This window comes from Lactuca saligna, chromosome 5 (genome assembly GCF_052625555.1).
Source record: "Lactuca saligna cultivar CGN05327 chromosome 5, ASM5262555v1, whole genome shotgun sequence".
In the NCBI taxonomy this organism is placed as follows: domain Eukaryota; kingdom Viridiplantae; phylum Streptophyta; class Magnoliopsida; order Asterales; family Asteraceae; genus Lactuca; species Lactuca saligna.
The window spans coordinates 153285218-153357306 of NC_136421.1; the positions used below are offsets into that span (position 1 = coordinate 153285218).

Consider the following 72089-nt stretch of genomic DNA (forward strand, 5'->3'; position numbering starts at 1 on the left):
CGTTTCCGCTTTAGCGGGGTGTGACAGAAGTGGTATCAGAGCTAAAGTTATAGAGAACATCGGTTTTTCTTTAAGAAAACACAACCTATAACTAAAACTTACAAAGAAATTCTTTTTACATCAAACATATTACTAGTATAATTAGGTCGGGAGTTGTATTATTGGACCTTGATTAAACATAGCCTGATCACTTATGTTTAATTAAGAAAAGATTTATACAAAGCTTGAGCTAGTTATAATGGGAATATGTTCAACAAAAATATTTGAGAAAACTTTATTTCAAAATTTCAAAAGGTTAATTTTGGTGTGTGTAAGCATTGCATATTATAGGCATGCATTGTCATTTATTTCATATCTCATTGAAACTATGTCACAGTCCACTATGTCAACATCGTCATCTTCCCGCGCTACCGCCTCAGCCGATGAATCCGGCTACGTCACTGTTATCCCTCGACGTAATCCCCCCGCCTCGGTAGAAGAAGACCCATCAGAGTATACGGAAGATACTGGGAACTCGGTGGAGATCAGCAATGACAACGCCCCGAGTCAACGATGCGAGGCATCACCGACATCGGTGTTGCCACAGCCACCGCTCTATGGACTTCGCATTCGGAGGACAGCGAGGAAGAGTGTTCCCATTCCAGGAAGGATACCCGCCAGCACAGCAGGAAGGGTTTGACTGTGTGACCGGAAGGTCGGATATGATATGTGATATATGTGCTATATGTGGTAAGTTAATTGTTAAATGTGCTGTGTATGTTTTATGGGCCGGAAGGCAATGTGTTATGGGCCGGAAGGCAATATGTTATGGGCCGGAAGGCGAATATGTTACGGGCTGGAAGGCGGGTTGTGTTGTGGACCGGAAGGTTAGGGCCTGGAAAGGCGTATATGCGTAAGTTGTATATTGGGGAACTCACTAAGCTTCGTGCTTACAGTGTTTTGTGTTATGTTGTTTTCAGGTTCTTTCAGTAACACGGGATGGCACCGGCTCGATTGTACACACCAGAGAAAGAGTCAAATTTTGGAGGATCCTGGTTTTCTATTCAAGTGAAAATGAAACTATGCTTTGTAATTCAATTATGAACGAGATTTTTAACAAGTGATTTAATATTAAAATGATTATTTTAAATGAAAATTTTGTCTTGAAAATTTCGGTGTTACAAATTGGTATCAGAGCCTTGGTTTGAGGGATTCGGATGCACCTTCGGGTAAATCTGGACTCAAACTGAGGAAGTAAGAAAAAGTTTTCAAATAAATAGTTTTCTAAAAGTGAATAAGAGTTCAAAGAGAAAGCAAGAAAGGGCATTGTGTACAATCAGCCAGAGCCAAACGGTGATTTCCCAAAATACCCTTACTTTTGTGTTATGAAATATCTATGATGCACTTTATGAGATATTATTGCATGCTAGAGACAGGCTAGGTATTTCATATGTTAGGACTAGAGTGGCCTGATTTGTGATGCCTTAGCCTAGGACTCGTTGTTATATGTGTTATGTTTTGAGTATGTGATGAGTGAGAGTATCCAGTTAGAACCCATGAGGGGTAGAGTTACAGAGTTCGGTGGTACTTTCGAGGATGAGCTGGGAAGTTGGAGTTATCACAGAGAGAGAGTCCTATGTATTCTTCGATGCTCGAATGCTTCTTGCTTTGTGCTTTGTGGAACTCTCGATGATGGGAGTCAGCTACCAAGTGAATATGACAATATTCAGGAGGTAGATGGCTGGCATCATTAGGAACTCTTCAGCAGCTGATAGCAAAGAAGTGGGAGGACGACGGAAGAGCCTAGGGAATAACCCTATCCTGATGAGTGCGCTGGTAGAGTAGAGGATTTCGCTGGGGAGCGAGCACGTGCGATGGGATTGGTGAAAGAGCAGGTCGAGTAGCTACTTAGGAGCTCTGGGATGGTCCGTGTGGAAGGTATGGGTAGATGTGGCAGGTAGTATGGGCCCGTACTACTGAAAGCAGAGGACCCATACTTGATACAGGGAGCATTCTGAAGGTCGTAAGGAACGGATTGAGGAGTGATGTTATGGTTCGAGTACCATACATTGGAACGGATTGAGGAGTGATGTTATGGTTCGAGTACCATACATCGGAGCAGATTGAGAAGTGATGCTATGGTTCGAGTACCATACATCGGAGCAGATTGAGGAGTGATGCTATGGTTCGGGTACCATACACCGGAGCAGATTGAGAAGGGATGTCATGGGATGAGTACCATGGTTCGTAGTGAATGATGCTTGTGATTATCTTATTATCCGGTCATGATCGATGAGGTAGAGATCGGACGCTATGGGTTTTAGGCCTGTAGACCATGATTGAGTATGAAGAGGCGTCCCTCGAGAGGAAAATTTCGGTCTGAGTTGAGCAATCAGTCGATAGAGGAGAGGTCATCTTCTAGGTGGGTGGTGCTATGTTGTTCGTGTGCAAGACACGGGAGGCCTGATGTTTCAGTTTTGGGTTTGGGGGTACACCCTACAGGTCGTATCGGTGATGATTTTCCCCAGAGTATCAGGTGGCATGTGTGCCGCGAGACAGTGACTTATCGGGAGCAGACAGTCAGTTGGGACTGAGGTAGTCGAGGACCACACCACACCTAATTGAGAATAGTAGGTTGTGTTATAGTGGTAGTAGTGGGGAGTTCAGTTGAGTTTTGCAGTGCAGGGAGTTTTCGTCTATGTTGGGAGTGGGTCCCTGTCCTTGGGACAATTCCGGTGTTAGAACATTGGTTGATGAGTTGAGGTGAGAGGAACGATGATTTTGCAGTGCAGTCTATGAGCCAAGGATGCTATTGAGCAGTTGTGATGCTTGGTGTTAGATTGGTATGGGATTTGGAACGATTAGAGGCAGTCGTGATGAGAAGTTCTTGGAGAGTTCATCAGAGGTTCAGAGTATAGGGGGTTGATTGATTTCCTTAAGGGGGAATTATCGGGCGTTGCGTAGCACTTTCTTGGGGCAGGTGCGATTTCGCTGGTGGAAAAATAGTCGTGGGTTGGTTGTGTGCTAATTGGTAATGGTTCGAACCTTAAGTGGGGGAGAACCGGGTGCAGTATGTAAGGAAGCAAAGATTTGTCAGGAGTGGTTATAAGTGAAGTATAGAGATATGCTGTAAGAAATCATGAGACCAGAGGTGTCGGTGATCGAGGAAAAGGGTCAAAGGGAGTTAATGCGGGAAGTACTTGAGGAGGAGAACGAATGTATCCATGGCAGGTGTTTGGTGTTGTTACAAGTAGATAGAGAAGGATGGGGTCGGTATGCGTATCCTTATTTGGATTTTGAGTGTCGGAAAAAAAAGGGGGTTTCGGAGAATTATCAACATATCTCGTAACGTCAGCGTTTTCTCGTTTTCCAATCGAGAAATTAGATGCACCGAAGTTGTAAGGTGGGAAAAATATAGATCTCATTATGGGGTTCAGAGGAAACGTATTATTGTGTTGATATGATGCTTGGGGCAGGAGATCAGTGGTTGTGGCAGGATCTTGTGATGTTCTATTGGGGTACTCTGTGATATCCGGGTATGATATCCTTATTTCGGAGTTACTAGTGAATCCTGAATTGAATCGACGTGGGGCATATCAAGTATCTGTGGATCTAGTGGGATCCCTTCGAGTATGGGCATCCAGGGAGATTATTTGAGAGAGTGGATTTTCGCAAAGATGGGCATTTGTTATGTTGATTTCCTCCAGAGTCTATGGTGGATATTCGAGCCGTAGTACTCCCTACTCAGAGGGTATTGTGATACTGCGTGGAGTTGCAGTACCCACTAGATGGCAAGAGAATTTCGATGTTGGAATGTGTTTCGAGCAGTGTATGATGTGGAAGAGTTGGGTTTGAGTAGCCCTGGTATTGAGTCTTTGGAGCTTGGATGTTGAGTCGGGGGTCTCCGTCTCTGTCAAGAGATGCGGGGAGATACGCAAGGAATATGCGCAGCAGAAACCAGGGAATTGAGTTGAGACGATCCTCGGTTGGATTGTATTTTTCTCGCATGAAGAAAAGAAGATTTTGTGACTTGTGTGTCACTGGGTCGGGATAGTGGTCACGGGGAGGAATTTAGTGGGATATTTGGATCATGATATGAGTGACCGTTGGGGGCTCAGCCGTGGAGCCAAAAGCTAACCTGGTACTCAGTCTCGAAGAGGGATCGGAGAAACGAGCAAGAGTTTATCATGATGATGTCTGAGGACACTTTAGAGAGAGGAAAACGATCAAGACGCTCGAAGACATGCTTCGGGCATGTGCATTAGATTTCGGAGGAAGCCGCGGTACGTATTTATCATTGGTAGAGTTGTCCCATATCAACAGCCATCATTAGTGCATTGGTATGCCGCCCTTTGAGCTGTTGCATAGGAAGGGGTATCGGACCCCCATTTGCTGAGGAGAGGTAACGCATGGACCCGAGAGTCCTTGCGAGCAGATCTAGAGCATGTGCGATACATGGAGTAGTAGCAAGGTCGTTAAGCGGATTTCCCTAGGCAAGGGAAGAGAAAGGTACGTTGGGGGATAGTGTAGTATGTGTATGCGATTGCAAGAGGAGAACTCGTGAGAGTTGCTCTGAGAGTGAGAATGGGTCTCTCAGTCATTCCGAAATGGATACAGTGGGCTTTGGATCGGGGATCCGGTGATTCATGGTTTCCTAACCTTATGGGTCGAGTGATCGTTGAGATTTAGAGCAGAGTTGCATTTTGGGTAATTCTCGGTTACAGGGAGTGGCGGGCAGTACAGAGATCGTGCTTCAGTCGACAGAGCAGATTCAGCAGGTTAAACAGAGGATATTGATCGCCTAGAGCCGACAGAAAAGTTATGCAGACAGACGCCGGTCCGAGTTTGAGTTTCAGGTTGGCGACTTCGTATTCCTGGAGGTCTCTCCTTGGATAGGAGTGATTCGATTCAGGAAGAGGGGCAAGTTGGGGCCCCGGTATATTGGGCCTTTCGTGAAATTGCGAGGGTAGGACGGGTGGCCTACCGTTTGGACCTGCCAACGGAGTTGAGATAGATCCTCGACATTTCTCATGTGTCGAAATTGAAGAAGTGTATAGCCGTTGAGTCAACAGTGGTTCCACTAGATAACATTTAGGTGGATGCGAGCCTGAATTATGCTGAGAGACCAGTGGCCATCAGGGATCGGAAGATCAAGGTTCTGAGGAACAAGGAACTACCTCTGGTGTCAGTTCAGCGGCAACCCCGGAAGGGATCGGAAATGACTTGGGAGCCGGAATGTGAGATGCGGGAGCAGCATCCGGAACTGTTTTCAGAGTAAGACTTCGAGGGCGAAGTCTGATTCTAGTGGGGGAGAATTGTAATAGCCCGGAATCTCAAGTATTGTTGAAATTATATTTATGGGGTGTTTTAAGGGGGAACTCGGCGAGTTGGAGCCAGACTCGCCGAGTAGGATCGCAGACCTGGTCGCGGGTTCGTGACTGGACTCGACGAGTCAGATAGGGACTCGGCGAGTCTGCGCTGTTTAGCGAAAACCCTAGCCGTTTAGGTTTGGGATGTATAAAGGGGACTTATTGGCTGTCATTGTTCGTTTTAGCCTTCTGGGAGGAACCCTAAACCGATTGTGTGCATCTGGAGTAAGGCTAAAAGCCATTGGTGATTTTGAAAGAGTTGTTGTGCAAGGAAGAGAAGGGCTTGGCTAAAGGTATGAATTCGGGTATACTCTGCTATGGTGATGTATTTAGAGGATTAGGGTTTATGGAACCCCCTTTTTGTGGATAGATTGAATGTTACCCTAGTCCCCCAAATGATTGTAACACCATGTTGGGACCTTTGGAGGTCCAGAATACCCCCATGTCTGTGCATTTCGGGAATTGGTGAAGGTTTTGGATTGAAATCCTTATGCCTTAGGTCAACATGTGAATTATAAGTCTTGGGGTGTAGCATGAGCACCGAAATGAGGACCATACATAATGGATCAGTCTAGGAAGGCCAGACCTATGAATGGTCGGAGCAGTTCTGACCTTAGGGAGCAGTTTGAGCGGCTGCATGGCATGGACTCGCCGAGTCAGATGAGCAGACTCGGCGAGTAGCTTGAAGAGTAACTGGGACTCGTCGAGTTGTTCCTCAGACTCGGCGAGTGGAGTCGGGGTGGCCCCGCGATTCTTCCAGGAGTAACTCGTCGGGTCAAGGAGGATACTCGACGAGTAGAAGGGAAACCTTAGAGGATTGGAGGACGACTAGACTCGCCGAGTCGCCAGAGTACTCGCCGAGTCCGGTCGAGTTGACCGTGGACCGTTGACCAGAGTTGACCCATGTGTGATTTCTTAGGGTCAGTTAACGTGGAAGATAAAAGTATTAATAAGAGATATATGATGTTATAGGGAGCTTGTAGCTCGGCGGATCAAGTACGAGGGATTTCAGGAGTTGCTAACTTTCAGTATCCGCGAGGTGAGTCTTCTCACTATACCGTACCCGGAAGGGTTTGACTGTGTGACCGGAAGGTCGGATATGATATGTGATATATGTGCTATATGTGGTAAGTTAATTGTTAAATGTGTTGTGTATGTTTTATGGGTCGGAAGGCAATGTGTTATGGGCCGGAAGGCAATATGTTATGGGCCGGAAGGCGAATATGTTACGGGCCGGAAGGCGATTATGTTAAGGGCCGGAAGGCGGGTTGTGTTGTGGACCGGAAGGTCAGGGCCTGGAAAGGCGTATATGCGTAAGTTGTATATTGGGGAACTCACTAAGCTTCGTGCTTACAGTGTTTTGTGTTATGTTGTTTTCAGGTTCTTTCAGTAACACGGGATGGCACCGGCTCGATTGTACACACCAGAGAAAGAGTCAAATTTTGGAGGATCCTGGTTTTCTATTCAAGTGAAAATGAAACTATGCTTTGTAATTCAATTATGAACGAGATTTTTAACAAGTGATTTAATATTAAAATGATTATTTTAAATGAAAATTTTGTCTTGAAAATTTCGGTGTTACACATTGTTTGCTCATACACATACAAACTCGTTTCTCGTTATAGCAATAAACTTGTATTCATTAATAGCAATCAACTTGTTTATCACTGAAGCAATGTACTTGTATTTACGAAAAGTGTTATTGTACGCTCGATTTTTATAAACTTGTGATACTCACCAACTATTTTCATAGTTGATGCTCGTTTTACATGCTTTTTCAGGAAGTAATTAGTAAGTGGATGTAAAGATTCATCATCATAGAGCATGCTGCATCGTGTTGAAGCTATTATGAAGCTATATTTTGAACAATGTTATTTTGAAAAACTTGTATTTTGTTTCTTTTGAAGCTATGGGTTGTAAACTTTTAAATACTGCTATGGTGATGTATCTTTATCTTTTGCATTGAAACCGTTATCGCTGTCATACCTTGCGTTTCCGCTTTAGCGGGGTGTGACAGTTTACTACCTTAAACTCATGAGTTTACAACCGTAAACTCATGTTTGTCCATGAATTAAGGGCTTTGATGGTTGTAATTCAATCACATGTGATTCTAGGCCCAAAACTAAGCTTTTCAAGGGATTAAAGGCACCTTAACACCCTTTGTTGGGTGTTTACGGCCTAAGGAGGTGGGTTTATGGTCCAATAATGTTCTTGGACCGTAAACTCATGTTTGGTCCCTTTTTGTATGATTTGGTGCTTCAAATGATGGAGTTTAGGGTCCTAGACACGTTTGGAAGCTTGTGGTGGTGTTTAAGGGCATTTTAATACCTTAAAAGGAGTTTATGGTTAATGCATGGGGTTTTACGGTCCAAGAAGGTTCTTGGGCAGTAAACTCATGTTCATACATCAAATATCATGATTTTGGGGTCCTTAGTCCATGCATGCAAGTTTCTAAGTCGAATCTAAGCCCTAGAAGTGTTTTGGAAGGGTTTTATGGCACAAAAACCCCATTTTCATGAGTTCACGGCCTAGGGATGTTCTAGGACCGTAAAATCATGATAATGGTCCTAATCCTCATAAAAATCTCGAATTTGAAGGTCTAAGATGCTAATTCATGAGTTAGGGAAGTTACCTTAGTGACTTGGAGCTTGTTTTGGATGATTTTTGGCTAAGTTTAGGATTTTAGAGAGAGAGAGAGTAGTGAGGGAAAGTTTTTAGAGAGAGAGTAAAAGCCTAAAAATGATGTCAGTCAATCCCTTATATAGGGGTTGAGTTTGTGGCCCGGAGGAATTCTACCCGATACTGCCGTTAGACGGTGCTTTTGGTCGACCCCAATAAATTTGTCGTAATTACGATTTACATGAAATAATAATTTTCCAAACAAATATGGAAAAATATTTTTAATGATTATAAAACATTCCGACATTTACGAAATCAAAATAAATGTTGCGATAAAATTTATTTAACGCAAAGGTTAACGGAACGAATTTAATACAACGGATTTTTAATGACGTATCGGGTTACGACGACGGAACGAACTTCGGGTTTTCACAAGAAGTCGCAATTAAATTAGATTAAAACAAGGTTAACGAAAAAAATTGAAATGTAACAACTTTATTTACGGAAACGGGTTACAGTGACGGAATAAATTACGGGTTGTCACATTATCCCCCCGTTAGAGAATATTTCGTCCAGAAATTTAAAATTAAGATACAAATCATGGAATAGAAAAGAGATGCCGATATTTCTGTTTCATCGAGTCTTCGCTCTCCCAACTGAACTCAGGTCCCCGCTTGGCATTCCAGCAAACCTTCACTATCGGGATTCGACTTCGTTTCGTACGTTTGATCTCTCGATCCATGATTTCGATGGGTTCTTCCACAAACTTTTAAGTTTTCGTTGATATCGATCTCGTCAAGGGGAATCACGAGGGTTTCATCTAATAGATACTTTTTAAGATTTGAGACGTGGAAGACAGGATGGATGTTGCTATGTTCTTGTGGAAGTCGGAGTTTGTAGGCTACAGGACCGATCCTGGCTAGGATCTCGAAAGGTCCTATGTATCTCGGGTTAAGTTTCCCATGCTTTCCGAAGCGTACCATGCCTTTCCAGGGCGAGAGCTTCAACAGAACACGGTCTCCAACATGGAATTCCAGAGGTTTCCGTCGTATATCGGCGTTACTCTTCTATCGATCTCGTAAAGCTTTCAATCATTCTCGAATTTGGATGATCCTCTCAGTGGTTTCGCGAATGATTTCAGGACCATTAAGAGCACTGTCGGGGACTCGACGCTTAGCTAGCTGCGTGTCCCCTACCTCGGCTCAACACAGAGGGGATATGCACTTGCGACCGTAGAGGGCTTCGAACGGGGCAGCCTTGATGCTGGTATGGTAACTGTTGTTATACGAGAACTCGATTAAAGGCAAATGTGTGTCCCACAACTTTCGGAAATCAATGAAACATGCTCTAAGCATGTCTTCCAGGGTTTGGATAGTTCTCTTACTCTGTTCGTCTGTCTGAGGATGATAGGTCGTGCTCATGTCTAGTTTAGTTCCAAGAGCCTTCTGGAGAGACTGCCAAAATCGGGAGGTAAACCTAATATCTCTATTGTAGATAATGGACACAGGTACACCATGTAGTCGAACTATCTCTTGGATGTAGATACGCGCCTAGTCTTTCCATCTTGAACGACTCTTTAATCGGAAGGAAGTGAGCAGACTTTGTCAGACGATCGATAATTACTCAAATGGTATTGTACCCACTCGGACATTTGGGTAACGTGGTGATGAAATCCATGGTAATCATCTCCCATTTCCACTCAGGTATGTCGGGCTGCTGGAGCAAACCCGAGGGCTTCTGATACTCGACTTTTACCTTGACGCAAGTCAGACACTTGCCCACGAAGGTTGCGATTTCGGCTTTCATGTTCGGCCACCAGTATTATTTCTTGAGATCCATGTACATCTTGTTCGAACCTGGGTGAACAGAGTATTTGTTCTTGTGAGCTTCCGTCATGACGACGTCTCTGAAACCTCCAAACTTTAGGGTCCAGATTCTATCCATGAAACAGTAGACTCCGTTACCTCTGATCTCAAGTTTCTTCTTTATTCCTCTCAAGGCTTCGTTCAACACGTTTTCTAGCTTTAGGGCTTCTGACTGAGCTTCTCGGATCTTCGCGGATAAGTGAGAATGGATGGTCATCATCAATGTCTTCGCCTTGCGACTTGAACTCTCCTTTCGGCTCAGAGCATCTGCTACCACATTAGCCTTACCAGGATGGTAGCGGATTTCGCACTCATAATCATTAAGTAGTTCTACCCATCGCCACTGCCTCATGTTTAAGGCTTTCTGATTGAAGATGTGTTGCAAGCTTTTATGGTCAGTGAAGATCGTGCACTTAGTTCCGTAGAGATAATGTCTCCAAATCTTCAATGCGAAGACCACTGCTCCTAACTCCAAGTCATGAGTCGTATAGTTGAGTTCGTGTGCTTTTAGTTGTCTCGAGGGATAAACAATAACTTTTCCTCTCTACATGAGCACAAAACCTAATCCCTGATTGGATGCATTGCAATAAACAACAAAGTCTTTTGTCCCTTCGGGCAGGGATAGGATAGGCGCGCTGCACAAGGATTGCTTTAACGTCTGAAATGAAGTTTCTTCCTTTTCATTCTAACAAAAGGGCACGCCTTTCTGTGTCAGAGCGGTTAAGGGTTTGGTGATTCTGGAAAAAATTATGGATGAACGTGCGATAGTAGCCAGCAAGACCCAAGAATTGATGGATTTTTGTGGGTGTCTTCGGTGCTGACGAATTCTCTATCGCCTTGATCTTGGATGGGTCCACGAGTATACCCTCCTCGCTTACCACGTGACCCAGGAAAGCTACCTTCCGAATCCAGAACTCGCACTTAGAGAACTTTGCGTACAACTTCTCCGTCCTAAGTGTTTCCAACACTAACCTTAAGTGTTGTTTGTGATCTTCTTCGCTTTGGAAATAGACAAGTATGTCGTCAATGAACACGATGATGAAATTATCCAGGAAAGGACGACGCACCCGGTTCATCAGGTCCATGAACATAGCCGGTGCATTGGTTAGACCGAAAGGCATCACTACGAGTTTGTAGTGTCCATACTGAGTCCTAAAAGCTGTCTTGGAAACATCATTCTCATGAACTCGAAGTTGATGGTACCCTGATCTGAGGTCTATCTTCGAGAAGTAACTGGCTCCCTGAAGTTGATCGAAGAGGTCATCTATACAAGGAAGAGGATATCGGTTTTGGACTGTCAATTTATTCAGTTCACGGTAGTGATACACATCCGGAAGGATCCATCTTTCTTCTTTACAAACGATACCGGAGCTCTACAGGGTGAGGAACTCGGTCGGATGAACCCTTTGTCGAGCAGCTCATTAAGCTGGCTGGATAACTCCTGCATTTCTGTTGGAGCTAAGTGATACAGAGATTTGGCTACAGGGGTAGGTCCATGAATTAGGTCGATGCGAAAGTCAACCTGTCGTTCGGGAGGAATTCCCGGGAGCTCTTTGGGAAAGACATCGTGAAAGTTGCAGACTTCAGGGATGCTCTCGAGGTCTTTAACTTCTTGGTTCTCATTAATGACCTGGGCTAGGAATGCTTGGCACTCCTTTCACAGAAGCTTTTGAGCTTTGATGCAGGAAATGATAAGAAGATTGGAGCTAAGTTTATCGCCATAGATCATGAGAGTCTGGCTAGAGGGGAGGTTGAGACAGATGGCTTTTTCATAACATAGGATATCAGCATGATTGGGACTCAACCAATCCATGCCAATTATAACATCAAAGCTCTTAATAGAAACTAGCATTAGGTCGATGGGGAAGGAATGATCGTTTAGGGTAAGGGTACATCCCATGAATATGTCGCTAGTGCTTTCTTTCTCATCGTTATCCATCTCGATGGTAAATGTTTCGGTTAATGGTTGGGGATTACTTTTAAGAAGATGTTTGAATGAATTGGCAACAGAATCGAAAAGGATACTAACATAAGAGTTGTCGAGGAGCAACGTACCCGAGACAACGGTAGGATCGTCAACTGTGTCTTCTCATCCCATAGCTAGGAATCTCCCAGTGTTACCCGATGTAGCTGCCTTGGGGCAGTTTCTCTTGAAATGCCCTACTTCCCCACATTCGTAGCAGGCCTGACCGACACCCGCTTCGGAAGATTGCTCTGTTGATTGGATTGGTTTTCTGTAGTTTCGAGCAAGGTGTCCCTTCTTGCCACAACTGTTGCAAAGTCTTTCACGACAGGGCCTGGGAGTACGATGATGATAGTTGTACTTACTGCACCATGGAAGAGTACCAGTGTACTCACTGGTAAGAGTCTGAGCGGTAGATCCAACGACAGAAACAGCAGCAGGGGTAGTAGCAGCATGGACTGCCACAATTTGCTATTTCTTAGAGGATCCTTGTGAACCTTGGGCCTTCCGTTTGTTCCAGAATTTCTTTTTACTACCACCACTACTTTTAACCGGCTCGAAAGTGGTGACCTTCTCATCAAGATTGTCTTCATGATCAATCAGGGTTTGCACCAGACATTTAGTGCTGTCAAACGTGTCTGGATTTGCAGCCAAAACATTCCCTTTGGTTGGCTAGGTCAACCCCTAGATAAATCTTTCAATCTTTTTACTTTCTGGGGTAACCATTCCCGGACAGAGAAGCGCTAAATCTTTGAATCTGGAGGTGTAAGCGGTGATGTCGGAACCCTTAATCTTTAGATTCGAAAGTTCATGCTCCAATTTCTGCAACTCGCCTCGCGGGAAGTACTCGGCAAGCAGAAGATCCTTCATGGCTTCCCAACCCATAGCATTGGCTACATGTAGGGTTGGGGATTTGACTCGACCGTTCCACCAAGTCAGGGCTTTATCAATGAAGGTGCAGGCGGCAAACTTCACCTTATCTGATTCAGAGCAGGTACAGATCTCGAAAATAGATTCGATTTTCTTGAACCATCGAATTAAGGAAATGACACCTCCAGTGCCATCGAAAGGTGTGGGCTTCGCATTCATGAAGTCCTTATAAGAACACTCCTTCCAGTGTCCCTGACTACCTTCTTGATTTTGAAGTTGGGTACCACCTCTTGGACCATCGGATCCACGAGGGTTCATTTGGGAGATGGCGGCTGCTACTGCGGCAGTAACACCAGCCTGGAACATCACATGATCAAATTGAGGAGGAGGTGGTGGAGGTGGAGGGTTGTTGTTGTTTGAGCTGGGTCTCTTTGTTGGAGTCATCTTGATCTATAATAGCCATGAAAGAGAGGATCATAAGTCCTCTGAATTGAATCAAGAGATATGGAACAAGAAATATCTCTTTATGACAGATATAAAGTTCTAGTAAACGATAAAATAGGAAAGAGTTATCAAAGCAGATAAATTATCGCTAAAGGAAGGGAGGAGTAGCATTAGTTTGAATGAATTTCTAAAAAGTACTCGGTTCTGACTAAGATACTCCCATAGTATCTTATGTTTCGGTGAATCGATGAATCATTGTTTGGGTCTTAGGTAAGTTTTAGGCATGTTGCATACCAGAGTCACTCCCAAGAACATGTTGGCTGTGTCTCGAATGAATATAGTTGATCAGGCTATATGTACTCTAGACACGACCACATAACTGCCTAGGTTTAACCGCAGCACACAACACTCATTTACTTATGTTTTGTTCTACACGTAGTTATGGATTCCGGTGGTTAGGTATAGTTGTATACTTTTGAAAATACTTATATTCTAAAGTATACTTTTAGTTCAGAGCACTTAGGCCCCTTACTGTTTATAGTCTTATACCATGTAAGGTTTGGTATACTAGTTCACTATAAACAAGGGCTCTGATACCAATCTGTCACACCCCGAAACCGATGGCGGAAACGTTCCGGGGCGGAGGACATCATGTAAGTATCACAACCAATGTACATAGTAAGCATAGTAACCACGAAACATTACGTTACATATGAATAATTACATTTGTTTAAAAGTAAAGTGATACATGTTTATCTATACAAAAGTTTGAACAAAAGTAAGACGTGTCTTCTAAAACGCTCCATCTTCTCCAAAACATCACGAGTACCTGTCTAATGTGGACCTGAGAATACAAGCAGTTTGAAAATCAGCATAAAGTTGGTGAGATCATAAGCTGTTTGTTTATGTAAAACGATCATGTTTCCTTTGGTTTTCTGAAAATTTGTTATCCAAGAAAATCCTATATTTTCTTATAAAGACAATTTAGTTAATGTTCTGAATTTCCGTTTGATACAATAGTAGATAGTTTAATACGTAAAACTATACATTGAAAGATCCCTGGGAAATACCATCCAGGACAACAGTAGGTAGTTTTAATATATAAAACTGTAGATTTAGAACCACTGGGAATACCATCCAATAAACTATCGATTAGAGAAGATATAGATTCCGCGAATAAACTTATATTTTTGATATTAATACGTATTGTGAGTCGGGTAACCATGCTAATATGACCATGAGACCTCCTTGATGTTCTTCAGGCGTCGGACGATATCCAGAATTTGTCACCCTAGGCGTGCCTGCCTAACTGTAGCTAGTAGTTTAGGTGTGGGATTATCAGTCCCGAATAGATCTATTCACAAATTGCACGCTCTCCCTCCAGGGGAATCTGGTTACACTTCCGGGGAGGATTTACTGTTGACCCGAAGGGTTTAATGAAGATACATCTCACAAGCTATATTAAATTATTCACAGTATATTCGGTGGTTGTCAAACATCATACAGTAATACAGTTTAATACAATGAAATTATCTGGCATGATATTCTAAATTAAACAAAGACAAACTGAATCAGACATAGTTTATCAATTAACATTGCATGTAATTTGTGTCTATAAAGCAAGAACTGAAGATCACAAATTATTCCCATAATAATTTGATTAGTTTAATTGTTTCCTTTACCGTAGTTGAAATCCGTGTCATATGATTTGATAAAACATCCCTTATGCTCCGCATAATACATAAGGGGTAAAGATATCTTAGAAGTTTTCCAGATATTTATAGAATTTCATCATTTTTAGGTTTCGAAAACATTTATAGTTTGCTTGTATCCCCCCCCCCCCCCCCTAAAAACATTGAAAACACGGAAAAAGGCGTAGGGGTATGAACTCACCAGTCGAGAAATGAGTCGGTTTGGATGCTAAGTGTCAATCTGGGGCTTGATAACGCGCGAGGTTCCTATGTAATATGAAATGGTACATAATTGTATATAATTAGACTTTGAATCACTAATTAGATAGGATTAAATACTTCTAGATGAGAAAACACTTCAATTCAAGCGTTTGGAGTGATCCGGGTAGCATCTATGGACGTGTATGTCTTGGATATGGAGTTTACTCTTCAAGAGTAAACTCCTTTAGGAGTTTACGGTCCAAATGACCAACTCCCCACGATTTTACGGCCGTAAACTCATGGTGGGGGTGTTCTTGGTTGCTAAATGTGACAACCTGAAAAACTCCTCGCATATAGTGTGTATTTTGGCCATACACCCTCTTGTATAGCCTTGTAAACCCTCATACAATCATATATGATTATAACACTTCATTATAAGTGTTTACTAGTCCCTATCATGGTCCCAAAATCATCAATTAGTTGTTCATAACACTAATTATATCCATACATGTGCCAATATATGCTAAATAGGCTTCGCGTGTGTACTCAAGTCACCACTTGACACCTAGCATCAAATCCAACTTTGTCATCAGAACCACTCACTACAGGTGAGTTTATACCCCTTTAATTAACCTTTGAAATACTTTTAAATGTTTTAAATACTTTTATGGGGGGGGGGGGTGGAATACAATTTGAATACTTATAGTTATTACATCAATCACATGTGATTAATAACTACAAAACCAATAATTTCATCACTGTTTCAAATGTTTATCAAACTGTTCTACTTCAAAATGCTTTACAAACTCTTTTACTTATCAAATGCTTTTATTTAAACTTTATTATACTTCTTATAAATTGCATGCCCATATATGTATAGATATATAAGAAATGTTTAAAGGGCTTAGGAAGGCCATCCGCCCTATTTCCTTTTCCTCGATTTGGATGTGGTCTGGTGGGATGTCGGGTAGCCGTCCGAGGGTCGTTTCAATATTAATTATATATCATATATGCATATATAGACATAACAGTACTTCCATATTCAAGCTTATCAGTTACATCATTAGTAAGTTACCATCGGGGTAACACAGGATTACACTTATACTATTGCTATATCAATGAGTCAGTTCATTCATGAGTCAATACTTATCACTATGAGAACATATACATTACATTACTATGAGTACATATACAACTTTACTAGAAAGGGAACATATACAACTATACTAAGAAGTGAACATATACAACTATACTAAGAAGAGAACATATACAATGATACTAGAACAGGAACAATACGTTACATATACATACATACACTTACATAAATGTGATCCAATGTATCGGAGTATGCCTTAAATGTCATGGCCCGAGTTGTAACCAAAGTCTCTTGGAGGGAGAGCGTGAGTTTGCGTATAGATCTATATTGGATTGACTATCCTACACCTTGCTGCTACCTACAGCCGGACCTGCAGGTCTGCGGGTTCCAAACGTCATATCTTTTTATGACCTACCTTTTTACGACCTACATTTGTCGTTGTTACTCAGTCGATAGTATGGTACAATTAATCACATGATACCTTAATATAAATCTGGTTTAAGGTAGTTAGTACAATTGTAGTTCTTATAATACAATACTACAATACTACAGTAATTTATCCTTTATATACATTTAGTGACTATTTCACTTAAACAATAATGTATAAACTATATTTTGATAATGATAGTTACACTTGGAAAATTACACACTCTTACGATAAACAAACATACAAAATAATTATGAACTCACCATCTTTATGCTGATGAACTCTTTCAAAATAATTTGTATTCTCAGGTCATCAGTAGACAGGTACCGAGACCAACTTTTGAGAAGATGGAGCGCTTTCAAGACTCATCTTATTATTTTAATTTACATTATTTTTGGTGTCTATAACTGTACAGAACACACTTGTATTCAAAGTTATATATTTAATGCAATGGATGATGTTGTTTGCTTGTTTACTATTACTGTGTTGTGATACATCACATGACGTCCTCCGCCCCAGAACGTTTTCCGCCATTCTCGGTTTTGGGGTGTGACAGATTGGTATCAGAGCATTGTTTATAGTGAATTAAGTATATCAACCCATAAAAGATATACTAAACTATAAACCCATTTGGGATTAAAACACTCTGACCAAGAGTCTTTACATTGAATACCAAAATATTTAATTAAGTATACTAGGCTGCATTCATACTAAAACCAGTGTCACAATGACAAGAACAAAAGTATTACGATTGTTAAATATCACAAGTAAGCTTGGGGATGTATGGTCAGTCTTGGGAATGCCATAGCCTGATCAACTATGCTGGTCCAAGGAGTGATTAGCATATGCCCTAGAATGGTTGTGATATGTTAACAAGTCTAAAAACTTACCAACACTACTATGATAAGAACATTAGAACAGAACTTAACTCTAAAATACTATAGGAGTATGTTGGGTCACTATAACTACATACTTGAGAACTAAAAAGGGTCTCTATCAAGTAGTTCAATAATTGTTAAGTGTGTACGCTAAGGTTATATGAAATTTAGGTATTATAGACTCAGAATCTGTGACCTTTGCCTCACTTCCTGTTCCTTGTTTGGTTGTGGATTTGGAGTTAGGGACACTTATTCGAATGGCTATCCTACTCTAATTTCATACAACTGGTATCCACTACACAAGTATTGACATAACTGATGAAGATCATCTTGTAATTATCTTAGTTTAGTACGCCTATTTATAAAAGATTCTTATATCCCTTTTCTCGCGTAGATATCATGGTTGGATTTCATCACGGCGACCCGTACTTCCCAAATGAAGACAATGCAGGATGGCTCGAAGCAGAGTCTGATGATGAGCACCAAATCCCGTTGGATGATCATCAAGCAGAAGGCTTCTCAAATGGATCTGACTCTGTGCTGGAAGTCAACAATCTACCTCCTGTAGGTCAAGCCCCGAACAACGATCCCCGATCAGCATTTCCAGGTCCCACTCCCTTGTGGGTAAACAACTTGAATCGCTGGAGCGACGAACAGGGGCAACCCTTACCTTACTTTAGGGACCGAAGCTTTTACAATGTTAGCAAAGGTGGTTCTGCGGGTAGAGCTCTGCCAGTCATTGTCCGTAGAATTGCTAGAAACGTCGAGCAAGGTCGAGCAGCCATCGACCGAGTCATGGAAATTGATGCCAACTCAGGCCTTAATACCGTCCGCATTCTACATCTAGAAGAAGTGCTCGAAAGGACGAGGAGAACCAATGACACACTGCGACAGCAATTAACCACCGAAATCGCAGAACTTCGAGTTCGCCAAAGAGCTCACGAACGACACCTCCGAGAAGTGGTTCATCAATTGGCAGATATGAGGATTCGTCCTAGGAATTCCCGTCATCGTTAGAATATGTCTAGTACATCTTGTCTTTAAAATTAAGAAATAGCCTTTAGTATCTGGGCTTGTGGTAACGTTTGTCTGTAAAATATTCCTAATTATCGGTACGCTAACTAGGAATTTAGTAACTGTCAAACTTTTCCGTATGGTATGATGTAAGACCTACTGTTAGGTCAATTTTTCCCTGAAACCCATTACATCAATAATACCAGTAATATTGACAGCTAACTAACCTGTGAGAAAAATTTTACACTTGCGTTTTCCTACTATTCTTCCCTATTGTGAATTAAATTCGTACACTCATTCAACTATTGGACTATGGCTATTTAGTCCATGTGTCACTCTCAACCTGCTTACAATTGTTTCTTACCATTGTATCTGTCTTTATAAACTTATAGCTGAAAGATGCCTCCTCGCAAATCTCCCCGAAATAACCCTACACCTCCTCCTCCGCCTCCGGTCATCGATACTGCAGCCCTAAATGCTGTCGTAGCCGCAGCAGTGGCAACCGCCACGGCACAGTATCACTCTACCGATGCCAGCAGAGGTGGAACCCCTGTTAACTCCAATCCGGTGGAAACTCCTGTGCGCTCGAGAGAGTGCTCCTACAAGGATTTCACCAACTGCAAGCCGAAGTCCTTTCATGGGACCTGCGGAGTCATTGCCCTCTCGCAATGGTTCGAGAAGACTGAATCAGTCTTCAAAATTTGTTCATGCCCTGCTACGAGCAAAGTCAAATATGCCGCATGCACCTTTGAAGGAAAGGCCCTGACGTGGTGGAACAGCCACGTTAAAGCTCTAACCCTTGTCGTAGCCAACGACATAGGCTGGGAAACGATGAAAGACCTCATGATCGAGGAATACTGCCTAAGGGGCGAAATCCAGAAATTGGAATAGGAGCTTTGGAGCCTAACCATGAAGGGCTCCAACATAGTCACATACACCGCCAGATTTAGCGAACTGGTGGCTCTCTGCCCCAATATGGTTCCCACTGAAGGGAAAAAGATTGAAAGATACATCTGGGGGCTGGTGCCTCTGTACCAAGGAAATGTTCTATCATCAAACCCTACTACTTTCGACAGTGCCAAGCGACTGGCACAGCGAATCATCGACCATGGAACCCACTCCCCAACAGCGACAACAACTCAAGCCGTCTCAGAACCCTCCAAACCCGCTGACTCTAAGCGGAAGTTCTGGGATGACAAGAAGAAGCAGCGAGCTGCCAAAAAGCAGCAAATTGTGGTTGTACACGCTGCAATAACCCTTACTGCTGCTACTACTCCGGTGAAGCAGTATGCAGGAAGTTTTCCTATGTGCAACAAATGCAACTTCCACCACAACGTCCCCTGCCGTGAAATGCAGTGTTCCAACTGCGACAAGAAAGGACACACTGTTCGTTTCTGTAGGTCTCCGGCAAGACCGATCACTTAAGTCCCTGGCTCAGGCGCGAGCCCAACCTGCTATGGATGTGGCGAAGCAGGCCACTACAAGAGGGACTGCCCCAAAGCAAAGAATGCAGGTGGGTCGGGGAGAGTACTGGCAATAATCCATGGGGAAGTGGTTGCTGACCCGACGGTGGTGACTGGTACGTTCCTTCTCGATAACTCCTATGCATGCATTCTGTTCGATAGTGGAGCGGAGCGAAGCTTCGTGAACCATAAATTTGCTCACATGCTTAAACATCAACCACACGCACTTAAAGAAAAATTCACGGTAGAAATGGCTAATGGAAAACTGAAAGCACCAAGAGCATATACTTAGGTTGTACCTTAACTCTAGGTAACCATTCATTTCCAATCGACCACATGCCGGTTTCAATTAAAAGCTTCGACGTAATCATCGGCATGGATTGGTTGAGTCTTCATCGCGCCGACATCATGTGCTTCGAGAAAGAAATCCGTCTAAACGTTCTGTCTAACAAAAATCTTATAGTCTACGGTGACAAACCCAGTACAAGTCTTCGTATTATCTCAAGTATTCAAGCACAGAAATACATGCATAAAGAATACCATGCATTCCTTGCTCACATCGTCGACACGAACCTCGAAACGAAAGAACTAAAGAACATCCCAGTAGTGAGCGACTTCCCCGACATTTTTCCAGAAGAGCTACCAGGATTACCTCCGCAACGATAGGTCGAGTTCAGAATCGACTTAATTCTATGAGCTACCCCAGTAGCTAAGTCGCCATACCGATTAGCACCAGCTGAGATGCAGGAATTATCTGGTCAACTTAACGAACTACTCAGCAAGGGCTTCATAACACCAAGCTTCTCGCCTTGGGGAGCACCAGTCTTGTTTGCTAAGAAGAAAGACGGATCATTACAGGGAACTCAACAAACTAACGATCAAGAATCGATACCCTCTTCCTCATATAGACGATCTATTTGACCAACTGCAAAGGGCGAGTTACTTCTCCAAAATTGATCTGAGATCCGGATATCACCAGTTACGAGTGCTATAGGAGTATGTTCCAAAGACAGCCTTCCGAACTCGTTACGGACACTACGAGTTTGTGGTGATGCCCTTCGGATTGACCAATGCGCCCACAGTTTTCATGGATCTGATGAACAGAGTATGTCGACCTTACTTGGATCAGTTCGTCATCGTTTTCATTGACGACATCATGATCTACTCCCGAAGTAAGGAAGAGCATGGCGATCACCTGCGACAAGTTTTATGAACTTTACAAACGGAGAAACTCTATGCGAAGTTCTCGAAATGTGAATTTTGGATCCGAAGAGTCGAATTCTTAGGACACGTGGTAAGCAAAGAGGGAATCCACGTGGACCCATCCAAAATTAAAGCCATTGAGAACTGGTCAGCACCGAAGACGCCTACAAAAATTTGTCAATTTCTAGGTCTCGCTGGCTACTACCACAGATTCATACAGAACTTCTCCCGAATAGCGAAACCTCTTACAACCCTAACCCAGAAAGGCGTTGCCTTTGACTGGGAAGAGAAACAAGAAAGAGCGTTCCAAACGCTCAAGCGAGCCTTGTGCACCGCACCAATACTATCCCTACCTGAAGGGATAGAAGACTTCGTGGTCTATTGCGATGCGTCAAACCAAGGGCTCAGTTGTGTTCTGATGCAACGGGGTAAGGTCGTCACCTACACCTCGAGACAGTTGAAGACACACGAAGTCAACTACACGACCCACGATCTTGAACTAGGAGCCGTGGTGTTTGCTCTGAAGATCTGGAGACATTACTTGTACGAGACGAAAAGCACTATCTTTACCGACCACAAGAGTTTACAACACATATTCGATCAGAAGGAGCTCAACATGAGACAACGACGGTGGGTCGAGCTACTCAATGACTACGAATGCGACATTCGTTATCATCCGGGTAAAGCCAACGTAGAAGCGGACGCCCTAAGTCGGAAGGAATATTTTGGTCGAAGAGTCAAGTTGTTGTCAATAACCATCCATTCACACTTGTCTAAACAAATTCATGCGGCCCAACTTGAAGCCATGAAACCTGAAAATGTGATGAGTGAACCCCTTAGAGGAATGGACAAGAATTTAGAAGCCAAGGGTGACGGAGCCTTATATTTCATACCGAATCTGGACACCGAAACACAGTGGTTTCCGAGACTTAGTCATGATTGAGGCGCACAAAACTCGGTATTCCATCCACCCAGGTTCAGATAAGATGTATCTAGATCTTAAAAAGCTATACTGGTGGCCTAATATGAAAGCAGAGATTGCTACCTTCGTAAGTAAATGCCTTACTTGCGCAAAGGTTAAGGTCGAATACTAGAAGCCCTCCGGCTTACTGCAACAACCAGAGATTCCAGAATGGAAGTGGGAGCGGATCACTATGGATTTCATAACCAAGTTACCCAAGACAACGGGTGGACTTGATACCATATGGGTCATCGTCGATAGACTGACCAAGTCTGCACACTTCCTGCCTATCAAAGAAACTGACAAGATGGAGAAACTTACGAGAACATACATTAGGGAAATCGTACGACTACATGGTGTTCCTATATACACTATCTCCGATAGAGATAGTAGGTTCACCTTAAGATTCTGGCAATCACTACAACATTCCCTGGGAACAAGGATGGACATGAGTACAGCCTACCATCCACAGACTGACGGACAAAGTGAGAGGACCATCCAAACACTGGAGGATATGTTGAGAGCCTGTGTGATTGACTTTGGAAAGGCATGGGATACTCATTTACCTCTTGTCGAATTTTCCTACAATAACAGTTATCATACGAGCATCAAGGCTGCCCCATTTGAAGCCCTCTACGGCCAGAAGTGCAGATCCCCTCTGTGCTGGGCTGAAGTGGGTGACACTCAGTTGGCAAAGGGGCAAACTTCTGATAGTACTCTCACAGGCCCTGAAATCATTCGGGAAACGACGGAGAAGATCGTTCAGATCCGCGAACGATTGAAAGCCTCCAGAGACCGACAGAAAAGCTACGCCGATAAACGTAGGAAACCGTTGGAATTCTAGGTGCGCGACCGCGTTTTATTGAAGGTCTCACCCTGGAAGGGATTGATATGCTTCGGAAAGCATGGAAAGCTAAATCCAAGGTACATTGGGCCTTTCGAGATTCTCGCAAGAATCGGCCTAGTGGCTTACAAACTCAATCTACCGAACGAACTTCGTAACGTACATTCTACCTTCCACGTTTCGAACTTGAAAAAAGTGTCTATCCGAAGAGACTCTTGTAATCCCACTCGACGAGATCGAGATCAACGAGAGCCTCAAATTTGTGGAAGAACCTATAGAGATCATGGACCGTGAGGTCAAGTAGACGAAACAAAGCCGTATCCCGATTGTGAAGGCTCGCTGGAACGCCAAGCGCGGACCGGAATTCACTTGGGAAAGCGAGGATTAGATGAAACTGAAATATCCTCATCTTTTTACTTAGTTATTTGTAATAATATAGTAACTTAAACTCAAATTTTGGGACGAAATTCCCTTGACAGGGGGATGATGTGACAACCCGAAAAACTCCTCGCATACACTCTTCAATTCTTTCCAATATTAGACTTATTTTACTATATAATAGTACCCTTTAGAGTCTAATGAAGCGTTCTAAATGTGATATAATCAAGGTAGGAGTGTTAAAAAGGGTTAACTCGAAGTGTAGGAATCAAAACCGGGCCAAACACTCCAACACATGGAGTGTGCGGCCACACACTTGAGTGTGCGGCCACACACTTGAGTGTGCGGCCACACACTCTTGTTTGCGGCCTCACACCCTTTCCAACCACACACTCCACCTATATATGCCACACTTGAATCATTTTTGAACACTTCGTTTCTTCAAGCATAGAACACGAAATCCTCTCAAGTATCATCCATTCTCCTTGAAGATCTTCATAAAAAGGTACCAAGAACACCAAGAACACCATCTGGCCGCACACATGGCAGCACACATGGCCACACACAGGGCCTCACACATGTGTTGGCAGCACACTAGGCTGCACACCTGGCCGCACACACACATATAGTGTGTATTTTGGCCATACACCCTCTTGTATAGCCTTATAAACCCTCATACAATCATATATGATTATAACACTTCACTATAAGTGTTTACTAGTTCCTATGATGGTCCCAAAATCATCAATTAGTTGTTCATAACACTAATTATATCCATACATGTGCCAATATATGCTAAATAGGCTTCGCGTGTGTACTCAAGTCACCACTTGACACCTAGCATCAAATCCAACTTTGTCATCAGAACTACTCACTACAGGTGAGTTTATACCCCTTAATTAACCTTTGAAATACTTTTAAATGTTTTAAATACTTTTAGGGGGGGGGGGGAATACAAGTTGAATACTTATAGTTATTACATCAATCACATGTGATTAATAACTACAAAACCAATAATTTCATCACTGTTTCAAATGTTTATCAAACTATTCTACTTCAAAATGTTTTACAAACTCTTTTACTTATCAAATGCTTTTATTTAAACTTTATTATACTTCTTATAAATTGCATGCCCATATATGTATAGATATATAAGAAATGTTTAAAGGGCTTAGGAAGGCCATCCGCCCTATTTCCTTTTCCTCGATTTGGATGTGGTCTGGTGGGATGTCGGGTAGCCGTCCGAGGGTCGTTTCAATATTAATTATATATCATATATGCATATATACACATAACAATACTTCCATATTCATGCTTATCAGTTACATCATTAGTAAGTTACCATCGGGGTAACACTGGATTACACTTATACTATTGCTAAATCAATGAGTCAGTTCATTCATGAGTCAATACTTATCACTATGAGAACATATACATTACATTACTATGAGTACATATACAACTTTACTAGAAAGGGAACATATACAACTATACTAAGAAGTGAACATATACAACTATACTAAGAAGAGAACATATACAACGATACTAGAACAGGAACAATACATTACATATACATACATACACTTACATAAATGTGATCCAATGTATCGGAGCATGCCTTAAATGTCATGGCCCAAGTTGTAACCAAAGTCTCTTGGAGGGAGAGCGTGAGTTTGCATATAGATCTATACTGGATTGACTATCCTACACCTTACTGCTACCTACAGCCGGACCTGCAGGTCTGCGGGTGCCAAACGTCATACCTTTTTACGACCTACATTTGTCGTTGTTACTCAGTCGATAGTATGGTACAATTAATCACATGATACCTTAATATATATCTGGTTTAAGGTAGTTAGTACAACAGTAGTTCTTATAATACAATACTACAGTACTACAGTAATTTATCCTTTATATACATTTAGTGACTATTTCACTTAAACAATAATGTATAAACTATATTTGGATAATGATAGTTACACTTGGAAAATTACACACTCTTACGATAAACAAACATACAAAACAGTTACGCCTTGGTAGAAGGCTAATTTTATATAAAATATAGGTTTTTCTGAGAGATTCAAACTTTTACAAACACTTACAAACATTTACATACATTTTCCAAACATTTACATACATTTTACAAACTTACACTCGAGACATGTTTAAACGTTTTTATAACAAACACCGACACTAAAATACTTATGAACTCACCAGCTTTATGCTGATGAACTCTTTCAAAATAACTTGTATTCTCAGGTCATCAGTAGACAGGTACCGAGACCAACTTTTGAGAAGATGGAGCGCGTTCAAGACTCGTCTTATTATTTTAATTTACATTATTTTTGGTGTCTATAACTGTACAGAACACACTTGTATTAAAAGTTATATATTTAATGCAATGGATGATGTTGTTTGCTTGTTTACTATTACTGTGTTGTGGTACATCACATGACGTCCTCCGCCCCAAAACGTTTTCCGCCGTTCTCGGTTTTGGGGTGTGACACTAAATGGCCTTATAACACTTGCGGGTTGATGCTAGACTTGGTTTCAAGGCTTTTGAATGAGATTTGAACATCCTAAGGACCATTTGAGGAGTTTACAGAAGTAAACTATGAGTTTACGGCCGTAAACTCTTGTGTTCCATGTTTTAATGTGTTTTGGTGGTCCTAGGTAAATTACAATGCACATAGGAAGGTTCTACGGTTGATTCCATGGCCATACAAGGTGTTAAAGGCACTTTAACACCCATTGGAGGAGTTTATGGTCTAAGAAGGGGTGTTTATGGTCCAAGAATACTCTTGGGCCGTAAACTCAAGTTTGTCGCATTTGTATATGTTTTGGTGCATTTCTTGAAGGATTATAAGGTTCTATGCACTCATGGAAGCTCATGGAAGCTTTTGGAGGTGTTTAAGGGCAATTTAACACCTTAAAAAGGCGTTTATTGGCCATGAATGAGGGTTTATGGTCCAAGCATGATCTTGGGTTGTAAGCTCATGTTCATACATCAAATGGTACGATTTTGGTGCTCTAAGTCCATTCCTGTAAGTCCAAAGGTCTTAACTAAGCACTAGAAGTGATTTGGAGGGGTTTTGGGGCTTCAAAACCCTCTTTAGAGGTTTTCACGGTTTTGGGAGGTGTTCCCAACCGTAAACACATGTTCATGGGTGCTTTTAGTAGTTTAAACACAAATTTGAATGTTATACGAGCTTAGAAACAGCTAGGATAAATTTCTTACCAAAATGAAGCTTGAAAGGGGGATTTTTGGCTCAATTTCGAATTTTAGAGAGAGAGAGTAGTGAGAGAAAGTTATGAGGTGGGCAAAAGTATTCAAAAGTTGTCCACTCAACCTTTATATAGAGGTTGGGTTTGAGACTCGGTGGAATTCTACCCGATACTGACGTAAAACGGGGTTTTTGGTCGTACCCGATTAAGTTACCGTAATCACGACTTAGATGAACTAAATATTTTCCAAACGAAAATGGAAAATATTTTAATGTTTAAAATGTATCCCGACACTTATGAAACCTAAATAGAAGTCGCAATTAAATTAGATTAAAACAAAGTTAACGAAAAAAAATTGAAACGTAACGACTTTATTTACAGAAACGGGTTACAGTGACGGAATAAATTATGGGTTGTCACAATATTCACCTGTATAATCACTTCTTAGTACTTAAATCTTTTTATTGAGTTGATTCTCAGCTTCACTTTTATACACTTTTAACTTGTCTATCATATCATCTTTACTTTTAAGTAAATAGACATAACATAGTTTAGTGCAATCATCAATAAAAGTGATAAAGTACTTAGTTCCACCTATAGATGGACCTGAATTGTGAATTAATCCAAGGGGTTTAGTTTTCCTTTCAAAGAACTTGAACGATTGGCATGTTGACTTTGATTCAACACATATGTTGCATCCATATTTTGACTTAAATGTATCTGTTCAAATTTGATTAACCATCTTAATATGTCAAAATTAGCATGCCACACATTAGGAGACTCAAGTAAGTAAGCAGAATAATTAATCCTTTCATTGATTTAAGCCTTATAAGCCATTACATGAAATTCTAAACATTCCACCATCTGCATAGCCCTTTCCTACAAACATAACCTTTTGGGTTAATACAAACTTAATGGATCAAACACCAAGAAAAATCCATGATTGTTCAACAACCATCCAAAGACCAAGTTCTTCAAAATCTCTGAAACATAAAACACATCATTAGGTGTTTTTTCTTTTATGGGTGATATCATTTCTGTAATATTTTAAACACCAAATTTAAGTGCTTAGAATCACATTTCCAAAAACAACTTTTTGCCTCAACTTGTACAAAAATATTAAATATGCATAACTTTAAAGTTCTTGAACCACTCCCTTATTGAGCAAACATAACGAGTAGCACCTATTTCAGTCCATCACTTAATGGAGTAATCCATAGAGTTCACCTAGGAACTCATTACTTTATAGATGGTGACATTTCAGAAATCATTTATACACTAAATATAATTGTTAAACTTACAATTTCTAGATAGCATTACTGCCTCTTTCTTGGACAAAACTCAACAGAATTCAAAATCTATATTTCAACAATTATGAAACTTCATTTCTAATGCAAAAATACAAAATTCTGATGCAGAAATTCTAAAACTTGATTTCTGATGCAGAAAACAGATGAAAATCTTCTAATATAGAAATTTTGAAGCCTAATTTCTAATGTAGAAAATTGATGCAAAATTCTAAAAAGGAATTTGATTTAAACTTCTGATGCAAAATTTTGATGTTTAGAATTGATTTCGGATCTAAAAAAGATACACATTTCGAATGAAAATTGATGAAATCAGAAATTATGATGAATAAAAACGATTGAATATCTAACATCAAATCTGATCTAAAAATCTCAAAATCTGAAATCAAAAAACTGATTCTGGAAATTGGGAATCTGAAAAATGAAATGTGATATCTGAAAACAGGAATAATGAATTCTAAATTCTGAAATCAGCAAACCATTTTTGAAAAATCTAGAATCTTAGAAAACTGGTTCATAAATTTTAAACCAACAAATATGATGTTGTTTTTTCAAAATCTGATGCAATTTTTCAACAATACTAAAAAACTGTGTTGTTTTCTAGCTAAAACTATAAAAATGGTTGTTTTTTCAGGAATATGATGTTGTTTTTCTAGTTTTCAGGGTTGTTTTACTGATTTTAATGTTGTATTTCAATGAAACCAAGATGCTTTCAAATTTCTAAAGTTGTTTTACATTAAATTGAAGTTGATTTTTTACTAAACAAAATTGTTTTTCACAAAACAATGTTGTTTTTAACAAAAAAAAAATTGTTTTAATGCTGTTTTTGACTAAACAATGCTATTTTTACACAATAATGATGTTTTTAATAAAATAAAGATGTTTTAAAGCTGTTTATGACTAAAAAAACTGTTTTCCCCAAAACAATGTTGTTTTTAACAAAATCGACCAAGAACAACAAATTAAAAAAATTGTTTTTCTAGACTGTTGTTAAAACCAAAAATAAAACAACAAAACCATTTTTTCTTTCGTAGTCTATTTTCCTCGTGAAAATCGTACAATATCAAAATAACATAAAAAAATTGTTTCCGATTTCTAGTTCGTTTCATACAAACGAATTTGTTTAAGATTGTAAGAATAATATTACGGAAATATATGAAAGCGAACAAGAAAACACAAAAACTGAGGCATGTGCTTAGAACATTGTTCTTAAAACAAATTCACCCACTACTAGGTGTTTGTTTCGCATAACCACCTGAATCCTCAATAGGCCTGGATTTTACCTTTAACTCAGTAAGAAAACAAAGAACGTAAAATAGAGAAGAAGAGAATTTTTGTATTCTTAGTGGTGTCCTCAAATGGTTGTAGAGTAGTGGTATTTTTACCACACATTTTATAACCTTCCATTAAAACACCTCTATTAATTACAAGATTAATGTGTGTTAACATGTAATTAAATTGTAATATTAATAACAATTTTTGTTACCAAAGAAAAACGTTTGCAAGAAAAGTCTATGAAATTTTATTTTCTTTCTCCCACCCATTAAACTATTATATTTACTTCTTCCAATATCCTTATTTTAATGATTAATTTCTCATTCATATAAATCCATTTTGGACATGTTAAAAACAATGGGGAAACCCCATTTTTATAAATTGGTTAATAGCAATTTCGATTAATATATATATATATATATATATATATATATATATATATATATATATATATATATATATATATATATATATATATATATATATAGGTTCAATAGAAAACAAAAAAACCCTAAAAATTCATAAAAATGCATAAAAAAATACATAGTGATTACAATTTTTTTTTTCTTTTTGAAAAAATTGCACCTGTTATTACAAATTCGCTGAATTTTTTTTGAAAAAAAACGAATTTAAAAAAATGTTGATTTTTTTTAACGGATTTTTAAATAAATGTGCGATTTTTTCATATATAAAATCAAAAACAAAAAAAAAAAGTTTTGTGATCTCTAAGTATTTTTTGATACATTTTTATGATTTTTAGGTTTTTTTTGTTTTCCATATATATAACCATTCTCTCTCTCTCTCTCTCTCTCTCTCTCTCTCTCTCTCTCTATATATATATATATATATATATATATATATATATATATATATATATATATATATATATATATATATATATATATATATATATATATATATATATATATATATATATATATATATGTCTTAACATAAATGTAAATGTTTGTTGTTGTAGTAATTAATAAAAATTGTGTTTCATGTATATGCCAACCCTTCTCTTCCATTGTTTTTCTGGTAAATTCCTCTTGCGTCTATGATTTGTCTTTTAAATCATGAAAAAAAGCTCATGAACACCGTCTATTTCAATTTTTATTAAATACGAGCACTTTTCATAGTTTATTTATTTATTTTTATTTTTTTCAATTTCAGTTTGTGAAACACAAGTCACTCTATACATGAGAAGTGGTTGATTGTTGATGTGCATGTAGGATTACGTTTGGCACAAAGTGAACAATAAACACTCATTCTGATTAGTTAGTGTTATATGCTTCAAAATTATGATTATTAATTTTTTGTATAGATGTTTTGCTTTCTTTGTAAGGATTAATTGTTGTTGTACTTTTTAGAGCAGACTAATTGAGAAGATTTAGACATCGAATATGATTTTAGTGAACTCTATAAGGAATACACTTGTATGCCTAAATGGGATGCTAATACTCTGATTTTCAAAGGTCAAGTCCTATCATGTGTAAAATGCAGAAATAGGACCAATGAGAGGATAAATGGATCATGTGTAAAATGTACAAATGGTAATGGGGGTGGGGGGTGGGGGGGGGGGGGGGGGGGGAGTAAAACGGGATCGGATCTAATAGTACACAATATGTTGTTCATTGATTGGATGGTTAGATAAATAAAGGTTTTCTGTTTTTTCCCATCTTTCTATAAAGGGCATTCAAGTTGGATTTTCTTCATATCGTGGATCACATTATGGTTCTCACTAAGGGTGCAAACGAGCCGAGCCGAGCCCGAACCTGGTCAGGCTCGGCTCGGGTTCGTTTAAGTTATATGAGGCTCGAGCTCGACCTCGGCTCGATTCGAGCTTTCTTGTACTGAGCTTAGCTCGAGCTCGTAAAGAATTATAAAAGCTCGGCCCGGGCTCGGGCTCGACTCGTTTTTTATCTTACGTGTCTAAATAAGCTTAACCTCAGCTCGAGCTCGTTAACAAGCTCATTTACTAATACCCTAAATCCATAATTCTTTTAATATGTTTTTATTTTAATATATATATAAATAATAATAAATAATATTATAAAAGGCTCGCGAGCCTAATCGAGCTTAATGACATAGGCTCGAGCTCGAGCTCGTTTAATAAGCGAGCTTAATATTAAGCTCGAGCTCGGCTCGGGCTCATTTAAAATCGATTTTGATTTGAGCTTTTAACGATCCGATCCCGAATAGCTCGCGAGTAGCTTGGCTCGTGTGCACCCTAGTTCTCACTTACTCCATAATAAATGTACTTTGTTTTTTTATGAATTATAGTAACGTGCCTACATAGCTTGGAATCGACTTAATTTTGGAATGGACATAAAATTTGGAACACTGAAATGGGATTGGGAATGGAATTAGACATGTAACATATACAATGGTTGAAATATTGAATGATAGGGATGAACTAAAAATTTTAAAAATGCACCATTCTTTAATTTCTATACAAAATACCAATGTACTTTCAAGTTGTACCAAAATACAACAACCTACCTAAACTTTTTAACAAAAAGAAAAAGTTACTTCTATTTTTAAACATAAAAAGCCCTATACATCTTCATTATTATCTGAAATAACAATGCACTTTCATTATTTACCATAAATAGCAATGTACAACAACAATTTACCATAAATAGCAATCTACTTATAGTTTTCGGAAAAAAATAACATAAAGATTTTAGAAACAATATGTGAGCACTTTTGATTTTTTCTAAAATAGCAATGTACGTTCATGTTTTACCATAAATAACAACCTACTGTTACTCCTTACTTTCCATTTGGGTTTTGTTTACTTTCATATTTTCTTAGTAATGTTAACTGCAATTAGATTTTACTTGTGCGTGATTTCATTATCAATGAACCATTTGATGTTCATTCTTTTATCTAGTTTATTCTTCTTTGTTGTAACAATTTGTGCATAACGTGGCTTCGTGTTGATAGACTGAAAAGATTTTGAAGGTGGACACTTTACATGGTTTTTAGAATAACTCATTTTTATTCTACATTTGAGTAAAATTTAATCTTATTGTGTGTTTTTAGGGGAGGAGGTTGCCTTCTAATATTTCCATTTAGTTTCTATACAAGGCCACGGTAAGAGTTTGTTAGTCTAAGAAAAATAATCCAAAACAAAAGTAATCGAGTCTTCAAAATATTTTTGTTTCTTTGAATAGAATGCATGTTAAATTTCAAGATTTTAGAGATCTTTATGGAAATATTTGAAAGTTTGAGAGTGTCAAGATTTTAGAGATCTCTAATATTAGAGTAAGATGTTGTAAAAGAAATAAATTAAAACCGGCTTTTACAATGCTATATGGGAACACAAGAGAGTAAATGGCTGTTTGGCAGAATCTGAATTTTTAAGATCTGGATTTTTAAGAGGACTGAATTTTTAAGAATGTTTGAATTTTAAGATCTAAATTTTAACATGTTATTTGGTTGGAACCTCTGATTTGTTGTGCTGAATTGTAAAAATGACCATTTCACCCTTATGTATAATTATTTGTTAAATTCAAAAATAAACACAAATCTAAATCAAACCATGTCTATCAGTTTCATCTCTATATTTAATTCTATCAAGTAACTTCCAAAAGTAAAAAATTCATGATTTGACAGTAATATAAATAACAAAAAGAAGAAAACAGATCAAACTCAGCTCCAAAGTATGATCTTGGAATCCAAGGTTGACCCCTTGGCCATGGGTTTATCAATTTGATTGTCAATATCCATTTGCTCCAAGATTGTTGATATCAATATGCAATTAATAGAATCTGTAAACTACCACAAATACCTATTAAAAGACTTTGATGTTATAACACAAGTTCTATTCCCCAACCTTATTCATCCACCTGCCATCAAATTGAAGCAAAGAAAGTGTAGATTTTGGTTGAGTGCCTCTACTAAACCCACCATATACAAAAATTGCCATCATTAATTCCATCCATTATCTCTATGACATAAATCCTTGTTGATCCGTCTCTTTAATTAAAAACGCGGACAGGGGCAAGAAGGAAAAGAAGAGTATCCATGTTCTTGTCCTATTTTTGACCCACAATTTCGATTAGAGTAGATGGGTGCTAAAGGGCGGCTATTTCAAGAAGAAAATCGAAAAAAGAACACCAATTTCTGAAAATAATTACCAAGAACAGAAGGTGGAGACGATGGTGTGCAGGAGTCGATTTCCTCCCCTGCTCAATCGATCCATTGTGTATATACCGGTCAACCCAGGCAATGAACTCATATAAGACTAATTAACCAAGTTAAAATGCATTATATAACCCGGTTTTGCAACCGGGTCTGATGCAGGCGGGTCATATGTGAGCACTAATTGAGCCCAGTTTTAAACCAGGTCATATAAGATAAAATAGAGCCTGATTCTCTTTAAAAAAACCGGCTTCTATATGGCTTATAGAAACATATTTGTTCCCAAGCAACCAAGTTGTATGATATTAAGAAACGGGTCCTTTATATCGTATATGCCTAGTTGTAGATAACTACTGCACATTGACATTAAACAATATCAATAGCATTAAATAAAACAATCCTTAAAAATACTTAAATACAATCACAATACATTTAATCAGGTGATGAAAAGCTTTGCAAGCACTGCAAGAGTAAAGTAACATGATTGGTCCTTGTAATATCAATTCTATCATTCTAGCTTCCACTGTAATATTTACAAAATGCACTAGAGCTTTCATTATAACATGATTTGGAAGTCTAACAAGCAATATGGTTATAGGAGTGGTCATGGATTATTAGAATTCTATTAACGTATTTGCGTATACGATACTGATAAACAAAAATATTGGGTTCAATACCAGATACTTACGGTTTATAAATTGTCACAACTCGAGCCATGAACAACCATATTTAGTTTCTAAACCAAAACCATGATCCAAAAACCCGCATTAGAACCAACTAAAGATATCAACTGATCAATGAAAAATTTCATGAAGATATCAACTGATCAATGAAACTTAATGCTAAAAATCAACACCACTTTATAAACATATATAATCAATAATAGCGCAAATTTCACATTTACTCCACCGACAAACAGTGAAAATAACAAAAAAAAAAAAAAAACGGTACATAAGAATAACTCTAGACAATGAGCAACTCTAAGCAAGATAATTAAGAACTGAAATAAGTAAAATAAATGTAGAACACTAACTAAACCTTTCGAGCAAATTAGATGTTAAGTTACGGGCTATGACCTTTTTGTTGATCGTCAGTGAAGTCTGAGCCTTCATAATATATATATATATATATATATAGACCATAGAGCACAAAGTTCGGAAGTGGAATGGGAAAAGAAGTGACACATTATGGCAGCATAAAGGTAGTAAAAGCTCCAAAGCTTTGGTAGGATTTTGGGGGAAGATCTCTTTTCCATATGAGCGTTAATTTCAAAGTGAATATACAAACAAATTACAACAAACCTTGTTAAGCATCAAACTCAAACATTTTCCCACCAATAGCAAATTACACGTAAAATTTAAAAATCAAAAAACAAACCGTGTGAAAATAGATCCCTTAGAACAAATAATACCTTTTTCGGTGGCAGCTAACTAGGTAGCAATGCGAAGAAGGTGAAGTGGAGAACCGGTGAAACAGCTGTACATTATGCCACAAAAAGGGAGTAGATGAGACGAGCAGGAAAATTTGTTTTTCAATTCAAAACATACACTGATGTAGAGTTGCAATTTAGGAAATCAAAATGTTTAAGGTATTTGGAGGAATGTAGATTGGGTAGAGAAGGAAAGTAAATGAAAATTTCTAATATGTGTCTATTAATTATAGGTAATATTATGATAATTAAACCTGAAATACATTAATTATGAAAAATATTTTTTCTAATTAATAAATTTTAAATAGTAATATTTTTTATAATTAATAGTTTAATTAATGTTTTTTATGCGTCGCTCTTTCCTGGTTAGTGGGTCTTATTAGGAATTTTGTAGTAGTGATTAACTTTATGTTAGTGACCCACAATGAGAAACCATATTAGAATCAAGAATTTCTAAGCTACACAAAACTTTGTCTCAGTGGTGTTAATGGAAGACCAAAGACCTGATTAGAATTTCAAAATTTCAAACATATACAAGATCAACATACCCCACGTCTCAACAATTCTCATGACTTTAAAAACAATAATAAATAAATAGTAAGATAAAAGAAAATCACTATAAATAGAGATGACGACTATGAACCTCGTACAAGCATCTCAAGATTTGAACGTACTCGTTGTAATGGAGTCTAAACTCTTTCTTCCCTTTTCATGTATCCTCTTTCTTGCTTCATTTATGCTACCAGTTCTTTCGCATGTTCAGGACCCTCATTTACGACCAAACGGGTTATCGGGTAATAACACAAACCCGTCACCTTTTGGGTATCTTAAAGCCATGCAAGGGTGTCGTAAGGGTGATACAGTGAAGGGGATTCGTGACCTTAAACTGTATCTTGCTCGTTTCGGATACCTAAACTACCAGAAAAACCCTAATGCCACAGATCTTGAAAAAGATCATTTTGACGAGGAGCTTGAGGTAGCCATCAAGTCGTACCAGGTCTACTACCACTTGAACGCCACCGGGACGCTTGATGGGCCAACGGTGTCACAGATGGTGATGCCTCGTTGCGGGTGCCCTGATAAAGTAATTCACAAGCACACCGATCATAACTCGTTACCCAAAGTCTCCCTTTACAAATTCTTTCCCGGAACACCAAAATGGAACCGTGGTCATCTAACTTATGCTTTTGGACCAAGTTTCCCAACCCAATTCATGTCAGCTGTTGATTGTGCTTTTCGAAAATGGGCTACTGCTTCTTCTGGATACTTCACGTTTTCAAGAGCAGGAAGTTATCAAGGTGCTGACTTAAAGATTAGTTTTCAACGTGGAGACCATGGAGATGGGAGTCCCTTTACTAGTCAAGTATTGGCCCATGCTTTTTCACCTTCAGATGGAAGATTCCATTATAATGCGGATCATAATTGGGCTATTGGAGCAGTGCAAGGTGCTTTCGATGTGGAGAGTTTGGCTTTACACGAAATAGGGCACCTTCTTGGGCTTGGTCATAGCGAGTTTCAAACCTCGATAATGTGGACTAGTTTCGGTCCAGGGGCCACGAAAGGTTTGACCACTGACGACATTCAAGGGCTCCGTACTCTATATGGTATTTAGATTGAAGAACATAAGGACGCATAATTATAGTGATTACATGTATGTTTTATGATTGTGTTTACATGTGTGTGTTATGATAACGAATATCTATAATGAATAAGTCAATGTTAAAACCTGGTTTTTAATTTATTTGGTGTGACTATCGGATGAGGTGTAAACCAATTTAATTGTCGTCTCAATCCTTTTTTGGAAATTTCAATGCATTTATATATACTTGTATTCATATATTTCCGGTCGGTGTTTAGATGATTTGATGTGACGATCGGTCCTTAACTTGTATTCATATATTTCCGGTGTTTAGATGATTTGGTGTGATGATCGGTTCTTAGTAAACCGGTTCAACCGTCAGATCAATTATGTTTTTCTAAATTTAATGCATTTTATATATACTGGTATTCATATATGCATACAAAACTTGGAATTGAAATTGATTTCAAGATGTTCAAATATTATAAAAAACATAATCATAAGTTTTAGATCAATTGAAATACATTATAAAAAAGACACATAAATTATAATATCAAATCAAAATACAGTTTACGATGAAACTAAACACATCCACTACAAGAAATTCAACCTTTAGCGGCGACACCAATAGCGACAACATAGGTCTTTAGCGGCGACTATTTCATTAATCGTCGCTAAAGACTCATGTCACCGCTATTGTTCTCGCCGCTAAAACCTCAATGATACAGATCCGTTCTTTGACGTTTTGGTAGATACGAACCGTCTGATCGTGGTTATAATCCAACGACTAAGGTACTCGTGGAAGAGATAAAGGAAATACCGGCGAATTTTGTGGCCGCTAAAGACCTAAAATAGTTGCCGCTAAAGATCGAAAAATGACGCAGTAATAATTTCCTCCTGATAGTCGCCGCTATTGAGAACTGTCGCCGCTAAAGCCTAAAGTGTCACCAATAAAGGCGTCGCCACTAAAGGTCGACACACTTAACCCCAAAATCGTTGATCTTCTCTAATTTTCTCTTCTGTTTCCAACGACTAGGGTGCTTGTGGAAGAGATAAAGGAAATATCGGCGACTTTTGTCGCCGCTAAAGACCTAAAATAGTCGTCGCTAAAGATCGAAAAATCACGCGGTAATAATTTCCTCCTGATAGTCGCCACTATTGAGAACTATCGCCGCTAAAGCCTAAAGTGCCGCCGATAAAAGCGTTGCCACTAAAGGTCGACACACTTAACCCCAGAATCGTCGATCTTCTCCAATTTTCTCTTATGTTTCACTACAAATCCCGTTTCTTTCTCTCGTCTGCGTCACTTCCTTCGCCACTTTCGTCGATTAGAGTAGGATATTTTCACATTTATCAATTTTGGGTGAAGATACCATTGGTGGGCAAGGATTTTCCGGTGAGGACCAACTTTTTTCCGGCGAGACCAAGGATTTTCCGGCGAAACCAAGCTTTTGCAAGTCAATTTCCGGTCCCTTTTCTCTTGTAACATTAATTTTAAACTTATTTGAGTGGTTAATTGCAAAAAAAAATCAATTTCAGTTTTGTTGATTTTGTTCCCGACCACCACCCGCCACCACTGGACCACCATACACAACCACAAGTTCTTTTACTTCTATTTATTGTGAAATATTAGTTTAATTGCAAAATATATGTAGTTGTACCAATTATTTGAAAATTGTCATATGTATGTATATTTGATATTTGTATATGATTATATGTAAATTTGGTGTGTATAAATCAACGTATGTGTGTTTGATGTATATGTGGTATATGAGTATTTGGTAGAAGTATGATGTTATTATCTATATATGTGAAATTATGTCTATTTGGAATAACTAGGATGTTATTATATGTGTATGTGAATGTATGTATTTTTGTTGTATATTTTGTATATGAATGTGAAATTTGTGTATTTTGTATAAATATGTTATTATCTATATATGTGAAAGTATGTGTATTTGGTATAAGTATGATGTTATTATGTGTGTATGTGAATGTATTTGTATGTGGTGATTAATTGCAAGATATTTTCAATTTCAGTTTTTGATTGACTTAAGTTTAATTGTTGTATATGTTGATTGAAATAAGCAACTTGTTAATTGTTGTATATTTATTTTACTACATTATAAAGCTAACATTATACTAGAGAAAGTATATGTTGATTGAAATAAGCAACTTGCAAGAAATAACAATGTACTTTGGTTTTTTGTCTTAGTTTAAAAATAGCAATGTACTTTGGCATCATTAAATGCATGTGGATTTGGTAAATGTGTTTTCGTCCCAAGTGCAATAAATAACAATGTACTTTTGGTATATCTTGTATTTAAGTGCAAGAAATAGTAAGGTACTTTGGTAGTTTTTGTTTATGTTTGATAATTTAACTTATAATTTATATACGTTGTTATTTACTGTGTAGTTGGAAAATCTTCGGGCATTGCTCAATGACCCGACATGTAGGGAGGAATTTTATTTGTTTTTTCAATCACAGAATAATCAATGAGGAAATGATGAGAACGAAGATGATGATATGTAGGGAGGAGCTTGATTTGTATGTTGTACTTATTGTCACACTTTGCTACTTGTTAGAATTATAAAACTTACTTTGCTACTTGTTAAATTAATAAAACTTACTTTGCTACTTGTTAAAATTGTCAAACTTTTGGTTGTTTTATTTTGGTATTAAATTAATTATAACAGTATTCGGTATTTAATTTGATGTTGTTATGTAATTTTTGGTATAGAATTAATTATGACAGTATTTGAAATTAATTATACCCAAAATCCCTAATATAAAAAAAATGAAAAACGTTATTACAAGCGACACTATTACCGGCAACATGAGTATTACCGGCAACGTTCTCTTTAGCGGCGACCGGAAGTATTACCGACAACAGATGCATTAGCGGCGACATTTGCCTTTAACGGCGATAATCTGATCAATAGCAACGAAACAGTAGCGACGACTCTTTGTTGGCGATATGTCACCACTATTAGCTTTAGCGGCAACATCTTGACCCTTTACTAGCGACTTTTGTTGTCGCTAATTGCTTATTTCCTTGTAGTGATCATAATCAAACCAAATCACGTATGTTGAGAAATTTGAGTGTTATATGCATCAAGCTCACGGCCATTGTGTGTGTGTGTGTATATATATATATATATACACACAGAGAGAGACACACACACAGACACAAACACACACACAAACAGAGAGAGAGAGAGAGAGAGAGAGAGAGAATTACATGAACGGTCCCTATGTTTTAGGGTAATTTGTGCATTGGTCACTAACTTATTGTTTTTACACGGAAGATCCCTACTGTTGTTTTTGTAACGCTCTTGGTTTCTCTCTTACCTAAAAAAACTATTTTTCCCTTGATTTTTTTAATTTATTTAAATGAACCCCACCCTTTCACCTTACATTACATACCCCACCATTTTTTCATATTTAAATAATAGTCTTTTTATGTAAGATAGGGACCAAACGTATAACAAAAACAAACAGTAGGGACCAATCACGTAACAAAAACAATTATTATGAACTTTCCAAGTTAAATAAATAATTTATGGATCAAGCACACATATTACCCCAAACCATAGAGACTATTGTATAATTTACTCATGTATATATATATATATATATATATATATATATATATATATATATATATATATATATATATATATAAGTTTGTTCCCTAAGGAACAATACCTGACCAGGGGTATTATTCATGGGGTTACCACATAAGTTAGGCTGTTGGTAATGGAGCTTGTGACGTGTCCTCCACCCACGATGCACCAGCTTAAAGATCCACTAGCATTGCTCCAGATACCCACTACCTTTCTCTTACCGTTTCATCCCAATCGTCTTCCGTATCTACGACTGCATATTTCTTCATAACTCTGAATTCCCTTATTTGTCTTTGGGTTGTGTGATGGAGGTCGACTTCGGCTGGAAAATCGATCATAACCTACTACCCTTATCATCTTCATCAACATATACGGTTCCATCTTAGCATAATACTCTTCTACATCATCTTTCCATCTTCTTCACACTGTGACCTTCTTTTCTCGCAACAACAACAACAATGACGGTGACGGTGATAGTTGCGACATTTTCAGTTCTAATTTTGTTTTAAGACTCTTCTTTTGCTACAACTACTCCTCAAATTCTTCGAACTATTTGAATTTGGAAATTAGTGATGGTTATTCTCCCGTAAATTGCGATCAGGTTTCACTTTTCTTTTTTCTTTTTTGAGATTTTTTTTTCTCAAACTGCTAATGAATTTCCTACAAAGGTTACGATTCAACCGCTGTTGGTTCAGGCAATGTATGTATCAATTAATTTCTCTTTATATTTGATTTTGTAACCTCGGTTTCAAATCGCTTCATTATTCGGGGTTGTGGCCCGATCATCAGTTATCTCAAGGCTTACAGCCTTGGGGAATAAGAGGAGTAGCTCTTTTTGTATGTGGGTATTATAGATTAAGTGATCCGAGTGTTAGATTACGTTTCATTGCCCAAGGGTATAATCGTAATTTTTGCAGTCTAGGAATTTATGAATTTTGGGTTTTCGTTTAGGAAGCTTGAAGGTGAAGGTAAGTTGATAGAATTATAGGGCTTCTCGTCACCTTTCTGTGGATTTAAGGTTCGTCGGAAACGGACTTAAGACAAAGGAGTTATGGCTAAATGAATTTCAATTGTTTTCGAGCTTGGTTGAGTATGCAGGGCATACTAAGCAAGTAATCAGGGCGTAGTGGGTTAAAGGATCGTGGGTTCATCTTGAGTACGTCGAGCGTACTAAGGGGTTTGCAGGGCGTACTCCCTTCAGATGGAAACCGTAGTTCTTCTGGTCTCGATCCAATTTAAGCCTTATTTATTATTGAGCCTTGTCCCTTATCAGCCTGCAAGCCTCCTAAACCCTAATATTAGCCACTACCTTGGAGTTCTTAATCTCCTGTGAGTGATTTTGGAGTGTTCTGGAGCAGTTTTGTAACGACCCAATTTTCAAGGCCAAAAATTTCGTTAAACGTGTTTAACAAACATTTTTATCAAACATTGTCAACAAACATTCATTACAAAATCATAATCTTGTATTTCAAACCATAACATCAAAAGTATAGGAAATCAGAGTATGGTCCCAAAGCTACTTGCGGAAACATGTCTGTGTGTGATGCGCTGTTACGCCACTGGCTCTTTCCCCTTCGACGAAGAGCTACCTAAAACCAAAACCAAAACTGTAAACACAAAGCTTAGTGAGTTCCCCCATCATACCACATACCATTCAATATCGTCGGTATCTTTCAATCGGTAACCATCATCGGTATCTTTCAACCGGTAACCATCATCAGTATCTTTCAACCGGAAGCCATCATCGGTATCTTTCAACCGGTAACCATCATCGGTATCTTTCAACCGGTAACTGGGGACTATTTCACCCCCTACTACTAACATGCAATCAACATATATAAGCATACAGTCAGGCATATCCGGGTACTAACCTACCCTTGGGTCCTACGGACCACCGTTAGGGAAACTAATCCCTACTAAACACATAACATATATTCCAGATAAATCACATAACCAGACCAAGATAACTATCACAAAGACCATTATCTTATAAATACCCTTTTTTGATTGGCCGGCATTGTGGCCTTAAACCCAGCCCTAATGGAAGATAACTCACCTCAATGTCGTGCAATGTCTGAACTATCCTCGGTGCACAAGTCGACTCCCTACGACTACTCGATCCCTACACGACAACCTTCAAGTCAACACACATCGCATACAACCCTAAACAGGGTCAGTCCAAGTTCAGTCAAAGTCAACATTGGTCAAAGTCAACAATCAGTTGACCTGACTCGCCGAGTTGGCCTACCAACTCGTCGAGTCCATGCTTCACTAATCCCACACAAAACCCCGGCTCCACTCATCGAGTCTAGCAAAAACTCGATGGGTTCTCCTTCAATCATAACATCGGGACCATCTTCATCCGACTCGCCGAGTTCCTTCTTGAACTCGTCGAGTTCATCTTCAACATAAGAACTTTTCTAGTCTATGACTCGCCGAGTTGTATGAACAACTCATCGAGTCCATCTTCAAAGATTGGGAGAACGCTATGGACTCGCCGAGTCTACTCATACAACTTGTCGAGTCCCATGGCTTCTAGGCCCCTTTTCGCGTCTAAACCCACAAGGGACCTTCTTCCTATCATTAACCCATTCAAAGGAAGGGTTTGGTGCACAATGGTCACCGACTTTGTCGAGTGCCAAGAACAACTCGTCGAGTCCAATCTTGACCAACTCCATACAGTTGATTTAAATGAGGTCCAACACATCAAAACCATAGATCTGGCCTCCTAATGTCCATTTTATACGTAAAGTTCCAAACTTGATGCACATGCATGGGGTTTTTAGCTCAAAAATCCATATAAAGTGTCTTACGATGTGCATGGGGCTCTCATGGCCCTAAAGTTGGCAACTTCATGCCATGAGACGCCTCTTAAGGCCCAGATCTGAAGCTAAAGTCCACATAACACTCCTTAAATCCGAAAATGGCTTGAAAAGCCCAAAATGCACCCAAGATCCAAATTCTAAAAATGAAAAACGAAATGAAAGACCAAAGTATGCGCATTTTACCTTGATTAAGCAGAAAATGGAATGAGATTTATGGAGCTACAAGCCCCAAGTCGAATACTCAAGCTCCTCTTCTTCCTTCCAAGCTTCACAAGTCAACAAAAGCACTAAAATAGCCTTAACACACACACAAACAACTAGGGTTTCGATATGTAGTTCTAGGAGAGTGTTAGGGACAAGGGAGGATGAGTTAATGTGATTATATAGGGTGCAAAACCTCATATTAGGGTTTTTGTACAGACAGCACAAAATCGTTGAGTCTGGTCCCTGACTTGCCGAGTCAGCCACTTAACTCCTGTGTCCAATGCGCTTCTAATCGACAAGTTGGGCCACCAACTCACCGAGTCCCAGGCCAACATGCAAAATACTCTATTTACAAATACGTACCAGGAACCAAGTGTTACAAATCTCTCCCGCTTATTTTAGACTTCGTCCTTGAAGTCTATAGATCGATCCTGAAACAGCTCGGGGTAATGGTCCATCATCTCGTCCACCGGCTCCCAGGTCCACTCTGAGCCCTTTTGGTGCTGCCACTACACCTTTACCAGCTTCACTCTCTTTTTCCTCAGATCCTTTGACTTCCTATCAAGGATCGCCACTGGCCGCTCGATGTAGTTCAGGCTGTCATCAACCTGAATGTCCTCTAAAGGCACTACTACCGAATCGTCCACCAAACATTTCCACAACTAGGAAACGTGAAAGGTGCTATGAATCTGACTGAGTTCGGCTGGCAGATCCGGCCTATATGCCACCTTGCCCACTCGGGCTACAACCCTGAAAGGTCCAGTATACCTAGGGTCCAACTTGCCTTGCTTCCTGAATCGAATGTCACCCTTCCAAGGTGACACCTTCAGGAGGACCATGTCCCTAACCTGGAATTGCAAGTCGGATCGGCGCTTGTCGGCATAACTTTTTTGCTGACTCTGAGCAGTCTGAAGCTTGCTCCGGACCTGTTGGATCCTCTTTGTAGTCTTGAGTACCACTTCGGTACTTCCCATAACCCTCTGACCAACCTCACCCCAAGATATCGGGGTCCTGCACTTCCTCCCGTACAACATCCTGAAGGGAGGATGGTCAATACTCACGTGATAGTTGTTGTTGTATGAGAACTCAGCCAAAGGAAGGTAAGTATCCCAACTACCTCCGAAGTCTAAGACACACGCCTGCAACATATCCTCCAAGGTCCGGATGGTCCGCTTACTCTATCCATCTGTTTGCGGGTGAAAAGCAGTGCTAAAATGCAGACGAGTTCCCAGCTCGTCATGGAACTTTTTCCAGAACCTGGAAGTAAACCGAACGTCTCTGTCTGAAATCACCGATACTGGCACCCTGTGCCGCGCCACCACCTCCCTGATATAAATGTCGACCAATTTTTCAACCGGAATACTCTCCTGAATCGGGATAAAATGGGCGCTCTTGGTCAATCGAACAACGCTGACCCAGATCGAATCCGCTCCCCGCACGGTCCTGGGAAGCTTTGTGATAAAATCCATCGTGATGTCTTCCCATTTCCACAGCGGAATATCCAATGGCTGCATCTTTCCGTGAGGTCTCTGATGCTCGGCCTTGACCTTCCTGCAGGTCAAGCACCGCTCTACGTACCATGCCACATCCCGCTTCATGCAGGGCCACCAATAGTCCATACGAAGATCCATATACATCTTCGTCGCCCCGAGGTGAATGGAGAATCGAGATTTGTGCATCTCCTCCATCAATACCTGGTGCACACCCCCATGATACGGGACCCACAACCTACGGTGTAGAGTCAACAACCCCCAGCTGTCATAGTCAAAGGAGGAAACTTGACCCACAATCCGCTCGCTCTTCTGATATTCCTCCTTCATGGCCTCCTGTTGGGCCTCCCGAATCTGCTCCAACAGCGGAGTCACCACTATCATTCTCAAACAGACATCCCTGATCAGCACTTCCTTGTGGCTAAGCGCGTCGGTCACCACATTGGCCTTTCCCAGGTGGTAAAGGATCTTGCAATCGTAATCCTTCACCATGTCAAGCCACCGACGCTGCCTCATATTCAGATTTGGCTGGTCCATAAGATACCTCAGGCTCTTTTGGTCCATCTAAATCGTACAACGAATCCCATAGAGGTAATGATGCTAAACCTTGAGGGCAAACACGATAGCCCCATAGCTCCAAATCATGCGTCGGGTAATTCACCTCGTGAGGCTTCAGCTGCCTCCATGCGTAGGCGATGACATGCCCTCTCTGCATTAGAACTGCGCCCAAACTTGAGATGGACGCATCGCAATATACCACAAAATCTTCCATGCCCTTTGGAAGGGCTAAGATTGGCGCCTCGCACAATCTCTGGCTCAGAGTCTCGAATGCGGCCTGCTGCTCAGGCCCCCAACAAAAGACCACGACTTTCCTTGTTAGCCTGGTTAGGGGTATGACTATCTTGGAGAAATCCTGGATGAATCTCCGATAGTAGCCATCTAATCCTAGGAAACTTCGAATCTCGGATGGAGACTTCAGAACCTCCCATCTCATCACAGCCTCCACTTTGGCCGGGTCCACTGAAATCCCGTCCTGGTTGATGAGGTGCCCAAGAAACTGCACCTCGCACAACCAGAACTCACACTTGGAGAACTTAGCATACAAGTTCTTCCTCCTCAAGATCACCAAAACCTCCTGCAGATGCTCCACCTGCGTCTTGGAGTAAACCTAGATGTCATCAATAAACACTACCACAGATCGGTCTAACATCGGTTTACACACGCTATTCATGAGGTCCATGAATGCGGCAGGAGCATTGGTGAGCCAAAAAGGAATCACCACGGACTCATAATGGCCATAGCGTGTCCGGAACGTCCTCTTTTGTACATCCTCCTCTCTGACCCTCATCTGATGATATCCTGAGCGCAAATCAATCTTGGAGAACCAAGATGCTCCCTGTAACTGGTCAAAGAGGTCATTAATTCTTGGGAGTGGGTAATGGTTCTTCACAGTTACCTTATTCAGCTCCCGATAATCTATACACATCCGATGCGACTCGTCCTTCTTCACAAACAAAATCGGGGATCCCCAGGGAGAACTACTCGGTCTAATGAATCCTTTGTCTAACAGATCTTACAACTGTATAGACAACTCCTGCATCTTAGGAGGATCCAACCGATATGGTGCCTTGGCTATCAGAGCCGCACCGAGGACTAGGTCGATCCTGAATTCCACCTGCCTCTCCAGAGGTATCCCAGGAAACTCCTTGGGGAATACATCCATAAACTCACGCACCATAGGCACATCATCCACCGTCGCCTTACCTGCCTCCCGTGATTCCATGACATAGGCGACATATCCTGCGCAACCCTGCTGAAGGTAACGCCTAGCCCTCGTTGTTGAACATACTGCTGATCCTTGTTGTGGCCTCTCACCCTGAACTACCAACTCTCCCCCACTTGGGGTACTGATCCGAACCAGCTGTTACGTGCAATCTATTACGGCCCCATAAGGGCTCATCAAATCCATGCCTATAATCACCTTGTTCCCCCTCAACAGAATGGGAACCAGGTCTACCAAGTAACGCTCCTCGAACAGCCTCAAAACACAGTCTCGATAGACTTCAGATGCTCTCACTGACCAGTCATCCGCAATCTCAACCTCTAGAGGACAATCCAACATACCCGAAGACTCCAGAAACTTCACAACACCTGAATTGGGATCCCGTTCACATGGAAAGATCCCATCACCACATCGGGTGCAGCACGTGCCTCCTCAGTTTTCATCTGAAATGCTCGGCTCCAAACCACTGGATCCACCAATTTGGCCTTCCAACCATCCACAATCCGTGCTATCGCTGGAGTCGGCGCCACAGTCGGCGTCACTGCCGCTGCTGCTGTCAATCTAGGGCAACTGGCATTTTTATGGCCCTTCTGATTGCAATGAAAGCAAATCAGGTCTGACATCTGCATCGCCATAGTAGAGGCAGTACAATCCCTGCCAAAATGCTCAATCTTGCCGCACTTATAGCAACCTGAACCCGTTACATTGCGACAAGATCCCTCGTGTGACCGACTGCATTTTCCACAACGGTCCCGCCCCAACTGGCCTTTCGGCCTACCATTGGATCCCTTGGGCTTATTCCCCAAATCCCCCTTCGTTTGCCCCTCCTCTGTCTTCCTCTTCCGGATGTGCTCCAGATCAATCTCCCTCTCCCTAGCCCTGACAATCATGGAATACAGGGTAGGGCAAGCTGAAAAACTAACATGCTCCCAGATGTCAGCTCGTAGCATGTCATGGTAGTGGGTCCTCTTCATGTCCTCATCACCCGCATACTGGGGCACCAATAAAGCCCTCTCTCAGAACGTGGCGGTGATCTTCGCCACAGTCTCCATAGTTTGTCTCATATCCAAGAACTCCTTGGCCAGCTGCTAAAGCTCTACAGCTGGTGAAAACTTTGCTCTGAACCGGGTCACAAAATCCGACCATGTCATAGCCTCAACAGCCGAGGCTCCCAAAGAGTCACCAACCGACTCCCACCAGTCCCTACCCCGGTCCCTCAAACACTGGGTTGCAAATCGTACCTTCGACCCCTCAGGGCAAAAGTTGGTCAGCTGTGCAAACTCAATCTCCGCAATCCATTGTCTGGCAGCAATGGGGTCCTTCACCCCATGGAGATATGGCGCATCACTCCCTCTGAAGTCCTTAAAGGACAGTGTGCGTGGTCCTGACTGGCTAGCCGCCATGTCACTCTGGAACGCCCTGAGGCAATCCTCCATCAGCTCAATGATCCCCTCCTTTATCGACCCAAAAATAACGAGCATCACATCAAGGATACCCCTCATGATCTTGGACGCAATAAACTCGCATAACCTATCATCCAAATGCTTGGATCCTGCCCCCAGCCCGATCCTGATCCGGATCCTGAACCTCCTGCTCCATGTCGCATGACCACCATTCTGAAACAATAACATACGAATTTCAGGGTCACATATACTTTCTGGAGATCGCACACACTTTCCAAGTTTCCCGGTTCCATCTAGGCCCTCCTTGGTTCGAGTACGGATCCTCTGCTTCTAGTAGTACGGGCCCATACTACCTTCCACATCTATCCGTACATTCCTCATGAATTACTTGAAATTCACCAAGTACCTTTTACCGATACCCTTTCCACTGACCTCATCCTAGGCTTCCCTAGGGCACTCTCCGACCTACTCTCCGCCATCAGCAGCACTGGGAGTCCCCACCACCTCCCCCTAACTAGCTTGCGGATACTGTTACATATCCGTTCCTTAGTTAGTTAAAGATGGTCAGAACCCCATAGCACAAAGCAAGCAGCATTCGTGCATTGAGTAACCAAACCAGGCATAACCTACACAGACCATCCTACTACTGACTAAACAGTCCTAGCATACAGCTCATACAACAGGCATATAAGGCATCCTTCCTATATCCTTAGCCCTAACTAGCATGCAATTCTCAAAATCATATATCATGCACACAAGGCATCCTCATAGATCCTCAGTCCTATTCCAGCATGCAGTTCTCTGAATCAAAATCGTATAACATAACATAACAAGTATGGGTATCTTGGAGAAAACTTACTTGAGCCCAGCCGGTAGCACGCATCACACACTTCGTCTTTCTTAAATCTTTCCCAGTTTAAACTTTAGAAAACCATTTTTCCTTGAAAGATCTTTTACTCCCTCGGTTTGAGTCCAGACACCCCTGAGGGTGTCTCCGAATCCCTCAAACCAGGGCTCTGATACCAACTTGTAACGACCCAATTTTCAAGGGAAAAAAATTTGCTTTTGAATTAATGCGTTTAAAAAACATTTTTATCAAACCTTGTCAATAAACATTCATTACAAAATCATAATGTTGTATTTCAAACCATAATAACAAAAGTATAGGAAATCAGAGTACGGTCCAAAAACTTCTTGTGGAAATATATGTGTGTATGTGTGTAATGCGCTGCTACGCTGCTAACTCATTCCTCTTCGACGAAGAGGTACCTGAAACCAAAACCAAAACTGTAAGCACAAAGCTTAGTGAGTTCCCCCATCATACGACATACCATTCAATATCGTCGGTATCTTTCAACCGGTAACATTCATCGGTATCTTTCAACTGGTAACCTTCATCGGTATCTTTCAACCGGTAACCATCATCGGTATCTTTCAACCGGTAGCCATCATCAGTATCTTTCAACCGGTAACCGTCATCGGTATCTTTCAACCGGTAACTGGCGACTACTTCACCCCTACTACTAACATGCAATCAACATGTATAAGCATACAGTCAGGCATATCCAGGTACTGACCTACCCCTGGGTCCTACTGACCACTGTTAGGGAAACTAATCCCTACTAAACACATAACATATATTCCAGATAAATCACATAACCAGACCAAGATAATTATCACAAAGACCATTATCTTATAAATACCCCTTTTTGCTGGGACGACATTGTGGCCTTAGACCCACCCCTACTGGAAGGTAACTCACCTCCATGTCATGCAGTGTCTGAACTATCCTCGGTGCACAAATCGACTCCCTACGACTCCTCGATCCCTACACTACAACCTTCAAGTCAACACACATCGCACACAACCCTAAAGAAGGTCGGTCCAAGTTCAGTCAAAGTCAACATTCAGTTAACCTGACTCGCCGAGTTGGCCTACCAACTTCTCGAGTCCATGCTTCACTAATCCCACACCAAACCCTGGCTCCACTCATCGAATCTAGGAAAAACTTGACAGGTTCTCCTTCAATCATAACATCGGGACCGTCTTCATCCGACTCGTCGAGTTCCTTCTTGAACTCATCGAGTTCATCTCCAACATAAGAACTTGTCCAGTCTATGACTCACCGATTTGTATGAACAACTCGTCGAGTCCATCTTCAAAGATTGGGAGATTGCTATGGACTCATCGAGTCTGCTCATACCACTCGCCAAGTCCCATGTCTTCCAGGCCCTTTTTCACATCGAAACCCACAACGGACCTTCTTCCTATCATTTACCCATTCACAGGAAGGTTTTGGTGCACAATGGTCACCGACTTCGTCGAGTGCCAAGAACAAATCGTCGAGTCCAGTCTTGACCAACTCCATACAGTTGATTTAAATGAGGTCCAACACATCAAAACCATAGATCTGGCCTCCTAATGTCCATTTTATACGTAAAGTTCCAAACTTGATGCAGATGCATGGGGTTTTTAGCTCAAAAATCCATATAAAGTGTCTTACAATGTGCATGGGGCACTCATGGCCCTAAAGTTGGCACTTTTATGCCATGAGAGCCCTCTTATGGCCCAAATCTGAAGCTAAAGTCCACATAACAGTCCTTAAATCCGAAAATGGCTTGAAAAACCCTAAATGCACCTAAGATCCACATTCTAAAGATGAACAACCAAATGAAAGACCAAAGTATGAGCATTTTACCTTGATTAAGCAGAAAATGGAATGAGATTTATGGATCTACATGTTGGATTAGTGTCTAAGTCCATAACTATTTTGGTATGTACTTGACCCGATGGTGCATGGTCCTTTTGGGTTGCCTTCACCAAAGCAACTTGATAGGATGATTTATGGAGAGTAAGGATTAAATATGATTTATTAATATATTATGGGAATAATATATTAAAGGAGAAATCATATTGTTTAATTAATATTAGTCAATAATTAATTGGTAATTAGTTTTGTGACTAAAAGAGATTAATTAAACTTAAGGGACTGGAATTGTAATTATAAGATAATTATGATTTGGGCCATGGATTGCCTTATATTAAGGGATGGACGAATTCTAATGGGAAACCCATACGGAAATCGTCCATGGGCTTAATTAAAGGAGTCTATGGGTTGCTTAGGGCTTAAGCATCCAAATTAGGGTTTCCTTGTTAGATAACCCTAATAGCCCAACTATATTAAGACCCCTTAAGGCTCAAAAACGTGGCTAAGGTTCTTGTAAGGGTTTACACACGTTTTGGCAGCCTCCAACCTCTCTCCTCTTCATCCTCTTGCTTATGGTGTTTGTGAACCATTAGAGGAGTGACACTTGTGACTCTAAGCCTTCCAAAGTCAATACAAGGAGATTTGGGATTGTTATTGCTACATAACAATCAAGGTAACACTATAAACTTATTCTCATGTTAATATGATTATATGTATGCTAGAATTAGGGTTTATAGTCTTGGATTCAAAGCATGTACAATAGAGAAACCTAGATCCAAGCATTAGGGTTTGTATGAGCACATAGGATGTCTTATGACTAAAACCCATCAGTGGTATCAGAGCCTAGATTGGTTTCTATTGTATTGATGCTTGATATAACTGGAAAATTCGATTTTTTGGATTCTGGAGGCTGGACTCGCCGAGTCCATGCAGACTCGACGAGTCAACTCGTCAGACAGGCGGATTTTCGGGATTTTTACCTATTATGACTTAGGATAATTGCTATAATTGTTTAAACTTAATAAAATTCGAATTTTGTTAATCTCTTATGATTATCCTTGTCAAAATAAAAGATTTTGGTCATCTAATTAGATAATTGTTACCTTATTTGATATATGTTAAGTTATGGAAATTATTTGATCATTATCTTGCAAGAATTTGAACTAGATCTAATTAGATAACCACCAATTATAGTTAATTGCCTTATTTGAATTATGTGATCTAGAATATTCTTGACAAAGTTTGGAATAGTTTCAAATTAATCCCTTTAGGTTTTATATTTTAAATTTGAACCCAAAAGTTTTGTTGTTTTGAAATTTAAATAGTTAAAGCCATAATGTTTTGAAAAAGGTTTCAAAACTTGCCCTCAAGTTTTGGAATTTAAATTTTGATTAAATAGTTTAATTTTGATGTATATTTAAATTCTAAACCCTAATGTGCTGAAATGTTTCAAAACTTGCCCTCAAGTTTTGGAATTTAAAAGTTGATTAAAAGTTTAATTAGGAATGTTAAATTCTAAAACTCTAGTATAGTTTTGAAAAAGTTCAAATCACACCCTTATGGTTTTATTAATTAATTAAGGTGTATAATTAAAAGAGATTTAATGAATCCATAAAAGTTTAGGTTAACCTTTTAATTGAATTAAAAGTGTAATTGTTAAAGTTAACCATATAGTATTTTAAAAGTATAAAATACACTCTATACTATATATAACATTAAAAGTCTAACATTATATATATATGTATGAGTAAAAGTTAGTCTTACCGTTAGTAGGCCTCATTCACGAAGCTGGTCTATAAGGGGTGTTTAAGGAAATTGCCTATAAAATGGCGATTGAATGGGTATCCACTCTTACCCACCGCACTCTTGACTAGTGGAGGGTCGTTAGCCGAACGGGTAGGATAGGACGAAACCTTCCATTATAAGTATAATGAAATACAAAGTAACTAAATGTTTTTCAAATTCCCAATCTTAGTTACTTAGGCAAAAGTGAATTGATGCAATTCCATGAAATTACACTTTGTACCCTTGCGAAGGCGTTAGTGGAGCGTGTATGGTTTACCGGCACACTAAATGGTTCTAAGCAAAGGTATTAAAGGGTGACTCAATGTTTGTCATAGTTCGGTGGAGCGTGTGTGGTTTACCGGCACATCGAATAGGTGATTGTAACATGTGAGGGCACCATGTAGTTTGCATGGTTATTCACACCCGCTTTGTGATCCTCGGCATCCCAGTCACAAACAAGAGGGGCATATCGAGATTTAAACATGTCATTGAAATGTTCAATGAATCACAAAGGATCTAGGAGTTTTCATAGATTTAAAACTTAAACTTCTTTTTCGTTTTTCATGGTGGAAACTAGTGAATCGTCATTCACTTACCTTCAAATGTTCTGCAATTTGGGTTACGGCATCCCTCTCCCGAGTTGTAGAATATTGTGTTGGGTCCTAGCCTTGGAATTTCATTTGGGTGATTTACCAAGGACTCAATCAATCAACTAACTTGAATTCGTTTTCTCCCGATGTCAAAGTTCGACAACTATGGTCTTCTCAAATCCCATGGAACAAGCATTCCACATGAAGATGATATTCCTCGATTCGATCAAGGAACAAGAAATCATGCTTCACTTCCTCCTCCTCCTCCAATTATTCTCCCTAACCCACAAGATTGTAAAATTGAAAGGTTCAATATCACTCAAGCCCTTTTGGCAAGTAAACATAAAAAGGGCAAGTCGGTGTGTGCACACGTCTTAGGGATGAAGTCACACATTGATAGATTAAGAATGATGGGATCCGTTGTCGGTGAAGCGATGGCTGTTGATTGGGTTCTTCAGTCACTTCCTAACTCGTATAGTGAGTTCATAAGAGAGTACTATATGATGAACCACGACGTGACACTTATAAATCTCACCTACATGCTTATTGCTGCTGAATCAACAATGGTTTGGCGCAATAGAAAAGCAAAGTTGATTGGTGAATCTGCCTTTTCACGACCTCTATGGATATAGACAATGGCAATGAAAGACATGCAATGATCGAAAAGTTTGATCATAAGATAAAGGCGATGTCTGAAGTAGTTCCATGCGTTGTTCCAAGGAGTCAATTTGCTTTTATTGCCAAGAGAAGGGGCGTTGGAGACGAAGTTGCCCTATTTACCTAAGAGATCTAAGAGATGGGAGAGTCAAAAGTATGACTACGCTTCAGGTAAGAATCCACTATCTAACTCCATTAAGTTCCTATTCATTGATTCTTAATACATGATGTGATAAGATTACATTTGAATGTTGTGTAGGATCGGTGAAAAGAAAGGAAGCTTGATAAGAGAGCAAGATGAATCTAATCACAAGAGATGGATCTTGATCGCATGGACTTGAAGATTGGATTTTGAGCTTAGATAGTTATGATAGAGTTGTTAGAAATTTTCCTTTTACATAGTTTTCAATGGATTTTGCATTGTAAGGACAAATGTTTTTCCGCTGCTTTTATAAATAAAATAAATTTTGACTCACTTATTTATTTGTTTACTTCCTTGCAATGAAATCGTTATGTGAAAATTGATGTTTGCATATTTCTACAACGAATGGATATGATTCTTAGTTATGTTATTTATGGAAATGTCAAGAATTTACCAAATAGGGAGAGTTTCTCATTGCCCAAGTTTCAATTGGACAGAAACTTGGAATCACGCAACTTGGTTGCATGATGACTGAGAAATTTCATATTTGGAAATTAGACTAATTCATTGACAAAGTGTCAAGTGAAGGACTAGGAGATCGAGTACACAAAGTTGTGTGTTGATCGAGTTCACCATAATAGTAACAAAGATATTCATCATGATTTGCTAAAGGCTTAGTAAATATGATTACACTTACAAGATTGAGTGTAACTTTGAATTGATTAAAGGGTTTAGATCAATAGCAAAACGAATAAGAAGAATCAAGTAGGCAGAAAGATAAGAGTTTCTCCATTCTAAGAAGAAGGGAGAGTACCTTTTATGCTTTATGATAGGTCTTAATGATTAAGAACCATATCTCAATTGATCCTCTAAGAGAGTCTTGGTACAATTGTATGTCCAAGAAGAGGAATCAAAGATTAATGAAATGGTCAAATCAAGAAGACAATCATACTTCGTTCCAATAGCAAGTCTTAAAGTTAAGATTGTGACAATGAGTGAAAAGTATTAAAGGTTTATAACATTCATCAATTGTGGAAAGTTGTGATGTCTTGGATAAGACAAAGACCAACTAAGACCAAAATTATGAAGTGTTTTGTTTTGATATAAGCTACACTAACTCTTAAATATTTGTTTGTCAAGAAATGTTTTGATAAGAGAATCGTATAGGAGTCAGTGGGAGTCTTAATAGTCTTGAAAAGTTTCAAGAACAAATCAAATAAACCTTATCGATCATCACTAGCACACGAGTTGAGGTTTACAACCTATCGTGAAGACATTATTTTGTTTCTGTGCCAATCCAATCGAGTTAATTATGCATGTGAGTCCTATGAGTTCTCATTTGAATGCGTAAAAGGCAAGGACCTTGATCAATGAAAGGTGCATTGATAGGAAAAAGGTAAGATGCTTAACTACTTGGAAGACGTGGTGGGCAGCTGTGCTACCATAAGGCAAGAAATCAAGATTAAAGGAAGTTCGATCCATATGAGTTTGAATTTGTCGTAAACTTTGGTTTTAACAAATTCACATGGATAGGAACACATACACCGTTTAAATCTAAGTGTCATAAGATTTACTCCTTCATGAAAATGATTGTGAGAAAATGCTTTCACTAAGAAAGATTTTAAAAGATAGTGATTGTAAAATTGCATTCTCGAATTCGATCATGGTTACGGCATCCCTTTCCATAATTTGAATTGTGAGGTTTGGCAATTAGTCTTAATTGTTAAGACACACATATGAACTATCTAAGGCAAAAGTGTATAAGTTCAAGAAGTCTTGATAAAAGATTATCAAAGCACTAAGTATTAGAAACATGAACTTAAGAAATTCAATAAGTATTGTTTTTTTGAAAGTTAAGATGTTTATGAATACATGTCGAAGCTAGTGGGAGCATAAGTGTTATGTTTTATAATAATCATCATGATAGTGGGAGCATAAATGTTATGATTGTATGATTATTAAGGCAAGTATTGCATAGTTGGCAATATTAATTATAGAAAACAAGAGTCATACTTTGCAAAGTTGTAAGAGTTGAAAGGTTGTTTTGCTATAATTAAGGGAGAGAATATTATGCTTCATTTCAAATCTAAAGGATTAGGTTGTGAAATGTTAATAAACTTAGTCAAGGGTACATAGTGTGTTCTTAAAATTTCGATTATGATTACGGCATTCCTCTTCACAATTCGAATTTTGAGAACATAGAAAATAAAACATTGTGCGTCGTGTCCCATACGCTTCGGGTATAGGATCGATTGCAAATGCTTTAATGTTTGGCCATTCTAAAATTTTCCAAATGTGAAAAGGGACTAGAATCGATTTTGACTAAAATAATTAAACAACTATCAAAGGACAATCCAAAGTTCGACGAGGATTGGTCGCTTGTGAGTAGTTAGAAGTATATTATTGGAAATTATGGAAATGTTTCCATATTGGATGGACAATATCGACATCATTACGAATAGATAAGATTCTATTAAGAAGTTAGTTGTCATATGGAAAATATGGAAGCGTGTCCATATTGGGAAGTAAATATTGAAAATCTATGTCTAGATTAGAAACTTTTATGCAAAAGGATGTTCAAAGGAATGTACTTTGAGTGAGAGACATCATATCTAAGGAATTGTCTTGTAACAATCTCCGATAGAGGAATTTGTAATATCATTGGCAATAGTCTTTGAGACTTTGGTGCAGTGACATTACAAAAGGATCGTTGCATAAAGTGTTAGAATCTAGTATATTCTATAAGTAATAAGAATTTGATATTCTTACACTTAAGAAAATGGATTTGGAGTTGTGAAATGAGAATGATTGGAAATATGTTCAATTTGTCTATTTCACAAAATTAAGAACCATAGGTAAACATTGTGTGCATGCTAGGAGCATGGGACAAGTGTTGGAATTCAAGTAAGAAGTTGATTACCCGAAACGACAAATAATGAGTAATCGATATGGTGATAAATAAAACGTGTTTTGTTTATACTCAAAGGTTTGAAGCCATATGGGATTAGTATTATTCTTGTGTTTCACCTTGCATGTTTTGACTTCCAGAATAATTGAGTTTATTAAGAATAATCGAATTATTCAAACGGGCCACAGTCGTTCATATGTTGGAAGTAGATATGAATGAAGATTGTCGTGAATTGGTGTGTGGATTGTCTAAAAGAGTATTAGACATAAGCAAATGTTTGCTGCAACGTTCATGAGTGCTTATGAATATGATTTGAGCATTGGATTAAACCCACGCTCACTTGGATCACTCCATGAATTGTATTACGAGTGATTAGTGAGATGATAACATTTTATATTCTTGAAACCGAGATGTGTGAGTTGTATCTTGCTAATCGGTTGCACATTGATAATATGTAAACGCACTAGTAACTTGGTGTTATAAAACATATTGTTGTGTGTGATTTGGTTAGTGAGTGCAAGCGAGCATTGTATCAAAGTTTATCTGTTCCTTTTATCCAAGGTAGGATAAAAGCGATATCTTTGGGCCCCTCGATGGTTTAGTGATGACATACGTAAATGCTCGGCCGGGCTAGGGCTAATTTGATTTGTTCAATTAGTCTGTTGTCATAAATCAGAAATCGAGATATAGTACAAAGAGAATGATTAGAAATCATATCTCATAAGATATCTAGAATGGAGGAATATATGATCCCTTATCTAAGGACACGCGTATCTGATATGATCAGAGTTGACAGCGGATTTGGAAAGCTATGATTGCAGATCGGGATCTGAAGTCATACGCATAATAGTTGTTAGACTTATCCAAGTGGGAGACTGTTGGATTAGTGTCTAAGTCCATAACTATTTTGGTATGTACTTGACCCGATGGTGCATGGTCCTTTTGGGTTGCCTTCACCAAAGCAACTTGATAGGATGATTTATGGAGAGTAAGGATTAAATATGATTTATTAATATATTATGGGAATAATATATTAAAGGAGAAATCATATTGTTTAATTAATATTAGTCAATAATTAATTGGTAATTAGTTTTGTGACTAAAAGAGATTAATTAAACTTAAGGGACTGGAATTGTAATTATAAGATAATTATGATTTGGGCCATGGATTGCCTTATATTAAGGGATGGACGAATTCTAATGGGAAACCCATAAGGAAATCGTCCATGGGCTTAATTAAAGGAGTCTATGGGTTGCTTAGGGCTTAAGCATCCAAATTAGGGTTTCCTTGTTAGATAACCTTAATAGCCCAACTATATTAAGACCCCTTAAGGCTCAAAAACGTGGCTAAGGTTCTTGTAAGGGTTTACACACGTTTTGGCAGCCTCCAACCTCTCTCCTCTTCATCCTCTTGCTTATGGTGTTTGTGAACCATTAGAGGAGTGACACTTGTGACTCTAAGCCTTCCAAAGTCAATACAAGGAGATTTGGGATTGTTATTGCTACATAACAATCAAGGTAACACTATAAACTTATTCTCATGTTAATATGATTATATGTATGCTAGAATTAGGGTTTATAGTCTTAGATTCAAAGCATGTACAATAGAGAAACCTAGATCCAAGCATTAGGGTTTGTATGAGCACATAGGATGTCTTATGACTAAAACCCATCACTACAAGCCCCAAGTCGAATACTCAATCTCCTCTTCTTCCTTCTAAGCTTCACAAGTCAACAAAAGCACCAAAATGGCCTTAACACACACACACACAAAAGGCTAGGGTTTCGATATGCAGTTCTAGGAGAGTGTTAGGGACAACGTAGGCTGAGTTAATGTGTTTATATAGGGTGCAAACCCTCATATTAGGGTTTTTGTCCAGACAGCATGGACTCGTTGAGTCCGGTCCCTGACTCACCGAGTCAACCACTTAAATCCCACATCCAATGCACTTCTGCTCGACGAGTTGGGCCACCAACTCGCCGAGTCCCAGGCCAAAATGCAAAATACTTTATTTACAAATACGTACTAGGAACCAGGTGTTACAATTTTAAAGAAATTGAAGGTTGTTGAAGGATCATCACTTGGTGTGGGGAATGTAGATCTAGAAGATTTAGACCTTTTGTAACCTATTGAAGGTATAAAGCTCTCATCTTGGCATCTCTTTGGTTAGATCTTATTTGCGGTGATTTAAGGCACATTTTGGTCCATTTGGTTTGTATTTATGAGGTTAAGCTTGCCCCAAAAGTTTGGACACTGGATCTAGACGTTTTAGGTATCCTTAATGCATAAAAATTTGATCTTGATAGTTGTTATTGTTGTATTAGGTGTCTAAGCCCATAACTATAATTGGTATGTACTTGACCTAATAGTAGCATGGTCCATTTCGGGTTGCCTTCACCAAAACAATTTGATTCATTGAATATTTGAGAAAGAGGTTATTTTTGATTTATTAATATATTATAGGAATAATATATTAATTGATAAATCATATTATGGAATTGGTATTGATCAAGAATTAATTTGAAATTAATTAGTGATCAAAAGAGACTAATTAAATTAACGGGGACCGATTAGGTAAATCAGTAATACTTATAGTTTGGGCTAATGATCCATGTTGATTAGGAATGGACTAAATCCTTGTGAGAGTCCATGAAGAGTTAGTCAAAAAAGGCTAATGATTTATTGGATTAGAAGCCCAAGTGAATTAGGGTTTACTAGTTGAAACTCTAGGAATTCCAAACTATAAATTGAACCCCTAAGCTTGAAAAATCGACCATTAGTACTCCAAGGTGAAAACCTAGTCGATTTATGCTTCGTAACATCACTCTCATATTCCTCTAATTGTTATTGGTGTTTATGACTTGTTTGAGGCATCAGACTTGGGGTGCTAAGCTCTTGAAAGGCCAAAATTACACAAGCTACAACTAAGAGGTATTCTTCTAACTAGTTTTTATGTTTCAAATACATATGTTGTATGCTAGTTATAGGTTTCATGCTTTAGATAATTTATGTTTCATGTATAATTAGAGAAAACTTAAAGCATTAAGGTTGTATGCGCACCATAGGAGTTTTATAGTACATAAAACCCAACAGTGGTATCAGAGCCATGGGTGTTTTATGTTATATAGATGCATTGGTTAATTGTTCAAAGCTGAAAAAATTGCAAAACTACATTCTGACTATTGGACTCGATGAGTCCCATGAGTGGACTCGACGAGTTGAATCATATGATCATGAACTCGACGAGTCCATAGTCTGGCTCGACGAGTTGGATCATCGAATGGCAAATTTTTTGAGTTTTTGGCTTGTTTTGGATTAGGTTCATTACCACAAACTATTTTGGCTCATAAAATTCAATTTTACTAATATAGTATTGATTATCCCCATCCAATAACATGATGATTGTCAAATTTTAAGATAATTCCTTGATTTTGTGAAAAACTAATTATTTATAGAATTTGAAATTATCTTGCCATATGAGTGGAATTAGGTCAAATTAATAACAGATAAAATTATATGATTATTTTATTAGATTAACATTTGATCTAAATGACTTTGAAGAGTTTCATAACTTTCCCTCAATTTATGGAACTTGAAAAGTCTCTTTTATGACTAAAGAGAGTTACAAAACTTGTCTTCAAGTTATGGAATTCAAAAAGTTTTTTTTTAAGTTACAAAACTTGTCCTCAAGTTTTGAAATTTGAAAAGTGTATTTTATGAAACATTGAATTCTAAAAAATATCTAGTAATTTCAAAAGGTGCAACTCTTGGTTTCATAACTTAAAAAATTAATTAAATAGTTTACTTTTGAATTTTTTTATATTTAGAACCTTTTGGCTTCATAACTTAAATTTAGAATTAAAAGTTTTTTTAATTATGGCTTTGTTAATAGTTAATTAAAAGATTAATTAAAAGTGTATTAATAAGTCTATAATTAAATGGTTTAAGTTTAATTAAATTAATAGTCTACTTTATTTAAAAGATTAAACCTCCTACTATTTTAAAGGTTTAAAATACACCATTATACTATATAAAATTAAAAGTCTAATTTATTATATATGTATAAGTTTAAAAGTTAATCTTACCATTAGTAGGCCTCATTCACGAAGCTAGTTTATAAGAGATGTTTAAGGAAATTGGCTATAAAATGGCGATTGAATGGGTATCCACTCTTACCCACCGCACTCTTGACTATTGAAGGGTCATTAGTCGAACGGGTAGGATAGGACACTAAACCCTCATTAAAAGTATAATGAATTATAAAGTAACCAAACCCTTATAAATGCCCAACCTTAGTAACTTAGGAAAAATGTGAATTTGATGCAAATCCATGAAATTGCACAATGCACCTTATTGGTCAGTTAGTGCAGCGTGTGTGGTTAGCCGGCACACTAATGTGGACTAATAAACGATGGCAATGAGTAGCATGTAGTTTGTCATAGATCGATGGAGTGTGTGTGGTTAACCGGCACATTAATTAGGTGATAAATGACTTCAAGAGTACCAAGATAATTTGCATGGTTATTCACACCTTATTCGCGATCCTCGGTATCCCAGTCACAAACTTGAAGGGATAATAGAGATTAAACATGCCATTGAAAAGTTCAATGAATCTCAAAAGATCTAGGAGTTTCATTTAAACTTAATTCGTTTAAAATTTTGTTTTAATGGTGGAATTGGTAAATCGTGATATACCTACCGATAAATAGTTTGTAATTGGATTACGGCGTCCCTCTTCCGAATTTTAAATTATTGTGTTAGGTCTTAGCCTTAATATTTCATTTGGGTGTTATATTAAGGACTTAAATCAACTAAACTAAAATTTTACCCTTGTAGATATCTAGTTCTGACAACTATGGTTTTCCCAAATCTTATGGAAAAAACTTTCCTCATGAAGATGACGTTCCTAGAAATCATACTTCCCTTCCTCCACCTCCTCCGATAGTTCTCCCTAACCCACATGTTTGTTGACTTGAAAAGTTCAATATCACTCAAGCCCTATTATCCAGTAAACACGAAGATGGAAAGTTTGTATGTGCTCACATCTTGGAGATGAAGTTGAATATTGACAAGATGGGAATGTTGGGTGTCATTTTCACGAGGAAGTTAGCTATTGACTTGGTTCTTCAATCACTTCCTGAGTCATATAGTGAGTTCATTAAAGATTACTATATGACAGGCCACGATGTGACCCTTATTGATCTAACCTATTTGCTTATTGCTGCTGAATCAACAATGATTTGGCGTACTGGTCAAGCAAATTTGATTGGAGGATCTACTTCCTAAACTTCAATGAACATTGACAATGGAAACATTTGAAGTCCAGAAAAGTATTTTCTTCCCAATGGAAAGGGATCAACCATTGTTATACTATTTGACGAAATGGTAAAGAGAAATGCTAAGTCTAAGATTGTCCCGTGTGCCATTTAGAAGGAGTATGTTTTTTTCTACTGCCAAGAGAATGGGCATTGGATACAAAGCTACCATATCAACCTGAAGGACCACAAGGATGGTAAAGTCAAAATGTTTGACTATGCTTTAGGTAAGTCAACTATCTCACTCTATTAAACTCCTAATTCAGGATTCTTAATACATAATGTGATGAGATTTCATTTTGATGTTTTGTAGGATCAATGAAAAGGTAGGAAGCTTAAAGAAAAAGCATGTTAAGTCTAATCGCAAAGAGATGGATTTCGATTGCATGATTCGATGATCATGATTTTTGAGCTACTACTTAGGAGTTATGATAGATTGCTTAGAAATATGTAGTAACATAGTTTTCATTTGTAATTGAATTGTAAGTATAAGATTTCTGCAATTTTATAAATAAAGAAAATTACGATTTTATCATATTTCCTTGTAATGACGTTTGTGAAAATTAATGATTGTATGTTTCTATTAAAAGCAATATTGAAAATGGACTTGATTCTTAATTATATCGATTGTGGTAATGTCATAATTTACCAAATAAGGAAGGATTCTCATCACCCAAGTTTCAATTGGACAGAAACTTGGAATCATGCAACTAGTATTGTGTTATGAATGAGAAGTTTCATCTTTGGGAAATTAAGACTAATTCCTTATTCACATATAGATGTGAGTCAAGTGAAGAATTAAGGGATCTAGTACACATTGTTGTGCACTAATCAAGTCCACCACAAAAAACAATAAGACTATTCGTCATGATTTACTAAGAGTTTAGTGAACATGATTATGCTTACAAGATTAAGTGTAATTCCGAATCATTGAAAAAGTTTCAATGTATAGCAGAACGAATAAGAAGAATCAATTAGGCAGAAAGATAAAAGTTTCTCCAATCTGGAAGGAAAGGAGAGTACTTTAGTAACGTGTTTTATGATCATCCTAATGATTATGGAACCAAATCACAATTGACCCTCTAAGGACATCTTAGTGCATTTATATGGCTAAGAAGAGGGATCGGGAATTGTTGAAATGGTTAAATCAAAAATGTGAATCATACTGCGTTCCAAAATCAAGTCTTAGAGTCATACTCCAAGATTGTAACGTAAGTAACATATCTTAAGCTGGTTTATAGCATCTCATAGGATGTGGAATAGAATTATTTCTTGCTCTTACCCATTTGAAATTGATAGTTGTGATGTTTTAGATACGACAAAGACCAACTAATACCAATTATATGAAGTTTCATTTTTGATAAGAATTCGCACTAACTCTTAGATATTTGCTTATCAAGGAATGGTTCTTGGCAAGAAAATCTTATATGTCAAGAGGTCAGTGAGAGTCTTAAAGATCTATATAAGTTTCAAGAACTAATCAAGAATAAACATATCGTTAATCATTAGCACATGACTTGTGGTTTATAACCTATCGTGTTGACATATTCTTGTTTCTGTGCTCATTCCAGTTAAAGTTGTCTATGCATGTGAGATCTATGAGTTCTCAATTGTTTGCATAAGGCAAAGCACTTGGATCATTGAAAGTTCATTGATCAGTATGGGTGAGCTACTCAACAACTTGGAAGACATGGTAGGCCCTTGTACTGCCAAGTGGCAAGAAATTAAGATTGAGTAAGTTTAGTCCATATGAGTTTGATTTTGTCATAGACCTTGTCTTATGATAATGACAGATTCACATGGATAGGAACACATACACCATAACATCTAAAGTGGCATAAGGTTTCTCTCCAATTCATGAAAATGATTGTGAGGAAACACTTTCACTAAGAATATTTTGAGGAGGTAGCAGTTGTGTTAATTGTATTCTCAAATTCGATTATGATTCCGACATCCCTCTTCATAGTTCGAATTCTGAGAAATGCCAAATAGTTTGAACATTTGGGACTTATTGTTATAAGTTCTGAAATATTTTAGACATACATATGAGCTTTCTAATAAAAGGTGTATGATATTAAATAAAGGCTTATCGAAGCCTCTCGTATCAGAAATCCGAACTTTGGTAAGAAATTCAACAAGTATTAATTTCTAGAAGTCCAGCTGATTTATGGGTACATGTTAAAGCTAGTGGGAGCATAAGTGTTATGCTAGTCAGAATATAATTATCATGATAGTGAGATCATGATTAGTATATGAAGTGTTGCAGGTTAGCAATACTGGTTATAGGAAACAAAGGCTAAGAATTTTGCAAAGTTGCAGAATTTGAAAAATTGTTTCGCTATAGTAACGGAGAGGATACTTATACTTTATTTTGAATCTAAAAGTTTAGATTGAAGTATTAATTAAGATTATTCATGATTTGTCACACCCCCAAACCAGACAGCGGAAACGTCCGGGGGCTTGAGTGACTTCATTAGCGTAGTATCATCACATTATATATAATTGAAACCAAACATTATCTTCATTACACATGTAATATTCCAACTTCCATTGTTTACATCAAGTTTTTTACTTTAATATTACATGCCTAAATATCCAAAGTAAGGTAATGACAAAACACAACAAAATATCTATGGCAATCCAAACTTTTATCAGTCAACGAAAGTCAAAACACATTAAATAAAAATTTCGACTTTTTATTTATTTTGTCAAGCTTGTAAGGATTGAAAACAACTTAGAGTATATGAATTATATATATATATATATATATATATATATATATATATATATATATATATATATATATATATAAGTGTCAGGACTAAAATCGTGCGAAAAATCAAGTTTTTCTTCGAAAATCAGCCAAGTCTCGTTCATCCTAGTGTTTATGGTCGCGAACATGTTTACGATCGTAAACCTAGTCTATATATATATATATATATATATATATATATATATATATATATATATATATATATATATATATATATATATATATATGGGAAAAGTGAATATACCCATAAGGGTATATAAGCTTAGGTACCCAAACACATAATAATACGTCGTTTTGTTTGATATATTCATTATAATATTGTTAAACTTCAATCTTTAACTTGATTTATATTCAATATTTTAAATTTTCACTATTATCTTCTTCTTACGTCACATCTTTTTGGTGAACACTTACTAGGCTATATATATTATTATTGAAAATGACAATTATGTAAGAGTAAGATAAATATGAAATTTATAAAAATCTTTGAAGTAATTCAATTTAGAAGTTGAATTATAAGAACATTGGACAATTACAATGTCTATATATGATACAAAACGATGTAGTATGATGAGTTTGAGTACCTAAGCTTATATACCCTTAAGGGTATATTCACTTTTCCCTATATATATATATATATATATATATATATATATATATATATATATATATATATATATATATTCTTACCCTCATTTCTTTAATTCTGGCCAAAAACATGACTCTCTCTTTAAACCCACCAACCGAAAACTCGAGATTTGTCTCATCTACCCTCCGAAAATCATCCAATCCACCTTGGAACTTGTTTTGGAGCATCAAGCATTCATCATTTCATCAAATCAAGCACTCTTCATTCTTGGGTTTACGGTTGTGAACCTTCAAATCTTCATATTTTCACCAAGAACGGGCAGTAAACAATTCAAGGGTCGTAAACCATTCAAGGGTCGAAATCAGTTCATGACCGAGAACAGTTCACGACCGAGAACAATTCATGACCGCAATCAACCCTAAATCATGAATCTTGTCTGTAAACCCATTTTTCCACTTCGATCGAGACTCGGTAACATTCCTTAACCAAAAGCAAGTGTTTTCCAACACTACAATTAATTCTTTCGCTAATAAGATACATTTATGTATTTAATTATAATTAGGATTCCATTAATACGTGTACAACAACTCGATGGTCCTCATTCTAATTTCACAATCTGGCACCTTCACGCAACCAACAGTGAGTTCATACATCTAAACTTTTACTATTTTTAACATTTTTAGGGGGATACAAGCCAAACACAAATAGTTTTTGTAAACTATATACACATAATTTCAACAGGATTAAAACTTATGCAATTAATACAACTAAAGATCACCACATTTTATAAAATATTTAGATATTTATCCCTTTTGTAACATGTTGTGCATAAGGGAAGTTTTCAAATCACAACTATAATTGCATAGTTTTCAGAACAATACACAAACCGAGTACTTAACACACATGCAAACTATAATCGGTATAGTTTGGGATTTCAATACACAATTTTACCATCTCAGGATTATACATTACTATTTTTTGAATACAAGAGTAACATACTAAATAATTATTTAAATATAATTATTACGACTTTGTAAAGTATAGATATGATTTCAAGTACAAGAGAACGATACAAAACTACACGTAAACTAGTTAATACAAAGTTATGTGACATCACCTTAATTGTACCCTTCGGGGTGCAGCTAAATCCTATCATTAGTGTAACCGGAGTCTCCTGGAGGGAGAGCATGAGATTTGTGAATAGATCTATTCGGGACTGACAATCCCACACCTAAATTGCAAGCTACAGTTAGGCAGACATGCCCGGGGTGAAAAATATCATACCGTACGACACCTGAAGAACATCGCATATCTCATCAGTCATATGAAGCATGCTTATACGACTCACAATTGTATAAACTAACCTTTTGTTTGCCTGATTTCATTCTTCATTAGTTTCATTTTAATTAATAGAACTATTATACATTATATTGGATGTTTCAAGGGGATACAATACATGGTTTTATTTTAAGTAATGAAACTACTATACATACTGGTGGTAACCAGGGTTTTCAAACAGAACATTTTATACATTACTGGTGATAGCTAGGGTTTTCATTCAAAACAACATTATATAATACAACTGGTGGTAACCAGGCATACGAGCTAATACTTTATGTAACACAGTAACAATTATATACGTAAGAAAATATTGGATTTTCTATGAGAAGCATACAAACCATTTTGCAGATTCAATGACAGGTCTTCATTACAAAACCATTTTTATGAACTCATCAGCTTAATGTTGATACTCTTTCAAAATCGCTTGTGTTCTCAGGAAATCAGTAGATAGGTACTCCTGCATGCTTTTGAGAAGATGGAGCGTATAGAGTCACATCTTTTATATTTTGCTATATGTTTGGTGTATACAAACTATGTATCAAACAGATGTAGATACCTATATTTTCAATGTAATGGTTGTGTTTACTTTGATTACTATGATGCAATTGTTGTGATACTGTACATTGCGTACTCCACCCCCGAACGTTTCTTCCATTTCGATTTGGGGGGTGTGACAGATTGGTATCAGAGATATTGTTTATAGTGAACTAATTATATTGAACCGTACATGGTATACAACTATAAACGCTAAGGGGGGCGAAGTGCTTTGAACTAAGAGTATACTTTTAAAAATCTTAGTATTTTATAAGAAGTATACAAGTATATATATATATATATATACATACATACATACATACATACATACATACATACATACATACATACATACATACATACATACATACATACCAGAAACAGTATCGCAAGTAGAACAAAACAAAAGTATTTGGGTGTTGGACACTATAGTTAAGTGTGGATAATTATGTAATCACGTCTGGAATAATATAGCCTGATCAACTATATTTATTTGAAACACGACCAACATGTGTTTGGGAGTGATTGTGGTGTTGCAACAAGCCTAAAACTTACCAACCTATATACAAAAAGGTAACGATAGAACAGAGCATACAACTTAAAATACTATAAGAGTATTTTATCTAGAGACGAATACAGTATAGAGATTCATTCAAAGTATTGCTACTTATTTATTTTCTAGCAATAGTTTACTTGTATTGATAGCCTTTCTTTGCATATCGTTCAGTAGAACACTTTATCTATTGGGTTGAGATATGTCTTATTTCATATCATTTGATTCTAAAATCTAGGGGAGTTATCATCCTCTTCTTCTTGATTATTTTATATTAAGATGCCTCTAAAGAAGAGACCGAACAGAAAGAACAACAATCCCCCAACAGATCCGCTACCGCCACATCCTTGGTACGACCCAGGTGTCTTCCAAGCAACTGTGATAGCCGTCGTGGCTGCTGCAATGTCCCAAATCAACGCCAGTGGTACAAGTGGGGAGGGTAGTGGTTCCCCAACATCAAACCTTGGTGATAGTCATGACCACACAAGGGAGTGTACATACAATGATTATTTGAATGCTAAGCCGCAGTCTTTCAATGTCACCAAAGGTCTCATTACCCTAACCCAATGGTTCGAGCAGATAGAGTCGATCTTTGAGATATGTGCTTGCCCCGAATCCAGCAAGGTGAAGTTTGCAACGTCCACCTTCACCGACATAGCACTAACTTGGTGAAATGGCCAAGTCAAATCCTTTACTCTTCTGGTGGCTAATGTCATGAGTTGGGAGGATCTGCAAGAACTAATGCTCACTGAGTACTGCCCACGAGGCATGATGCAGAAGCTAGAGCAGTAGCTCTGGAATTTAAAGATGAAAGGCTCCGACATTGCTGCTTACACTAAGAGATTTAGTGATCTTGCTCTTCTCTATCCGGGAATGGTCACCCCGGAGAGCAAGAAAGTAGAAAGATACATATAGGGATTAACACCCCCCCCCCCTAATTCGAGGGAATGTATGGGCTGCCAATCCACCGATGTTTGATAGTGCCAAACGGTTGGCGCAAACTTTGATTGATCATGAGGATCGCCAGGATCCCATGCCAGCCACCCACGAACCACCCTAGGAGAGCGGTGGAAAGAAAAATTTATGGAATAAGCCCAATGGAACGTCTTCGCATGAGCCCTTCAAGAAGAAACAAATAGTGGCAGTTCATGCCACTACTACTCCTTTTGTTGCCCCTATAGCTCAAGCACCTACCAATTACCCAAGTCTTATTTGTGAAAAGAAGGGTGGATCCTTTTGGATGTGCATAGATTATCGCGAACTAAACAATATCACCATCAAAAACCGTTACCCTCTTCCCCGAATCGACGACCTCTTCGATCAACTTCAAGGAGCTAGCTACTTCTCAAAAATAGACCTGATATCAGGGTACCAACAATTGCGAGTCCATGAGGGGCATATTCCTAAGACAACATTTTGGACTCGGTATGGCCACTACAAGTTTGTAGTGATGCCCTTTGGTCTAACCAACACAACGATGATATTCATGGATCTGATGAATTGGGTGTGCTACCCCTTCCTAGACAAGTTTGTGATAGTATTCGTTGATGATATACTTGTATATTCTCGATGTGAGGAAGATCATAAACAGCACTTGAGGCTAGTCCTAGAAACCTTAAGGGTGGAGAAACTATATGCAAAATTCTCTAAGTGCAAATTCTGGATTAGAAAGGTAACTTTCCTCGGTCACATGGTTAGCGAAGAAGGCATACACGTGGACCCTACAAAATCAAGATTATCAAGAACTGTTTAGCACCGAAGATGCCCACAAAAATCGTCAATTCTTGGGTCCTGCTGGCTACTATCGCAGGTTTATCGAGAACTTCTCTAGGATTTCTAAGCCTCTAACCACCCTAACTCAGAAATGTGTAGCCTTTAGTATGGGAGAAAAGTAAGACACTACGTTCCAAACATTGAAGTAGGCCTTATGCAGCGCACCTATCTTATCTCTGCCAGAAGGGACGGAGGACTTCATTGTCTACTGTGATGCATCCAATCAGGGGTTAGGCTGTGTGCTCATCCAGCGAGGAAAGGTTATTGCTTATGCCTCGAGACAGCTAAAGGCACACTAAGTCAATTATACAACTCACGACCTGGAGTTGGGAGCAGTTGTATTCGCATTAAAGATTTGGAGACATTATCTCTACGGAACCAAGTGCACTGTCTTCACCTACCATAAATTCCTTCAACACCTTTTTGACCAGAAAGAGTTGAACATGAGGCAACAACAATGGGTTGACCTACTCAATGATTATGAGTGTGAAATATGCTATCATCCAGGCAATGCTAATATGGTAGCAGATACCCTCAGCTAGAAATATTACTCAGGTCGTAGAGTGAAGACATTGACTATGACCATCCATTCCCATCTATCCACTCAAATCAGAGAGGCTCAACTGAAAGTCTTGAAACCAGAGAACATGTAGGATGAAGCTTTGAGAGGAATGGAAAAGAACTTAGTGGTCAAGAGAGACGGAGTCTACTATTTTATGAACCAGATCTAGACCCCAAAGTTCAGGACCCCATGAATTATGAAATGAAGAGAGATAGAGCAGGGAGTGATCAATACATGGGGAATTAGAGTATAGGAGTTTAGATATGTGGTGTAATTAGCATAGATATCCAACATACAATAATGAGGGTCAACCCTTAATCCTTACTATCTTTTTTTTGTTCCAAAATCGAGAATGAAGAGAGGGAAAAGAGAAGAGAGATGTTTGGGCTTGAATTGAATAAATATCTAGAACTCTTAGCCCAATAAGAAAGCTTTTGACCCATTGGGCCCATACACAAGTTTTTGGCCCAAAAGTGGTATAAACAATGGTTTTCGACCCAATGATGTTCAAGACAACATTTTACGGCCCATTAAGGCCCATGGAGAGTTTTGTGGCCCAAAAACCAATTGACTGTGGGTCCAATTAGGGACCAAATGAGGTATCTTAACTCAAATTAATCAAGTTGTGGGTTTATTGGCGCATTAGGCCCAAAAGATGTTTGAACTGAGAAATTAGGGTTACATCCCAAAGTGGAGTGAACATAGTGCTTTGAACTAGGTTTAGGGCGTCACGAGTGAGTTTTGATTTGAATATTTATTTTTTAATTAAATAACATGTATGGTATCAATCTTAAAGTTAGAAGATACATGCAGTATTGATTATACATAGACATAATTTCCTAGCCCAAAAATGTTAGTTATGACATGAGCATATATGAATATCAGGTTGAAGTGTTTCAAAATTGGAAATTCTAAATATGGAAATATTATAGCAAAAGACTGGTAAAGTATCATGTCTTTATGTAAGACATTATGAATCGTATTCCATGGGCTTCAGGTATAGGATCGATTGCATATGCTATAATATTCACGTGTTCTAATTCTCAAATGCCTAGGGCATTAAGAAGACTAGAACCAGATATGACTAAAATCTATTAAACAACTGTCAAGGACGATTTGAGGTTCACTAAAGATTGATCGCTTGTAGTTGGAAGTATAGTAATGGATGGACCGTATTGGTATCAATATGAATAAATAGAATTCTATTAATAATGAGTTGTCATATGGCAAATATGAGAATTTTTCCATATGGGAGTTGGATATTAAGAATTTATGTGAAAGTTAGAAACTTTTTTGCAAGAAGGATGTTCAAAGGAACGTACTTTGAATTTGAGACCTCACTCCATGGAATTGTTCTTGTGACAATCTCCAAAGGAATACTTCGTAATATCGTTGGAAAAGTCTCTGTGAATATTGTACCTTGACATTACAATAAGAATCATTGCATGATAGTTTAGAATCTAACATGAACTAAGGATTTGGAATTGTGAAACGAGCATCATTGAAATGTTTTCAATTAATCTATTTCACAAAGTAAGGACCATAGATAAACATAATGTGCATGCTTGGAGCATAGGATAACTATTGTTTTAATTCAATTGTTAAGTTGATTAATAGAAACATTATACAATGGATAATGTATAATAAATATTTTAATTAAAAAATAAGTGTTTTATTCAGTGTTGCAGAAATCGGCCTAATCGGGCGATTAATCGTTAATCAGACCTCCACCGATGAGATTTATTGCTAATCGGTCACTATAATCGGGTTTGGTCAATACAGGTGAAAGTCGGAATTAATCAAACCTAATCGAGCCTAATCAGACCTAATTAAACTTAATCGGACCTAATCGGGTTTGGTCAACGCAGGTCAAAGTTCGGCCTAATCGGACCTAATTGGCCCTAATCACCGATTAATCCCTTTTTTTTGTAGGATTAAAATAAGATTTATAAAATTTTGAATACTTTTCTTAATAATTAACGGTCCTCGATTAATCTCCCAATTAGTCCCCGCCTAGCCGATTAATCCCTAATCGTTAGTCCACCGATTAGCAATTTCTACAACCATGGTTTTATTTATAATCAAATGTTTTGAAACTATATGGGATTAAATTATTATTGTGCTTCACTTCACATATTTTGACTTCCCGAATAATAGGATTATTCAAACATCCACAGTCAATCATACTTTGGAAGTAGGTAACGAGGTAAGTGTGTCATGAATCCATCTGTAGATTTTCTAAAGTGCTTAGACACAACAAAGTTTGCTATAGTGTTCATGAGTACTTCTATAATAAGAT

At 38.4% G+C, this 72089-nt stretch overlaps 1 protein-coding gene and 1 long non-coding RNA gene across 2 annotated transcripts; one reads left to right on the forward strand and one right to left on the reverse strand.

Moving 5' to 3' along the window:
• Positions 1–32608: 32608 nt before the first annotated feature.
• LOC144998529 (uncharacterized) lies at positions 32609–33307 on the reverse strand. Its single transcript, XR_013660359.1, has 2 exons — positions 33218–33307; positions 32609–32926 (listed from the first exon to the last, which is right to left on the reverse strand). It is a non-coding gene; the product is annotated as an uncharacterized LOC144998529 (long non-coding RNA).
• Positions 33308–35312: 2005 nt separating this feature from the next.
• On the forward strand, positions 35313–36402 carry LOC144997569 (metalloendoproteinase 2-MMP-like). The gene has a single exon (XM_078957462.1). The coding sequence runs from the start codon at positions 35333–35335 to the stop codon at positions 36260–36262; it is 930 nt and encodes a 309-aa protein (XP_078813588.1). The 5' UTR covers positions 35313–35332; the 3' UTR covers positions 36263–36402.
• The last annotated feature ends 35687 nt before the right edge of the window (positions 36403–72089 follow it).

What these genes read in the sequence shown, in the direction of transcription:
- LOC144997569 (XM_078957462.1), top strand. Translation starts at nt 35,333, where the DNA reads ATGGAGTCTAAACTCTTTCTTCCCTTTTCATGTATCCTCTTTCTTGCT.